Below are 72,089 nucleotides of genomic sequence, written 5' to 3' on the forward strand. Positions count from 1 at the left end.
TGCACTTTCCTATCAACCCCGCATTTATTGCATCGGGCTTCGGCCCTGCATCGGGTTCCAGCTCTGCATTTACTGCATCGGGCTTCGACCCCACATCGGGCTCCGGCCCCGCATTTATTGCATTGGGCTTCGGCCTCGCATCGGGTTCCGGCCTTGCATCGGGCTCATGCCCCGCATTTACTGCATTGGGCTTCGACCTCGCATCAGGCTCCGGCCCCGCATTTACTGCATTGGGCTTCGACCTTACATCGGGCTCCGGCCTTGCATTTACTTTTGGGTTTCGGCCTTGCATCGGGCTCCGGCCCCACTTTTGGGCTTCGGCCCCACTTTTGGGCTTCGGCCACGCATCGGGCCTCGGTCCTGCATTTACTGCTTTCGGGCTCATCTGAAATCCAAAATCGACTTGGATTCAAGTTCATCCAAGCGATACTCCGAGGAGCAAGTCTAATCCTTCAACTGCAAAGACCAGAAGTGACAGCTCCACAAACAGAGCATGAACCAACTCTTGATCGCAGGAGATACCAGCACGATCATGCCTCTGATCAAAGAATGGATCTCATCCACCTCTGTTGTGGTCACCGATTGAATACGGGGCAACGCGCGCAGTCTTCTTTAAAGTCTCTTTTGCTTTAATTTAAATTCATTCCCACAAATGGGCTCCTGGCATGAACTAATCCTTCAATTGAGCATTAGGACAGTCTTTGCGATGCCCTATTAGTTCTTTTGGACCCGTTCGACTCGCCTGTCCTCATGGGACCCGGCTCCTCGAGCCTTCCCTAGGACGGCTGCGTAGGCCTACTCGCAATTAGGGAAAATATGCTTATGTGACCTCAGTCACTGTCTAACCACTCCAGAGTGGTGATGACCAGATTCCCAGAAACAAATGTCGTCTGCACGCGGCACCCCATGGGTCGCGGGTGGGACAAAAAGGGATTTTCCCATGGGACCACCTCATATTTCTTACCACACATCCCCCCGCATAATCGCCTAATGCATTGTCTTCTTTGTCATCCTTCACAGGGGCACATTGACCACAGGCGAAGAGCGATACGCGAGTTCACGCTTCCCCAAGAACTTGTCTTGGACCCTTTCCTCATACTTTGACGAGGGAGGTGTCCAACGATGAGGTACCCCCTATGAAGTCGAAGACGAGGACAATCGAGCGAATCGCCCAGCATCAACACAACCGTCTTCCTCGAATATTCAGCGGCTTTAGCAGCATGCACCATCCAAGAGGCATGTACTGTTGAAAGAGCAAGATATGATTGGGGACAACGATTGCACAAGGCGCCTTCCACGGGCCATTTCAACAAATAAAGACTGGGGCATCCCCGTTTAACATTCGCACCGAGGCAGCCTCGTTTCCCTATTCCACATGGGGCAATTTGACATCTTCTTTTCCTAGACAATAGGGGAAGTTCACATGTAATGCTTGCAAGGGCAAATGATAGGAAGTTCAGCTTTCGAATGCACGAGAGTCAGACTTCCAAGAAAGCCGGTCCTCACAAAATAGGGCTAGCAACACACAACAAGTCTTCACGAGGCGAAGCACACCAAAGCGACCTCGACGATGCAAAGTCGAGGAGTTTCAAACAAAGACACGGGGCACCAAAACAAACCTCAGCTGCAAGAAAAAAAACAAAGCGAAAAGAAGCGGGAAAAACCCGCCAATGAAGAGAGAGAGAAAAGACGCGGGAAAAACCCGCCAATAAAGAGAGAGAGAAAAGACGCGGGAAAAACCCGCCAATGAACAAAACAAGGCACCGCCGAGATTTAAAACTTCGGCACCGTCAATCCTGAGAAATCAACAAACCCCCGACAAAAAGGGGAGCAGCAGATACAACTCCTCGACGAAGACAGAAAACAATGCATTTGGAGGTTGAATCCTTCGAACCCTTCGCCCTTGCGAACTCAAGAGATAAAGAATCGAGCCCGCTAGGTCGAAAACCCCTTTTGGGACGGCCTAGGCAAAAGTTAGGGTAAAAGAGAGGCACGACCGGAAACCCTTTGGGGCGATTGTGGCAAAAGGAGAGCTTTTCCCCTTTAGGTTGAGAGGTGCGGCTCCGAGGTGGGTGACTGTAGCAAAAGGAGAGCAAAACGAGAGATAGATAAAATTGCTCCCTAGTCTCTCATACATCGTGCGGACAAGGGATCCCAAAGGGAAGTTGCCAATTTATCAAATTCCAGCACGATCCCCGATCAGCTCTCCAATACCATCCAACCGTACAAGAGGGAACCTTCCTCAAGCACAGTGGGCAACTGAATATACCGTCCAAGCAGTTCGGTACAACCTACACAACAGAAGGACGAAGGAAAATGGGGGTACATCTCGCAGCAGGCGTGAACCCGTGTATCCTTTTAGCCTGGGGCAACGTGCTTCCCAAGCTTTCTCTTTTCTCCTTGTCTTTGCATAACTCCAAATGGGTCACAGCCGCCCTTTAACAGGCTACCACATAGCCAAAATCCCAAACATTCCTCTCCGGGGGTTTAGTCATAACACTTTGGAAATGGTCAGACCGAGTCTGACCAAATCTGAACAGAAATCCCCAAGCGGGTTGCAAATGCAGCTGCCCTACGGTACCCTATTGAGAAGGGTTCAAAGCCGACGGGCGCGTCGAACAAATGATAGAACTGGTAGGGCATCGTTGGGAAGTCTCGATATGCCCAAGCATGGCTAACGGGAACCCCTTGAGGCCTCGCATCTAGGCCTCCGAAAACGGGACTCATCTGCACTGTCAAAGCAAAATTCTTTACGGGTTGCTAAAGCGACCCGAAACTGAAGATCTTAATGCCAGGATCACAGGTACTGCAAACGCAAGAACTACGGCGGACTCTGATTTCCGACCCCTTGGGATACGTAGGCGCTCTACCCCAGAGCTCGAGTCCCTCATCGCACGACCGGGGCATCCTCAGCGAAACAGCTACCCAAGTGACGAGACCGGGGCATCCCCGACAAACCGCCCCAATGACAAGGCCAACCACCGACGAAGCAACGTAATCCTCTATCAGAAGGCGTCGATCCTCGACAGATCAACAAGCAATCACTCCAACTGCAAAGCTGACCTCTGGTTGTCCAATGGGTGACTGCACAAGCAGAAAAGGCGATCTTCAACAAAGTGCAGCCTCTCTAGCAGCAACGTCGGCCTTCGAAGAATCAACATTCTCGGGGCAGCGTTCGCCCCACAAGCAACAAATGGAAGCAACCAGGGCATTCCCGATGAACACATCGATTGGGCCATCCCAGCCAGACGCGACAATGATCAACACTAGACAAGATCATCAAGCCGCAACTCAAACGCTTAACAAACAGCAAAGCGACCTGTCACAGCATCATCTGCAGCATATACAAGCCCCAATGCCAAGCAAACCACAACAATCCTTTCGCACCTCCCTTCTTCACTTTTCCGGGCTTGACCCGTTGATTCTGCATTTACTTTAAGCAAGCACTCCCCTTATTCACCTTTCCGGGTTTGACCCGTTGATTCTGCATTTACTTTAAGCAAGCACGCCCCTTCTTCACCTTTCCGGGCTGCACCCGTTGATTCTGCATTTACTTTAAACAAGCACTCCCCTTCTTCACCTTTCCGGGCCTGACCCGTTGATTCTGCATTTACTTTAAGCAAGCACTCCCCTTCTTCACCTTTCCGAGCTGCACCCGTTGATTCTGCATTTACTTTAAACAAGCACTCCCCTTCTTCACCTTTCCGGGCTTGACCCGTTGATTCTGCATTTACTTTAAGCAAGCACTCTTCTTCTTCACCTTTCCGGGCTGCACCCGTTGATTCTGCATTTACTTTAAACAAGCACTCCCCTTCTTCACCTTTCCGGGCTTGACCCGTTGATTCTGCATTTACTTTAAGCAAGCACCCCCTTCTTCACTTTTCCGAGCTGCACCCGTTGATTCTGCATTTACTTTAAACAAGCACTCCCCTTCTTCACCTTTCCGGGCTTGACCCGTTGATTCTGCATTTACTTTAAGCAAGCACTCCCCTTCTTCACCTTTCCGGGCTGCACCCGTTGATTCTGCATTTACTTTAAGCAAGCACTCCCCTTCTTCACCTTTCCGAGCTGCACCCGTTGATTTTGCATTTACTTTAAACAAGCACTCCCCTTCTTCACCTTTCCGGGCTTGACCCGTTGATTCTGCATTTACTTTAAGCAAGCACTCCCCTTCTTCACCTTTCCGGGCTACACCCGTTGATTCTGCATTTACTTTAAGTAAGCACCCCCTTCTTCACCTTTCCGGGCTTTGCCCGTTGATTATGCATTTACTTTAAGCAAGCACCTACTTCTTCACCGTTCTGGGCTAGACCCGTTGATTCTGCATTTACTTTAAGCAAGCATTCCCCTTCTTCACATTTCCGGGCTTGACCCGTAGATTCTGCATTTACTTTAAGCAAGCACTCTCTTCTTCACCTTTTTCGGCCATATCCGTTGATTCTGCATTTACTTTAAGCAAGCACTCTTTCCTCACCTTTTCTGGGCCCTCCCTGTGGATCCTGCACTTCATTTATGCACGCACCATTTTCATTAAACAAGCACCTTTCAATTATGCAAGCATCTTTCAACTATGCACGCACTTTTCATTATGCAAACGCTTTTTCAATTAAGCAAGCCCTTTTCTTCATGCAAACATTTTTACTCTATACAAGCACATTTACTTCATACAAACACTTTCATTTATGCAAACACATTCCCTTTATGCAAGCAAACTTATGCATTCCTCATCCATATCTCATTCTATTCCCCTCTATTTCCATGCCAGGAACCACATCTCGACACATCCAAAACGGGAGAGCAAGCTGCCAGTAGGGAGGCATCAAGGCAGTCGCCGGGACCGAACGGGGTGCTTCTCTTAAAGTCTTTGGCTGCATCCTCTATCTGAGCACGCAACCAAAGAGGGGCAAGCTGTCAGCACCCCATTTTGGCCCACCGACTCTAATAGGGAGCACCACCGGTAACCTTAATCACAGCCCGACAAGCTTAACAGAAGGACACCAAGCAAAAGCTTGGGCCACTATTCACAGTCGGGTCAGTTGAGGCAAGCATGCAATTACGGGGCATGGATAATAGAAAATGGCAGGGACCACCAGAAAGGCCCAAGAGGGGCAGTCGTAAGAACAGATGAGCAACAAGCCCCAAAACAGAAAAGCCGACACTGTAGCACTATTCATCGACGGATCACCGGAGCGTCAGAAGATATTCAATATGGGACTCTAAAAATCCCTCTTGGTACCAAAATGACCAATAGCACCTCCGAGCACATTTCGAAAGTCTCCTGCTTAAGCCGGGGCACCCCCCGAACATTTACAAACGCCTTCTTAACGGGGTCCTAAGGACGCCCGTTCCACGAACAAATAAACGGCACACGAAAATAGGCCTGCACATGCCCAAGGGTCACTAGGACTAAGGAACATGATTCATACTGTGTTTCGGAGCTCATCTTGGTCTCCCGAGTGGATCCCGACCCGAAAAAAGGGGCCATTTTTTCATAGAAACATAGCCAGAGACCCTTTTGATAATTCGTTGTTGCACGAAATCCGTGCCAATCAATCCTAGGGACCTCAAGGGCCAGGGAGATAAACCCTGATCACATTGCATAATCCATTTAGGTTTCCCGAGTACCATTCCGGCCACAAAAGGGCCCCTTTCAAGTGGAATCTTGCGCTCAGAGCTCATTCGAGGAAATGTTGACGTCCGAGCTTTGCACCACCCACTCCCAACAACCCCCAAGGGCTAGGAAATCTTTTCAGCTCGGACCAAGCAAATCATACTGAGCTCCCGAGTGACGTTTCAATGGTCAAGAGCGCCTCCCGACAAACCTTAGGGACTCGTTTCTGACAAACGGAGATCGCAGTGGTCTCCGAACATATCAGAACACTTGGGAAACACTAAGAGAGCCCCGTTCGTGGATTCCTAGGATGTCTCCGGTTATCGATCTCTAGCCGGGTTTGACGAGTAAACCATTCTACCCAAAGCACAAAGCATACTGACACGAGCAATACAGCACGTAGAGGCGCGAACATGTGACAGAAACGAACAATTTCGCTTCGATCATCCAAACGGAGCAAAATCGGCTTTTGAGTCGTTGGGCTACCCGAGCATTTACTTACACGGAGCATGTCAACATTAGGCTCGTTAAAATCGCATTCGCACGTACATCGATAATTCGTCGTTCAAGCGAACTACGAAAATTGAACGCGCGACCAATCGAGCTTCGAGCTTCTTCCGGCTTTTCTCCTAGTCAAGTGGGACCCTTGAGCCAGCCAAGCCAAGCCGAGCCAACCCGGCTCTTTGAGCCCGCGTTGGACCCGACCCCCGGCTCTTTGAGCCCGCGTTGCCTTAATTTATTTATCGGTCATTCAAAACACACGGTGAGCCGAAGCGGAATATTAGCCCAATGCAAACCGATCGGGATCCATTTACTTTATTCAGTTGTATTCTGTAATTATTCGAGTGTACATTGTGAGGATCTTATTTGTACATCTATTCATTCATTTGTAAGGATCCCCGATCGGCAAGCGAGAGGTCCGAGTGTTGAACCGGTCAAGTTGGTCTATTAATGCCTAGAGACGGGTAAGCCCGAATACTCGCGGTTTCGGTTCACGCAGGGAGTTGACCGCCGTGGTTTGACAAACTGTAAACGTTAGGATAGTGAACCGATTCCTCGACGCACGAGCCTACTCATCTTTTGGGTTCTTTGCCCAACTTGATCAATTCATCGACTTTACGGTGTCAAAACGGGCGAGTCAAGTCCAACCCTAAATCACGCGGTAAATAAACAAAACGGCAAGCCTAGCAAACTAGAGTACCGAAAGGGCGTGCCGGATATAGGCCGGCACGTAATAGAACCCCCGAATCCGGAATTTTCGGTTCCATATGACCATTGCCTTAGTATTTTGGTGTACCCCGTACCCTAGACCCGGGCGACTCAACGGCCCTCGACCTACGGGTCGTAAACAGTAAGTGGCGACTCCTTCTCACGTGCGTCCGTCGCGCGTCCCCGAGAAGGTGGACACTCCCAAGCCGCGTTGCATAGGCTTCGCGCATGCGTGCCCCGACGAGATTAAATTCAGGTGCGCACAGCGGGTTGGTGAGGTCTTTATGTGCTGGTGGACTTTGTTGAGGCACGGGCAGGAGGCCAAGCGAGGCGTCCCTTACCAAGACGATTAGAAAATCTGCTCGGGACTTGTCAACGCAAACGACATCCTAGTGTGTTTTGAAAACTGCATGATACATATGTGCAGAGAAAAGTAAATGCCCACGGCTCAGTACAAATTACAAGGTGCATTGCTCTTGAAATAGAAAAGACTCAAGTGGCACGCAGGTTGACTCGATGGACTGTTGTCGACGTCGGGTTGAAGGCTTGCATGGAGGCATAGCACGATGCATGGTTCGGTGCTACGAGGACCGTCCTATCTATGGATGGGGGCTCCCGACTCAAGGGTATGAATTCCTTGAAATCGAGCGAGGATCATTGGAGGCCGGTTCGGTGGCATAGCCAACTTGATCCGTTCCCTTGCTCGGAACTTCTAACTAACCTAGCTTCCTATTTTGGCGCCCGTGGGATTTCGGACGAGGCACCTAAAGCTAGCATGATATGCAATGCATGCGTGAAATAAATGTGCGTAAGTGGATAAGTGGTAAATGACGGAAAGCAGTAAATAAACAAGCAAGCAAGCAAACGGGATTGAGCCCGAACCCTCTAGATGTCCCCAGTGGAGTCGCCAAGCTGTGCGCACCCAAATTTTATCTCGTCGGGGCACGCATGCGCGAAACCTATGCAACGCGGCTTGGGAGTGTCCACCTTCCTGGGGACGCTTGACGGACACGCGTGAGAAGGAGTCGCCACTTACTGTTTATGACCCGTAGGTCGAGGGCCGTTGAGTCGCTCGGGTCTAGTGGTACAAGGTACACCTAAATGCTAAGGCAATGGTCCTACGGAACCGGAAATTCCGAATTCGGGGGTTCTATTACGTGCGGGCCTATATCCCGCACGCCCTTTCGGTACTCTAGTTTGCTAGGCTTGCCGTTTTGTTTATTTACCGCGTGACTTAGGGTTGCACTTGACTCGCCCGTTTTGACACCGTAAAGTCAATGAATTGATCAAGTTGGGCCAAGGCCCCGAGAGAAAAGTAAGCTTGCGTCTCGAGAAATCGGTTCACTATCTTCGCGTTACAGTTCGTCGAACCGTGATGGTTAATTCCCTTCCGGGAAACCCGAGAAGCCGTGAAAACACCTACGGAACCCGGTTCTAGACAGAGCTGGTTCGGGCTGCTGGGAGCTTCAAATCGCAAAACTAACACCGGAAATGGACTCGGGAGGTCGAATACATGTGGGATATGTAGTTTGTTTGAGGCTCGGATAAGTCGGGAAGGAAGAACTCGCCTAGGAACCAGGAAACTCCCTAGGGACCCGAATATGGATTGGGCTGAAACGGGACCTAGATGACTTCAAATGGAAAAACTAACACCGTAAATGGACTCGGAAGGTCGAATACGTGTGGGATATGAAGTTTGGTCAAGTTTGGATCGGGTTGGATGGTGGTCGCCGGAAAACGGTTGAGTTTTCTGGCATTTTCGGCCTTAGACGGGGCTGTGCTTGGGCTGAACGACCAGGGCTGATTGTTGGAGTTTGAGAGGGTTTTGGAGGTTCTCCTAGAGTGAGAAAGCTTGAGAGAGAGTGGAAATTGAGTTGTGATTAAAGTGTCTTGCAATTAGGCACTTATAGGATGCCTTAATGAGCCAAATTAGTTAGTTTAAGTGCAATTAGAGGGGGTGCTTAGGGGTTCCGAATTTTGGAGGGAAGATTAGGGTGGGAAAGTTGTCTTGTTGAGTGTGGGGAAAGGAAGAGAAGGGAAATGAGAGTTGATGGATGGAAGGATGGATGGGAAGTGTCTAAGAGATATTTTGAAATGGGTGGATGGGGGAGAGTTGGCTTGCTTTCAGCCACCCCTAGAGAGAAGCCATGGCTTGCGGCTTGGCTTGGCTCGGCTTGGCTTGGCTAGCTCAAGGGTCCTACTTGACTAGAAAGAAAGCCGGAAGAAGCTCGGGGCTCGATTGATCGTGCGTTCGATTTTCGTGGTTCACTTGAACGACGAATTATCAATGTAAGCGCGAATACGATTTTAATGAGCCTAATATTGACATGCTTCTTGAAAGCGAATGCTCGGATGACTCGAGGACTCGAAAGCCGGTTTTGCTCTGTTTGGATGATCGGAGCGGAGTTGTCCGCTTCTGACGCCCATTTGCACTTCTGCGTGTTGTAAGGCTCGCACTGGTGTATTTTCCGCATTGAGCGAAACGGTTTACTCGCCGACCTCGACTGGAGATCGATAACCGGAGATGACCTAGGAATCCCCGAACGGGGCTTTCTCAGTGTTTCCCAAGTGTTTTGATGTGTTCGGAGACTATTGCGATCTCCGTTTGTTAGAAACGAGTCTCGAAGGTTTGCCGAGAGGCGTTTGGGACCACTGAAATATCACTCGGGAGACCTAATTGATTTGCTTGGCCCGAGGCGAAATGATTTCCCTAGTCCTAGGAGTTGTAGGAAGTGAGTGGTGTGAAGCTCGGATGTTAACATTTTCCCGAATGAGCTCTGAGGATAAGATTCCCCGTGAAAGGGGCCTTTTTATTACCGGAATGGTACTCGGGAAACCTAAATGGATTATGCAATGCGATCGGGGTTTATCTCCCAAGCCCTTGAGGTCCCTGAGATTGATTGGCGCAAATTTTGTGCACTGGCGATTTGTTAAAAAGGTCTCCGGCTATGTCTTTCTGTAGAAAATGACATCTTTTTCCCGGGTCGGGATCCACTCGGGAGACCAAGATGAACTCCGAAACGCAGTCTGAATCCTGTTCCATGGTCCTGGTGGTCCTTGGGTGCATGCAGGCCCGTTTCCGGGTGCCGTTTACTTGTCTGTGGATCCGGCGTCCCGGGAGCCCCGTTAGGAAGGCGTCTACAAATGTTTGGGAGTGCCCCGGCTTAAGCAAGAGGCTTCTGAAATGCCTTTGGAGGTGCCATTAGTCATTTTGGTACCAAGAGGGATTTTTAAAGTCCCATATTGGATATCTTCTGTCGCTCCGGTGATCCGGTGATGAATAGTACCATAGTGCCGGCTTCTGTTATTTTGGGGTTCGTTGTTTATCTTCCCTTTTGATTGCCCTTCTGAGCCTTTTGGAGGACCCTGCTTTCTCTGGTCATTCATGGCTCCGTGCCCGCACGTTCGCCTCCGATTGTGGGGTGATGAATAGTAATTCGGACTTTGGCCAGGGATTATCGTGTAGGAAACCGGTGGGCCAAAATGGGATGCTGATAGCTTGCCCCTCTTTGGTTGCATGCTCGGTTAGAGGATGTAGCCAAATATTATGAGAAGCACCCTCTTTTGGGTCTGGCGACTGCTCTGGTATCTCTCCCCATGGCTGCTCGTACCCTGCTTGAACGCATCGGGATATTGTGTAGGAATTTAGAACCGGGATGGACCCGAAACGGGAATTTAAACCGGGATGGACCCGAAAGAGACCGGGATAGACGCGAAACGGGAATTTAAACCGGGATGGACCCGAAAGAGACCGGGATAGACGCGAAACGGGAATTTAAACCGGGATGGACCCGAAAGAGACCAGGATAGACTCGAATAGACAGGGATGGACCCGAATGAGACCGGGATGGACCCGAATGAGACCGGGATAGACCCGAATTATACCAGGATAGACCTGAATGAGACCGGGATAGACCCGAATAGACCAGGACAGACTTGAATGAGACCGGGATAGACCTGAATGGGACCAGGATAGACCTGAATGAGACCGGGATAGATCCGAATGAGACCAGGATAGACCTGAATGAGACCGGGATAGACCCGAATGGACCAGGATAGACCGGAATGGACCAGGATAGACCCGAATGAGACCGGGATAGACCCGAATGGACCAGGATAGACCGGAATGGACCAGGATAGACCCGAATGAGACTGGGATAGACCCGAATGGACCAGGATAGACCCGAATGGACCGGGATAGACCCGAATGAGACCGGGATAGACCCGAATGGACCAGGATAGACCCGAATGGACCGGGATAGACCCGAATGAGACCGGGATAGACCCGAGTGAGACCAAGATAGACCCGAATGGACCAGGATAGACCGGAATGAGACCGGGATAGACCCGAATGAGACCGGGAAAGACCCGAATGAGACCGGGATAGACCCGAATGAGACCGGGATAGATCCGAATTGAGACCGGGATAGACCCGAATGAGATCGGGATAGATCCGAATTGAGACCGGGATAGACCCGAATGAGACCGGGATAGATCCGAATTGAGACCGGGATAAACCCGAATGAGACCGGGATAAATCCGAATTGAGACCGGGATAGACCCGAATGAGACCGGGATAGATCCGAATAGAGACTGGGATAGACACAAATGAGACCGGGATAGATCCGAATTGAGACCGGGATAGACCCGAATGAGACCCGGATAGACCCGAATGAGACCGGGATAGACCCGAATGAGACTAGGATAGACCCGAATGGACCAGGATAGACCCGAATGGACCGGGATAGACCCGAATGAGACCGGGATAGACCCGAATGGACCAGGATAGACCCGAATGGACCGGGATAGACCCGAATGAGACCGGGATAGACCCGAATGAGACCAAGATAGACCCGAATGGACCAGGATAGACCGGAATGAGACCGGGATAGACCCGAATGAGACCGGGAAAGACCCGAATGAGACCGGGATAGACCCGAATGAGACCGGGATAGATCCGAATTGAGACCGGGATAGACCCGAATGAGATCGGGATAGATCCGAATTGAGACCGGGATAGACCCGAATGAGACCGGGATAGATCCGAATTGAGACCGGGATAGACCCGAATGAGACCGGGATAGATCCGAATTGAGACCGGGATAGACCCGAATGAGACCGGGATAGATCCGAATAGAGACCGGGATAGACACAAATGAGACCGGGATAGATCCGAATTGAGACCGGGATAGACCCGAATGAGACCCGGATAGACCCGAATGAGACCGGGATAGACCCGAATGAGACTAGGATAGACCCGAATGAGACCGGGATAGACCTGAATGAGACCGGGATAGACCCGAATAGGAATTTGGAATTTAGAATTAGCGTGGAGCGCTATGTGATATGGCTCGTTTAGCGCTTGGTCTGGACCGCCTCATGTGCGATGGCCGATGATGACCTACTATCGTTTGTCCTCTTTTTTGGGCGGTGTGGCGCATCCCTCGACGACTTCCGGCGCCTTGAGAGCACGACCTGCCGCGTCAGACAGATATGAGTCCGTTAAGGAGGAGATGCCCCTTGGGGTTCCATGCGCATCGCGATGAAGTTGCTTCGTCGGTGCTCTGCCCCTGGGGTTGCGGTGTGTTTGATCTACCGGAAGCCGGCTTTGCTGCTAGGGCGATTGCTTGTTGCTCTGCCAGGTGCCGGCTTTATCGCAGGGGCGATTGTAGTTTGCTGGGGATGCCCCGGTCGTGCGATGAGGGACTCGAGCTTTGGGGTAGAGCGCCTACGTATCCCGAGGGGTCGGAAATCAGAGTCCGCCGTAGTTCCCGCGTTTATTGTACCTGTGATCCTGACATCATTAGTAAGTCATGGGATTACTAGCGATTTGTAAGCACAGGTAAAAGGAAGTGTTTGTAATGCATGCTCTTCAGTTTCGGGTCGCCTGGGCGACCCCTGGAGAGTTTTTGCTTTGGTGATGCGAATGGGGGTCCCGCTTTCAGAGGCCCCGATGTGAGGCTTCCGGGGCTCCTGTTGGCCTTGCATGGGCATATCGAGACGTTCTCAAAGGTGCCCAAGCGGCTCTATCGGTTGTTCGACGCGCCCGTGAGCTTAGGACCCTTCTCATCAGGGTGCCGTAGGGCGGCTGCGTTTGTAACCCGCAGGGGGAATTTTTTGTTCAAATTTGGTCAGACCTCGGTCTAGTCATTTTCAGAGTGTTTGACTAGACTCCCGGAAAGAAATGTTTAGGATTTTGACTTTGTGGTAGCCGATTGAAGGGTAGCTATGATCCGTTTTGGAGTTGTGCAATGACAAAGAGAAAAGAGAAAGCTTGGAGAGCACGTTTCCCAAGGCTGAAAGGATATACGGGTTCACGCTTGCCGTGAGATGTACCCCCCTTCTCTTCTGTCCTTCGGTTGGTGTTGGCTATTTTAAACTATTTGGATTGCGTGCTTGGTTGCCCGCTATGCTTGAAGAAGAATCCGCCTTGGACGGTTGAGTTCGGTAGGAGAGCCGATCGGGGATCGTGTTGGAGTAGATAACCTGGCCATTTCCTTTGGGGATCCCTGGTCCGCGCAGTTTGCGAAGGCCCAGGGTGACCGTTTTGTTTATATATCATTTTACTCTCCTTTTGCTACGGTCACCCGCCTCGGGGCCGTACCTCTCAACCTAAAGGGGATGAGCTCTCCTTTTGCCACGACCGCCCGCCTCGGGATTTTCAGTCGTGCCTCTCTTTTCCCCTAACTTTTGCCTAGATCGCCCCGAGGGGTTTTCGACCTAGCAGGCTCGATTCTTTTGTCTCTCGAGTTTGCAAGGGCGAAGGGTTCGAATAATTCGACCTCCGAGTGCGTTACGTTCTGTCTCCGTCGAGGAGTTGTGTCTGCTGCTCTCCCTTTTTGTCGGGGTTTGTTGATTTCTTCTTTGAATTGGCGGTGCCGAAATTTTATATCTCGGCGGTGCCTTGTTTTGTTCATTGGCGGGTTTTTCCCGCATCTTTTCTCTCTCTCTTCATTGGCGGGTTTTTCCCGCTTCTTTTCGCTTTGTTTTTTTTTCTTGCAACTGAGGTTTGTATCGTGTCCCCATGTATTTGTTTTACTTTTCCCGACTCTTTTGTTGTTGCGGGTGCTTTGATGCGTTTTGCCTCGCGGAAACTTGGTGTTCGTTCTTTATGCATTCGGAAGTCGAACTACGTGTTCTTCGACCTTGCAATCTCTACAAGTGATTTCCCCTATTGTCTAGAGAAAGAAAATGCAAAATTGCCCTAGGGAGTGTGTGACCGAAGTTGTCCCGATGCTTGCTGTGGAAGATGCCCATTCTTGATGCGGATGACTAGGAGCATTCCAATGTCGTTTGTTAGAGTGACCCACTATGGCGACCTCAGGGCAAACTTTAACCAAGGATGCCCCAGTGTACGTCGCTTGCCGAGGTCGTGCTGTCGCGAGCTTCAACCGGGGATGCCCCAGTGTACGTTGCTTGGACGGCCGGATGATGTTCGAGGTGGTCTCGGTGTGAATGATGAATGTGAATGCCCCGATCTTCATTGTTAATGTGACCTGAGGTGGGCGCTTTGTGCAATCATCGTCCCCGATCGTGCTTGTGGCTCCAGCATCAGTTGTACGCCGGAGAGGTGTGCTCTCGAAGCCGATAGGCATGTTTGTTTGTCGATTGAGACGGTTGCGCTGAAGGCATGCGGCTCGTTCGGATGCTTCCATCGTCGGCTTCATAGGAGGTACCTCCTTGTCGGGCCATTCCCTACTGAAGTATAGGAAGAAAGACCCGATAGGAGTTCTCGAGGAGGTGTGAACCCGCGCATCGCTCTTCACCCGCGACCGGCGTGTCCCTGTAAAGGATGACAAAGAGGATGATGCATCAGGCGATTATACGATGGAATATGTGGTAAGAAATGTAAGGTAGACCCATAGGAAATTCCTTCGTCCAGCGCGCGACCCATGGGGTGCCGCACGTGGGGGACACTCAATTCCGAGATCTAGTCATCGCCACCCTGGAGTGGGCAGACCGTGGCTAGGAGCCACATAGGTGTACTTTCCCCAATTGCTGGTTGGCATGTGCAGCCGTCCTAGGGAAGGCTCGAGAAGCCGGATCCCATGAGGACAGACGAATCAAACAATTCCGATAGAACCAACAGGGCATCTTCGGGGCTGTCCTAGTGCGCCTGTGAAGGGTTCGTTCATGCCGGGAGCTTGTTTGGGAATGCATATAAATGTAAAAGAGAGTTTAGGGAAGAGTGCATGTTGCCCCAGTGGCTGGTTGATGGCCACAGTGGAGGGTGGGCAGGGATCATTCTCCGGTCGGAGATGTGACCGTGCTAGTGACTTTCGTGGTGGGTGGGCAGGGCCATGCTCTGTTCGTCGGAGCTGTTCCTTGTGATCTTTTGCGGTTGAAGGATTAGACTTGCTCCTCGGAGTATCGCTTGGATGAATTTGAATCCAAGTCGATTTTGAATTTTAGATGAGCCTGAAAGCAGTAAATGCGAGGTGTCAAAACTTGAAAGCAGTAAATGCGGGGTCGGAGCCCAAAAGCAGTAAATACTGGGCCGAAGCCCGAAAGCGGTAAATGTAGGATCGAGGCCCGAAAGCAGTAAATGCAGGACCGAGGCCCGATGCTGGGCCGAAGCCCAAAAGTGGAGCCGAAGCCCGAAAGTGGAGCCGAAGCCCAAAAGTAAATGCAGGGCCGGAGGCCGATGTAAGGTCGAAGCCTAATGCAGTAAATGCGGGGCCGGAACCCGATGCAGGGCCGGAGCCCGATGCGGGGCCGAAGCCCAATGCAGTAAATGCATGGCCGGAGCCCGATGCAGGGCTGAAGCCCGATGCGTGGCCGAAGCCCGATGCAATAAATGTGGGGCCGAAGCCCAATGCAATAAATGCGGGGCCGGAGCCCGATGCGGGGCCGAAGCCCAATGCAGTAAATGTAGGGTTGGAACCCGATGCAGGGCTGAAGCCCGGTGTGGGGCCGAGCCCGATGCAATAAATGCGGGGTTGATAGGAAAGTACAAGAAATGCGAAAGCAAAGGTCAATGCTGAGGAATAGCGTGAGGCGCTGCGATGCGGTGACACTGATTTGCTTGCGGTCTTGCTTTGTGGAGCAGGGATGGGGACTCAGTGTTGAAATCCTAAGGAGCTGGATGGATGGAAAACGTTTGTTGTCTCAATTGTGGTCGATCAGTATTCATGCTATCTTCTTGTGTAAAATTTCCTACAATGGGAAAAGAAAACAATGAAGGAGCAAACTATATTCGCGATTTCAGCGAAAGGGCGTAGGGGATTAAACTAGCCTGGTAGGCGTCGTGCGAGCGCACTGAGAGACATGCACAAGGTGTGTCCAGGGTGCGTACATGGGCAAGGTAGGGGTGTGCTCGCACGACGCGGAAATGGCACGCTCAGTTGTGCTGATGGAAGCACCTGTAGCATAGAGGGACGTGTGCTCCGCCATGCAATGACATAATCGATTGCGCGGGATTAATGGGGAGTTAGTGTTGCTTGGATGGTTAGCCCTTGAGCTACTGATCGTCTCGCCGTGGAGGAAGGGTGAGGACCACGAGAGGTCCACCTGCAAAGACTATCACAACTTTGTCTACCGTGTGGTAGTGTTAAACATCGTGTAAAACAGTAAATGGATAGGATGCATGTAGTGCGTGAGTTTTCAAAGGCTAATGTTGTCGTTCACATTGACTCGAAAGGTTCAAAGTACAATGCAAATTTTGTAAAATAGAGCCCTAAGCTGATTTGCCACCACACTTGGGGTTTGAGCGAGCGCGGCCTCGGAAAGCACCGGTTCTAGGCGAGGGCCTTGCGGAGATATCTATCCTAGAGTGCATGTGTGGGCCTCCTCGAGCCCTCTTCCTAGACCTCTCCAGGGCGGCGTTCGCTCAAGCGAGCTCCTGACCGCATCTCTGCATCTTGGCACGGGTTTGGGAGAGCTCCCTCTAAGGTGGTTGGCCGGCGAGTTCTTCGTCTCTCAGCGACCTCTCGGTGATCGAACCTAGTGTTGATGAGGTCGATCATGTTGTCCCGGAATATACACCATTCGCGTTCTGTGACGGGTCGGTGAGGTCCTCGTGTGTTGGCGGACTCTGTCGAGGCGCAGGCAGGAGGCCGAGCAAGGCGTCCCTTACCAAGACGACAGGAAAATCCGCTTGGGACTCGTCAACATGAATGACATCCTATTTTTTTGAAAATTGCATGATGCATGTGTGTAAAGAGAGTAAATGCCCACGGCTTAATAGAAATTACATGTACATCGCTCTTGAAATGGAAAAGACTCAAATGGCTCGCAGGCCGACTCGATGGACTGTTGTCGGAGTCGGGTTGAAGGCTTGCATGGAGGCATAGCACGATGCATGGTTCAGTGCTACAGGGACCGTGCTATCTATGGATGGGGGCTCCCGACTCAAGGGTGTGAATTCCTTGAAATCGAGCGAGGATCTTTGGGGGCCGGTTCGGTGGCATAGCCGACTCGATCCGTTCCCTTACTCGGAACCTCTAACTAACATAGCTTCCTACTTTGGCGCCCATGGGATTTCGAACGAGGTACCTAAAGCTAGCATGATATGCAATGCATGCGTGAAATAAATGTGCGTAAGTAGATAAGCAGTAAACGACGGAAAACAGTAAATAAACAAGCAAGCAAGCAAACGGGATTGAGCCCGAACCCTCTAGATGTCCCTAGTGGAGTCGCCAAGCTGTGCGCACCCGAATTTTAATCTCGTCGAGGCACGCATGCGCGAAGCCTAAGCAACGCGGCTTGGGAGTATCCACCTTCCCGGAGACGCGCGACGGACGCACATGAGAAGGAGTCGCCACTCACTGTTTAAGACCCACAAGTCGAGGGCCGTTGAGTCACCCGGGTCTAGGAGTATGGGGTACACCTAAATGCTAAGGCAATGGTCATGCGGAACCGAAAATTTCGAATTCGGGGGTTCTATTACGTGCGGGTCTATATCCCGCACGCCCTTTCGGTACTCTAGTTTGCTAGGCTTGCCGTTTTGTTTATTTACCGCGTGATTTAGGGTTGCACTTGACTCGCCCATTTTGACACCGTAAAGTCGATGAATTGATCAAGTTGGGCCAAGAATCCGAAAGATGAGTAGGCTTGTGCGTCGAGGAATTGGTTCACTATCTTAGCGTTACAGTTCATCGAACCGTGATGGTCGATTCCCTGCGCGAACCGAAACTGCGAGTATTCGAGCTTACTCATCTCTTGGTAACAATAGACCGACTTGACCGGTTCGACACTCGGACCTCTCGTTCGCCGATCGGGGATCCTTACAAATGAATGAGTGAGTGTACAGATAAAATCCTCACAATGTTCTCTCAAATAATTACAAAGTGTAACTGAATAAGTAAATGGATCCCGATCGGTTTGCATTGGGCCAATATTCCGCTCCGGCTCACCGTGTGTTTTGAATAACCGATAAATGAATTAAGGCAACACGGGCTCAAGGAGTCGGGGGTCGGGTCCGATCGAACCAACGGTCTGCAGGAGAACCGGTTGATTCCCGCTATAACCGTCGGACCGACGGAGCTCCCGGGTGATATCTAAACACGTTTCACACATCCAATCCAAATTGCCTTCCACATAGGCCATGTTTGGAGTATGATGGTGAATCGAGGCTAGATCTCATTCCGCACTCGGGTTGCGCGCGCTCAGTGAGTTAGGAGGCGTTGGACCTCGTGTTCGGTGGTTTGAGGCGTTGGACCCCGTGTGTTACGTAACCTATGGGTTCGGACCCGAACCGCAACAAATTAGCAAAGACAAATGGAAGACGGAAGAAAAATGATAAAACTGACGAAAAACAGACAATAACTGACAAATACCGGTGAATACAGACAAGTGGTGTATTAAGTCGAGTGTACGTGATTTAATCAGTTATTAACCGGGGTTGAGTAACAAACAAAGTATCTAACCTAGGCAAACATAGATGGTGGGCTAGAATATGGTTCTAAGCCAATTATGTGTGTGAACTTGTTTTAGAACTCTTATTCAGTTAGGTGTCACTACGGTTTCACCGAATTAGCCAAACTCGTATTTTGACTCTAGATTGGAATCTAGCATTCCACCTATCCATTATCTAATGTTTGATTAAGTCAAATACATGATTAATCTGGTTCTTTGTGTTTTGTAACAGAAATAAAATGTTCACCACCAAATCTACGATAGGAAGATAGAAACACCGAAAGTGAACGGAATGGGCCGTACGAATGAAACTCACACCCGAACGGGTTGCCCTTTTTCGTCCATAGATCGAGGTGTTTCGATCTTCCTAACGCCTAGAATTTCGGTAAAACATGTAGGGCGTGTATGTGGAAGTTGGGATCGCATGACACGAAGAGGTCTAAAGAGGACTCGTGCACTTAGACATGAGCCTCCTCAAATCGGGCCTTGACTCGAGTCATAGCGCACGAGTGCTCCTTAGACACTAATTCTATTCGTGTTATGTGTCTCGATGTTTTGAACTTGTGAATTTTAAAAGGGCACTCTCACCGTTTAGTGATTCGTCGACGCGTTTACGAGTTGATATTCGATTTATCCAATTACTTAGGCCGAGTGGTTCATTTAGCCGAATGGTACGTCCCGTTTCCCGTTTGTGAAGTGGTTTAATGATTGAGACCGCGAACCTCAATTGTTATGGATCAATGAAATGATTGTTCGATATTAACGTACCTAGCATACGAATTAACATGAAACCAATGATTAAATGAAAATTGTGATTACAATCAATTCCAAGAATTGGTTTTAACCGTTTCTTGCATGCGTAAAACGTCAAACATGATAATAACACACATTCTATAAAGCCGATGCCGCCATGATCTTGGGTGCACAAACAAGCACATAATGCAAACGCAAATATCGTATTTAAAGGGTATCGATAAAACGGCGTCGGCTCATGCAACAACGAAATAAAATAAAATAAAATAAATACGGGAACCGACTTATTTCGGGGCGAAAGAGAGCTCCTTGGACCCGTGTGGTCCAAGGAAACTCTCGGCCACCTCCCATGGGGAATAACTGTGAGTTTCCGTGGCTTACACGGGTCAAGGCGACCTCTTCAACCCCGTCTTAAGTTTTTTCCCGTCATGTTAACACATTACACGCGGAAATCGATGACAAAGGCATGGGAACCGGCTAGTTTCGGGGAAAAGAGACCGTCCTAGCCTCGGGTAAGTCAAGGGAGTTCACGGGTCCCTCCCTTGGGACTAGACCGTGGGCTCCCATGACTCTACCGTGGCCAAGGGGTCTCTCTTATCTTGATCCAAGCCATTTCCCATCATGATGCATGCATTTATACGTCATACGGATATAATACGGAGAGTAAACGTGCATGAAATTGCATGGTAGTGCATGGAATCTCATGAAGACCCTAGTTTACGTGCAACATGTGTATTAACAATTTATCACCCCATAACAAGCGGAAATCGGAGACCTAGACCCATTTAAGTCGTAGAGAAAAGTTACCTAGCCTCGGAACACGAGGAAAGAGTTGGAGAAGTGGCAAAGGGAGTCGGGAGACTCGGCTGGAACGAACAGACTCGAACCGGTGCAGTCGGGTCGACTGGCAGGCCCGATTGGCAGTCCGGCTTGTCGGGGCTGTACCGGTTGATCGGGATGGAATTTTCGCTCGGGGCTAGTTGCGTTGGATTCCCAAGAGACTAAGGATCGCGCCTGTGGTGGTTTCGGAAGGAGAGCATGCGTAGATTTTCTGGAAATCGAAAACAAAGTCGGGTTAGCTAGCAGAAAACAGAACCGACTGGGCGGAACTGACCCTACTGGGCAGGTCAGAAAGAAATGGTTGTCCCGGAGGCTCCCGGTGGTATTTTTCTGCAAGGTCGGCGGCATTGGACTCCCAACTCACTGAGGATCATGCCTGCAGTGGTTTCAGAAGGATAGCATGCGTAGATTTTCCGGAAATCAAAAACAAAGTCGGGTTAGTAAAAAAATGACAGACCCAGTCGGGACGAAACAGACCCGACTGGCACCGATGAAGAAACGGGTCTACAGGAGGTTCCCGGTGGTCTTTTGGTGCAAGATTGGTGGCATTGGACTCCTAACTGAGTGAAGATCACGGTGATAGGTGGCTCGTAGCAAGATTCAACCCGAGCTGACCTGTACGTTCCTGCAAAGTTCGGGTTCCAAAAGAAAACCAGAGGAACAGACCCGACTGGCACCCGATGAAGAAACGACTCTACAGGAGGCTCCCGGTGGTCTTTTGATGCAAGGTCGGTGGCATTGGACTCCTAAATGAGTGAGGATCATGCCTGCAGTGGTTTCATGAAGATTGGATATGTCAATGTTCCTAAAAGATGCAAGGAAAACCGGTAAAAAACAAGAAAAATCTGTGAAGGGAGAAAAGAGGGAAACGGCGGTGGTGCACGGTTGGACGGCTCCCGGCACGCAACCACCTCGTCACGGGGGAGAGTGAGGGTTGTAAGGAACCCTTAAAAAGTGATGGCACGACTCGCCATAGTCGTGAGGTAGTGGAAATGTCGAGGAAGCCCGGGAAGCCGTGAAAATGCCTACGGAACCCGGTTCTGAACAGAGCTGGTTCGGACTGCTGGAAGCTTCGAATCGCAAAACTAACACCGGAAATGGACTCGGGAGGTCGAATACATGTGGGGTATGTAGTTTGTTTGAGGCTCGGATAAGTCGGGAAGGAGTAACTCGCCTAGAAACCGGGAAACTCCCTAGAGACCCGAATCTGGATTGGGCTGAAACGGGACCTAGATGACTTCAAATGGCAAAACTAACACCGTGAATGGACTCGGGAGGTCGAAAACATGTGGGATATGGAGTTTGGTCGAAATTGGTTTAGGTTGGGTGGCGGTCGCCAGAAAACGGTTGAGTTTTCGGACAATTTTGCCTTGTAACCGGGCTGAGGTGAGGCTATGCGATTTCTGGAAAAATGCTGAAGTTGAGAGGGCTTGGAGAGGGTTTCCTAGAGTGAGAAAGCTAGAGAGATGATAGAAGTTGAGTTGTGATTAAGTTAATGATGCAATGGGCTTATAAAGGAAGACTTAATGACAAGATTAAGTGGAGTTAAGTGCAATTAAGTGGTGCTTAGGGGATCCGAATTTTTGGAGGGAAGATTAGGGTGGGGAAGTTGTCTTGAAAGGTGATGGGAGGTGATGGATGGGAGAAGGGAAGTGATGGGTGTAAGAAGATATTTTGAAAATATGTGGTGGAGGCTCATTTGGCTTGCTTCTAGAGAAGAGCCATGGCTTGCGGCTTGGCTTGGCCAGCTCAAGGGTCCCACTTGACTAGGAGAAAAGCTGAAAGAAGCTCAAGGCTCGATTGGTCGCGCGTTCGATTTTCGTAGTTCGCTTGAACGACGAATTATCGATGTGCTCGTGAATACGGTTTTAATGAGCCTAATATTGACATGTTTCTTAAAAGCGATTGCTCGGGTGACTCGGGGACTCGAAAGCCGGTTTTGCTCCATTTGGATGATCGGAGCGAAGTTGTCCGTTTCTGTCGCCTGTTCGCGCCTCTGCGTGCTATATTGCTCGTGTTGGCGTGCTTTGTGTTTTGGGCAGAACGGTTTACTTGCCGGCCCCGACTGGAAATCGATAACTGGAGACGCCCTAGGAATCCGCGAACGGGGCTCTCTTAGTGGTTCCCAAGTTTTCTGATGTGTTCGGAGACCACTGCGATCTCCGTTTGTCAAAACGAGCCCTAAAGGTTTGCCGGGAGGCGTTCGTGGCCATTAAAATGCCACTCGGGAAACCAATATGCTTTGCTTGGTCCGAGCCAAAATGATTTCCTAGGCCCTAGGGGTTGCTGGGAGTGGATGGTGGAGAGTTCGGGCGTCAACATTTCCCTGAATAGGTTATAAGCACAAGATTCCCCGTGAAAGGGGCCTTTTTGTTATTGGAATGGTACTCGGGAAACCTAAATGGATTATGCAATGCGATCGGGGTTTATTTCCCAAGCCCTTGCGGTGCTTGGGATTGATTGGCGCAGATTTCGTGCGCTGACGATTTGTTAAAAGGGTCTCCGACTATGTCTTTCTGTTGAAAAAGGGCATCTTTTTCCAGGTCGGGATCCACTCGGGAGACCAAGATGAACTCCGAAACGCAGTCTGAATCATGTTCCATGGTCCTGGTGGTCCTTGGGTGTGTTTAGGTCTATTTTCGGGTGCCGTTTACTTGTCTGTGGATCGGGCGTCCCGGGAGCCCCGTTAGGAAGGCGTCTGCAAATGTTCGGGAGTACCCCGGCTTAAGCAGGAGGCTTCTGAAATGCGCTCGGAGGTGCCATTGGTCATTTTGGTACCAAGAGGGATTTTTAAAGTCCCATATTGGATATCTTCTGACGCTCCGGTGATCTGGCGATGAATAGTGCCACAGTGCCAGCTTCTGTTATTTTGGGGTTTGTTGTTTACCTTCCCTTTTGATTGCCCTTCTGAGCTTTTTGGAGGACCCTGCTTCTCTTCTGTAGTCCGTGCTCCCACGTCCGTGCGTTTGCCTCCGATTGTCGGGTCATGAATAGTAATCCGGTGGGCCAAAATGGGGTGCTGACAGCTCTATTTGGATGATCGGAGCGAAGTTGTCCGCTTTTGACGCCTATTTGGACTTCTGCGTGTTGTAAGGCTCGCACCGGTGTATTTTTCGCATTGAGCGAAACGGTTTACTCGCCGACCCCGGCTGGAGATCGATAGCCGGAGATGAGCTAGGAATCCGCGAACGGGGCTTTCTCAGTATTTCCCGAGTGTTCTGATGTGTTCAAAGACCACTGTGATCTCCGTTTGTCAAAAATGAGTCCCGAAGGCTTGTTAGGAGGCGTTCGTGACCATTGAAACGTTACTCGGGAGATCGGTATGACTTGCTTGGTCCGAACCGAAATGATTTCCTAGCCCTTGGGGGTTATTGGGAGTGGGTGGTGCAAAGCTCAGACATCAACATTTTCCCGAATGAGCTCTGAGCACAAGATTCCCCGTGAAAGGGGTCCTTTTGTTACTGGAATGGTACTCGGGAAACCTAAATGGATTATGCAATGGGATCGGGGTTTATCTCCCAAGCCCTTGAGGTCCTTGGGATTGATTGGCGCAAATTTCGTGCACTGACGATTTGTTAAAAGGGTCTCCGGCTATGTCTTTCTGTAGAAAATGACCCCTTTTTCCCGGGTCGGAATCCACTCGGGAGACCAAGATGAACCCTGAATCGCAGTCTGAATCCTGTTCTATGGTCCTGGTGGTCCTTGGGTGTGTGCAGGCCTATTTTTGGGTGTCGTTTACCTGTCCGCGGATCAGGCGTCCCGAGAGCCCCTTTAGGAAGGCGTCTACAAATGTTCAGGAGTGGCCCGGCTTACGCAGGAGGCTTCTGAAATGCGCTTGGACGTGCCATTGGTCATTTTGGTACCAAGAGGGATTTTTAGAGTCCCATATTGGATATCTTCTGACGCTCCGGTGATCTGTCGATGAATAGTGCTACAGTGCCGGCTTCTGCTGTTTTCGGGGTTCCTTGTTCGTCCATTCTTCTGATTGCCCTTCTGTGCTTTTCTAGCTATTCCTGCTTCTCTTCCGTAGTCCGTGCCCTCATGTCCGAACGTTCTCTCCTAGTTGCCAAGTCATGAGTAGAAGCCTGAGTCTCGGCCCGACATTCTTGTCTTTGGAGACAGTGGACCAAAATGGGGTGCTGACAGAGGCCATGATGAGTGAGATGAGGTTGGAGTTTGAGCAGGTTCATGAACGGATAGATCTGATGGAGAATAAACGTGTGGAACAGCCACCAAATGCTCCTAATGCACGTAGTAGGGAAAAAGTTCAACCGAGGGAACTGAGGGTTGAAGATAAAGAGAATTATGGGGCTGGTTTTGATGAAGAAAATGTTCGAGATTCGGTTGTTAGTAATAGGAGACATGGAGGGCGGTTTAGAGAAGTTAGGAATCGGGAAAACAATAACTTGGGTAGTGTACGGACCCGAATGAGGACTCTCGTCGGGGCCCGCATGTGCGCTTTTGGATCGTGCGGCTTGGGAGTGTCCACCTTCCCGTGGGGACGCGTGACGGACACGCGTGAGAGAAGGAGTCGCCACTTATCATTTTACGACCCGAAAGTCGAGGGTGGATAAGTTACCCAGGGTCTAGGGGTATGGAACACCTAGTTATTGTTAAGGTATTGATCTGTGCGGAACCGGAAAATCCGTGTTTGTGGGTTCATGTTACGTGCTGGCCTATATCCCGCACGCCCTTTCGGTACTCTAGTTTGCTAGGCTTGCATGTTTTATTATTTACCGCATGGATTAAGTTGAGCTCGGCTCGCACGTTTTGACACCGGAGATTCGGTGAACTAAACGATGTCGGTTGAAAAGCCGAGAGAGAAGTAAACCCGTATGTCAGGGAGTTGGTTCACAATTTTGCGTTACAGTTCATCGAACCATGGAGGTTGAATCCCTGCGTGAACCAAAACCGCGAGATCTTGGATTTACTTGTGTCTGGGCAAGCATTAGACCGATTCGATTAATTCGACTCTCGGACCGTTCGCTCACCGACTGGAATTCTTACAGAACAAATGTACAAAACAAAAGTCCTTACAATGCTCTCGAAAACAATAAATACAAATTACAAATGGCCGAATTCCAGTCGACTCGCGTTCAGTTATTATTCCGCTCTAACTCACCGTGAGTTTAGGGAAAAGACCGAAGAACTGAAATTCAATGCACGCTATCACTGAATAGGGCGTTGGACCCCGTGAGTGATGATTAAGGTGTTGGACCCTGTGCTCGATGATTAGGGCGTTGAACCCTAATATTATTCGGCCTAGGGATCAGGCTCGACCCGCATGGCAAACAGGTGCGGAAAGATAACACGCAACATGTAAATAACAGACAATGTGTTTGTATTCACCGAATGTACGTGGATTAGCAAGTTTATTAATCTGGGGTATTTTGGCATGCAAATCCTACCCTAGACAAGTAAACGTGTGCCAATGTTTTAGCATTCGTCTTTGGCTTGAGAACCTGACATGTCGGGTGTCCGTAGTCAAGTTTTCGTGTGTGTGGATTGCTTTTACAGTGATTTGGTGTTGTGACACTGAATTACCACTGGATTGATCCAAACTTGTATTTTGACTCTAGTTTGGAACCTAGAGTTCCGCCTAACCATTTTATAGGATTTGGTTAAGTCGATTGAAAGGTTAATCAGCATTTTGCATGTTTTCTGACAGAGATAACCGTTCTAGTTACCCGAGTCTATGTTAGGATGACATAAACTCATCAGTTAGATAAAAAAAGGCTATGCAGATGAACCTGCACCTGAACAGGTAGCCCGTTCTTATCCCGTACTGTAGTGTTTCTGTCATGCTAACCCTAAGGGTGTCGCTGAAATGTGAAAAGACGATTTTGCCCTTTATTTGAAAATTGTTTTTAGAAAAGGGGAAACATCGCAGTGTGGGCCACCTCGGCCTGTAGCCGGTGTCAACCAATTCCCTAGATCGTCCAGGGTTGTGCAAGAACCCCGAAAAAGCCAAAGAACAGGTCGATCTGCCCGAAAGTGATCTAAAAAAATCTTCTGTATCCTGACCTAAGTTACCTGGAATCAGGTAAAAACTCAAGTTAAGACACATAAGCCCTTTTCAGACGTCCATGCTACATCGGACCGCGCGTTTCGGGTTTTGAAATTGATAAGTTTGAAAAGGGCACCAACGTCATTTGACAACTCATCGACGCGAGTTATCAGTTAATGGTCGATTCGTGTAAACTTTATCATAGTGAAGTGGGTTTAATCACGTGAGCGTCCCGATTAACCCGTTCGTGAAATTAATGCTTAAGGGTTGTGCCGAATGCATTAATTATGAAAACGATTCACGACTCGATGACCAAGACGATTCCATAAGGATCGAGGATAATTTGGTCCAATGACCGAAACTACCCTCGTAACAGAATGGACCCGAATGAGTCATCGATACTCGAATCCATGCATGCTTTGTTTTGAAAAGACATTTTCATGTGATATTGCGACGATAATGTAAATTGCAAATTACACGAAAGCCGAGAACGGACTCAAAACGGGAAGAGGAAGCCTCATGCAACCCGTACGAGTCTAAGAGGCTCTCGGTTACTTCTCCTTGGAGATAGCCGAGAGGTCCCATGGCCGAAATGGGGTTCCACGAGGTTTCCCCGTCTCATTTCGAATCATTTCCCGCATGCTTAAATGACAAACATTATAAATGACACGATTAAACGACAGTCGGTATTGCCATGATTTGAATAATGCATTCGAACTTGGAAACATGCACAAACAAGTTATTTAAGGAATCGATAAAACAATACGGACTTCATGCACGTGAGAAAATACGATGAAACTCGGGAATCGAACTTGGATCGGGTCAAGAAGATCGTTCCTTGCCCGAAAGGAGCAAGAGAGCATTCGATCATCTCCCTTGGAGGGAAACCAGTGAGCTCTTTGCCTTTCCCGGGTCAGGATGTTCTTCTCGACTACGATCTAAGTGTTTCCCGACATGCTAGCATATAAATCAAGGATAAATATGCATGATATAACATGGAAAATGCATAAAGATTAAAACTTGAAAATAAAACATACATAAAACCCCTTATAACTTCATAAACGCAACGAGAATGTAAAAGTCCTAGCTCCTCTAAGTCGGGAATGGTCATACCTAGTCCCGAGATACGGGATGGGACCTTCAAGAGTCGGGTTGGACCGTTGATGGGTCGGGTTTGGGCTGTTTTCCGTTGAACAGACCCGAATGGCACCAAACAGACCCGGCTGGAATACTGGACAGACCCAACTGGCACAAGTCGGGTTGGACGTCGCCACGAAGGCTCCCGATGGAATTTTGAGGCAAGGGCGGCGGCTTTGGGTAGCCAAGGGACCCCTCTAGGTGACCGTAGTGGTCGATTATTCCCAGAGTTGTCGGGTCGACCCGTACAGTCCTGCAAAAATCACCAAAAACAGAGCACATTTGGAATTTTGGACCCGACTGGCACAAGTCGGGTCGGACGTCGCCACGGAGGCTCCCGATGGAAATTTTGAGCAAGGCCAACGGTTCCCGACTGCTAACTCACCTCCGGAGGTGGTTGTTGTGGTCGTTTTCCTAAAAAGAGTCCTGGATCGACCCGATCTGCAAGAAAGCCGTACAAACAGTCAGAAATTTCAACCCGACTGGGCAGTCGGGCTGTTTCTTCTTCCTGGGGTTAAACCGACGGGTTTTTCTTGGATTTCTTGACTCCTTGACACCCTATGGTTGTGTGGGGGAGGTGTTTGATGGGTTTTGGTAGCTCAAACCGACTTGGAAAGGCTTGAAACCCGGTTTGACATTTTTGACCCGAGAAGGACCAAATCTGTCCAGATTTTGTTCAAGGCTGGTTCTATGGCTTAGAGGCTTCAAACTTAAAATCTAAGCTCAGAAATGGATAGAGGGGGCCAAAAACATGTGGGATATGAAGTTTGGTAAAGTTTGGATTTAAGCCGGGATGGATTCCGACTTAAGACTTTGCCCGGTTTTGCTTGGTTTTGCTTGTTCTTGCTGAGCTGCGATTTTGCTGAACTCCTTGAGAGTTTGAGAGCTTTTGTTTGAGTGAGAAATGCTAGAGAGAGAGTGCTTGAAGGTGTATATTAAGTTAATGACTTAGAAAGTATATATAGGCTATGCTTAAGTGCAATTAAGTGTGAAAAAGCTTGATTAAGGGCATGCTTATGGGGATCCGAATTTGCTAAGCAAGATAAGGATGAATCTCCTCCATGCATTCTTCATGAAGATGAGCCAAGAAGCATTAATGGCATGGAAGTGAAGTTGGAGTGTGATCTTGGAAGACTTGAAGATATTTTGGTGCAAGGGTGCAAGAGAAGACAAGAGGCAATGGAGAGGGCGGCAATGGCAAGGGATGGTTGCCCTTGGGCAACCCGTGGGTCCTACGGCCGAAGATGAGAAACCGGGAGAAAGCTCGGGTCTCGATTGGTCGTGCACTCGAAGTTCGTGGTTCAAATTGAACGTTGAATTGTCGACATGCGCGAGAAAACGGGTTTAATGAGCCCGAGATTGGCATTTTTCATGGAGAAATGCCCCGGAAGCATACGAGGCTCAGAAGCCGGTTTTGCTTATTGCAGATGACCAGAGCGAAGTTGTCCACTTCTGACAGCATATATTGTGTCTGCATCTCACGTTGGTCATTTTGACATAAGTTGTCAGACAACATGAACAATTATCCCTTAAGCCGGTAATGCTAACGTGGGGCCGGAGACGTCCTAGGAGGCCGAAACTGGATTTCTCAAGATGATTTCTGAGTTGCTTGGGTACTCTGGAGATTACTGTAATCTCTGTTTGTCGAGATCAGACCTCCAAGGACTTGAAAAGTGTATCTGAGACCTCTAAAGCATTGCTCGGGAGGTCTAGATGAGTCGTGTGATTTATTCCGACAATTCCACGTTGAGCCCTGAGAAGACTAGCATGGTGTAGGATAGACACCCGACGTCCAGTTTCCGTAAAAAGGACCTTTGGATATGCATTTCCACTGAAAACGGCCATTTCTGCTCCTCGGAGGTTACTCGGGAAACTGAAAAGGGTTTTGCTGTCTGTTTTGCCCAATTATGAATGTCTGCTAGAGTTTTCAGGGCAATGGGGTATGAACTTCGTTTGCCGTAATTCCATTATACCATCCTCCGGCTATGCTCTTCCAAATAGGGGTATGCTTGTTTTGCTGCTCGGAAGTCATTTTAAGTGTCTGTGTGACTTCCAAGAGACGATCTGAAGCATTGTTCATGCTCTGTGTGCTGGTGGGGCATGGCCACCTCTGATATTTGGAATGAACTTTTCTCCAAGAAACCGGCATTTTTGGACTTCCCCTAAAAAGTTGTCTGTATACAGAAAGTTGTTTTGTATAGAGCAGATGATTTGCAAAATGCCTTTGGGGACACTTTTCATCTGTTTGGCATTGGAGTGGATTTTTGGAGTCCAATATTGGCTATCTTCCGATGATCGAGCGAACTATCGAAAAATAGTACCGTCCGTGTGATATACTGAAAATGCTGATTTTGGACATTGTTGAGCTCTCTGGTCGCTCTGTTGCCTTTTGGTGACCCCTAGAGTCCTTCTATCACATCCATGGGTCATTTGCTCAATTTTGCCTACTTGAGGATGGATAGTGATTTTCCGCTCTATTGAGTCGTTTTTCTGTACTCTGGTCAAGTCATAGCTTGGATCATTGCTGATAATGTAATTTGAATCAGTGAGCCAAAATGGGGTGCTGACAGCTTGCCCTTCTTTTACTGCTTGCTCGAGTAGAGGATGCAGTCAAAGACTTCAGAAGCACCCTAGTTCGATAGCAATGATCAAGGTGGAATTTCCTATATGGTCCTCTCCTTCTTGCTTTGGATATGTGGGATGTTGTACCTAATAAAAAGGAGATATAGTGAGATGCGCACAATGGACATGTAGAGTCCGGAACAGAGCTGAGATAGGCAATTAACGTCGGGATTGACCCGAAGGGGATTGACCCCGGTGCAGAAAGTAAAGTCGGGATTGACCCGAAGGGGACTGACCCCGGTGCAGAAAGTAAAGTCGGGATTGACCCGAAGGGTTTGCAATATGCACAGGGCGCATACCGAATGAACAGCATGGTTCAAAGGCGCCTACCCAGTGGACTTGCGGGGTGCATGAGCGCTTGCTCGGCGGGTTTGCAAGGTGCACGGGCGCTTGCCCGGCAGGTTGCAAGGTGCACTGCATTCCTGAGAAGGTGCAAGCCAATAAAAAGTGCATTGCGGAAATAAAAGGTGCAATGCGTTCCTGAGAAGGTGCACGCCAATTGAAAAGTGCATTGCGGAAATAAAAGGTGCACTGCGTTCCTGAGAAGGTGCACGCCAATTGAAAAGAGCATTGCGATAATGAAAGGTGCACTGCGTTCCTGAGAAGGCGCACGCCAATTGAAAAGTGCATTGCGGAAATAAAAGGTGCACCGCGTTCCTGAGAAGGCGCACGCCAATTGAAAAGTGCATTGCGGAAATAAAAGGTGCACTGCGTTCTTGAGAAGGCGCACGCCAATTGAAAAGTGCATTGCGGAAATAAAGGGTGCACTGCGTTCCTGAGAAGGCGCACGCCAATTGAAAAGTGCATTGCGGAAATAAAAGGTGCACTGCGTTCTTGAGAAGGCGCACGCCAATTGAAAAGTGCATTGCGGAAATGAAAGATGCACTGCGTTCCTGAGAAGGTGCACACCAATTGAAAAGTGCATTGCGATAATGAAAGGTGCACTGCGTTCCGGAGGAAGGTGCACGCCAATTGAAAAGCATTGCGATAATGAAAGGTGCACTGCGTTCCGGAGGAAGGTGCACCCCAATTGAAAAGCATTGCGAGAATGAAATGTGCAGAAAATAAATGCAAACACTGGGGAGTTGCGTGAGGTGTGGAAGGAATCATTGTGATTCCTCCCTCGCTGAGCTTGTCTGTGCTACAATCGATATTGTGGCAGAATCTTCGTTGCTTGCCAACTGATTGTGATGCCAGAGTGCATCGAGTACTACTCTGAAGATTCTCCTCTTGGGTTGAGATTGTCACCCGTCACATGAAGTAGAGATGAATCGATCTTGGGGAGACATCTTCCAAGGAGCACTGATTTGTCGGAGGCGGGCGTTGATGCTGGGACGAAATCAATTCACTGAAGCCTTACCTCTGTGGCAGTGATGTGTTTGATCTGCCAAAAGCCGGGCTTGCCGCTAGGCGGTTACCTGTTGGGTTGCCGGAAACCGGCTTTGCTGCTGAGGAATGATTGTGCTTTGTCGGAGGCTAGCTCCGCTGCTTGGGCGGTCATGCTTTAACCTGCAAGAAGTTCTCCAAAAGTCGGCATCTTGTATTACGAGACTCGAGCTCTAAGATAGAGCGCCTACGTATCCCGTGGGACCGAGAATCAGAGTCTGTCGTAGTTCATGCTTGCTTGTGATACCTGTGATCCTGACATTACTAGTAAATCATGTGAGAAATACTAACAAGTGATAGATATAGGTAAGCATGAAAATGTTGTTGCAACACGCAGATCTTCAGTTTTGGGTCACCTAAGTGACTCGTGAAGAATTTTGCTTTAACAGTGCAGATGGGTCTCGTTCTCGGAGGCCTAGATGCGAGGCCTCCAGGGGCTCCCGTTAGTTATGTATTCGGCATATCGAGACATCCCCGACAATGCCCTAGCAACTCTATCTGTTGTTCGACGCGCCCGTCGGCTTTGAACCCTTCTCAATAAGGTACTGTAGGGCGGCTGCATTTGCAACTCATTTGGGGATTTCTGTTCAGATTTGGTCAGACTCGGTCTGACCATTTCCAAAGCGTTATGACTAGACTCTCAGAGAGGAATGCCTGGGATTTTGGCTCTGTGATAGCTTGTTGAAGGGTGGCTATGACCCATTTGGAGTTATGCAAAGACAAAGAGAAAAGAGAAAGTTTGGGAAGCACGTTGCCCCAGGCTAAAAAGATACACGAGTTCACGCCTGCAGTGAGATGTACCCCCATTTTCCTTCGTCCTTCTGTTGTGTAGGTTGTACTGAACTGCTTGGATGGCGTATTCAATTACCCACTGTACTTGAGGAAGGTTCCCTCTTGGATGGTTGAATGGTATTGGAGAGCCGATCGGGGATCGTGTTGGAATAGATAAACTAGCCACTTCCTTTAGGAATCCCTTGTCCGCACGATGTGCGAGAGACTAGGGGCCAATTTTATCTATCTCTCTTTTTGCTCTCCTTTTGCTATGGTCACCCACCTCGGGGCCGCACCTCTCAACTTAAAGGGGAAGAGCTCTCCTTTTGCCACAACCGCCCCAAAGGGTTTCCGGTCGTGCCTCTCTTTTACCCTAACTTTTGCCTAGGCTGCCCCAAAAGGGGTTTTCAACCTAGCGGGCTCGATTCTTTTATCTCTCGAGTTTGCAAGGGCGAAGGGTTCGAAGGATTCAACCTCTAAATGCATTATTTTCTGTCTCCGTCGAGGAGTTGTATCTGCTGCTCCCCTTTTTGTCGGGGTTTGTTGATTTCTCAGGATTGGCGGTGCCGGAGTTTTAAATCTCGGCGGTACCTTGTTTTGTTCATTGGCGGGTTTTTCCCGCGTCTTTTCTCTCTCTCTTCATTGGCGGGTTTTTCCAGCTTCTTTTCGCTCTGTTTTTTTTTTTTTTGCAGCTGGGGTTTGTTTTGTGCCCCATGTCTTTGTTTGAAACTCCTCGACTTTGCATCGCCGAGGCCGCTTTGGTGTGCTTCGCCTCGTGGAGACTTGTTGCATGTTGCTAGCCCTATTTTGTGAGGACCGGCTTTCTTGGAAGTTTGTTGACTCTCATGCACTCGAAAGCTAAACTTCGTGTCATCTACCCTTGCAAGCGTTACATGTGAATTTCCCCTGTTGTCTAGGAAAAGAAAATGTCAAATTGTCCCGTGAATAGGGAACTGAGGTTGCCCCGGTGTGAATGTTGATCGGGGATGCCCCGGTCTTCATTTTGTGGAAGTGGCCTGTGGCAGGCGCCTTATGCGATGTCTCCGATCATCTCTTGCTGTTCTTTGCAGTACGTGCCTCTTGGAGGGTGTACGCTGTTGAAGTCACTGGATGTTCAAGGAAGACGGTTGCACAAATGCTGAGTGATTCGTTCGATTGTCCTCGTCTTCGACTTCATAGGGGGTACCTCATCGTCGAACACCTCCCTCGCCAAAGTATAAGGAAAGGGTCCATGACAAGTTCTCAAGGAAGTGTGAACTCGTGAATCGCTCTTCGCCTGTGGTCAATCTGCCCCTGTGAAGGATGACAAAGAAGACAATGCATTAGGCGATTATGCGGGGAATATCTGGTAAGAAATATGAGGTGGTCCCATAGGAAAATCCCTTTTCGTCCCGCGCGCGACCGATGGGGTGCTGCGTGCAGACGACATTTGTTTCCAGGAATCTGGTCATCACCACTCTGGAGTGGTTAGACCGTGACTGAGGTCACATAAGCATATTTTCCCTAATTGCGAGTAGGCCTGCACAGCCGTCCTAGGGAAGGCTCGAAGAGCTGGGTCCCCTGAGGACAGGCGAGTCAAACAGGTCCAACAGAACTAATAGGGCATCGCAAAGACTGTCCTAATGCTCCATTGAATGATTTGTTCATGTCGGGAGCCCATTTGTGGGAATGCATTTAAATTAAAGCAAAAGAGAGTTTAAAGAAGACTGCGCGTGTTGCCTTCGTATTCAATCGGCGACCACAACAGAGGTGGATGAGATCCATTCTGTGATCAGAGGCATGATCGTGCTGGTATCTCCTGCGATCGAGAGTTGGATCATGCTCTGTTTATGGAGTTGTCACTTTCGGTCTTTGCAGTTGAAGGATTAGACTTGCTTCTTGAAGTATCGCTTGGATGAATTTGAATCCAAGTCGATTTTGGATTTCAGATGAGCATTCTTTGTGGAGGGAGGGTGGGAACTCAGTGTTGAAATCCCAATAAGCTGGATGAGAGACGTTTGTTGCCTCAATTGTGGTGGTTCAGTATTCAGGTTGCCTTCTTATTGGGGATTTCTTACAATGGAAGAAGTGATGAGGATCATGGGCATGACAATGAGGCTGATGCACACGACCTTGGAAGTCGGACTCATGAAGAGGGAGCTGAAGCACAAGATCTTAGAGGCTTGCATGTTCCGAGTGGGCCAATCACACGGGCGAAGGCCAAACAAATCCAACAAGCTATGGAGAGCTTGCTGATGGGCTTTTTGGGCCAAGAGGGGTCTAATTCAATTGGGTCTCCAAAGGCCTTTTATTCACTTGATTTGCCATGAGATGCTGAAGATGGAATAAAAGATTGCCAACTATTCTAGATAGCCTTTATTTAGTTTCCTCTGTTATTTCTGGCTTTAGGAAACTAAGGATATTCCAGTTGCCTACTTTATTAGTTTCCAGTTTCTCCTAAGCTTATATAAAGGAGGCTGAGTAGCTGATCAGAGGTAGACTATTCTGGTATTTTGGTGAGATTTTCTCATTTGTTCTTCATTGAACTCCTTCGGACGAACAAGTGTGACAGCTTGTGATTGTTCGGTACACTTTGATATTATTGGTTCTTGTTTCTTCATAAACAACGGGTCAATAATCCTTGTCTTGATATTGTTGGTTCTTGTTTCTCTATAAACAACGGGTCAATAATCCTCTTTATCTAAATATGTGTTTGGCAATCTGGGAATCGATTCAAGTTGGTCGTCGGGTTTCACAATCCTTCGTGAGGTCCGCATCATTTTGGTATCAGAGCATCAGGCTCCAAATCAGGTTTATCCTATCCTTTACGTTTCAATTCGTTGAATTTCATTCCATCTAGCTTGTTCGTTCTGGATTGATTAGTAGCCAAAAAAAAAGGAGAGCAAAAAAAAAGGAGCGCAAAAAAAAAATTCGGCCAAAAAAATAGAGCTGAAAAAATAAGATAGAAAGAAAAGAAAGAAGCCGTCGATGTCAATTTGATCTGGATTCTTTGCATCAGATCATTCTAAAGTTGTTATATACCTTGTTGATCCGCGTTGATTTTGCTCCCATGATTACCCAATACCTGATCTTCCATATTCCCTTCCCTATATCATCCTCCATATCTTACCATCCATATATTACTCTGATATTCCTTTCTTCATTCCTAAAATCTTTCCTTGGTTAACTTTCCTTTAACCATTTATTTCCCTGTTAGTTTGTGTCCAAGTTAGAGCCAATATATTAATTGTTGTTTTGAATTATTATGAGCTAGTTAACTTTGATTTGTGAGTTGCTGAGTTCTTTAAAGAACTTTGAGGAGGAAATTATAGTGGAAAAAGGCAAGAGTGGTGAGCGTATCAGAGGGAAAAAGCCATTGAACTGAGCGAAACACGAGTGTTAAGTGACGATAATTTGAGGGCAAATACGTGAGCGAGTGGTTGTGAGGTCCTAACACTAATTTTCTTTTCATAGTGCAAACATGAGCTTCGCAGGAAAAGACAATGAATCTACAACCGGGGATGGAAGTAATGCCGGCCAGCAAGATGTTGCTTTTACTTTGACAGCCATGCAGCAACAATTTGAGAGATTGGAAGTTATTTTTGGAGATTTCCGTGATAGAATGGACCGGCAAGATCAACGAATTGATCAAATGCAAAGGGAGCAACCCAGGCAGCATGTGCAAGTTCCCAATGCAAGGAGACTAATCCGCCAGCCGGCGAATCCTCACGATGAAGAAGATGAAGATTATGAGGAAGATGATGAAATTGTATCCGTGGGAAGTGTGAGGAGAGCTAGAGGAGTTAGGAATGAGGGGTGAAGACATGGTAGGCGAGATCAAGCAATTAGAGATGGAGTAGATAGGAATATTGGGAGTATTAAAATGAAGATACCACCTTTTCAAGGGAGGAATGACCCTGATGCTTTTATCGAATGGGAGAGGAAGGTGGAGCTTGTATTTGATTGCCATAATTACTCGGAAGAGAAGAAAGTGAAGCTTGCAGCGGTGAAATTCACTGATTATGCCATCGTTTGGTGGGAAAAATTGGTTAAGGAAAGAAGAAGGAACCATGAAAGACCTATTGAGACTTGGGGGGAGATGAAGACTGTCATGCGGAGGCAATTTGTTCCTTCATATTACTATCGGGACTTGCATTTAAAATTGCAAAGTCTACGGCAAGGGACGAGGAGCGTGGAAGACTACCACAAGGAGATGGAAATAGCTTTGATTCGGGCAAACATTGAAGAAGATCAAGAGGCAACTATGGCCAGGTTTTTATGTGGTTTGAACCGAGAAATTGCTAATGTGGTGGAGTTACAACATTATGTGGAGATAGAAGAGATGGTTAGCATGGCCATGAAAGTAGAACGGCAACTCAAGAGTGGGAGACCAGCCAAGCATGAGGGTGGTTCTTATTCGAGATCTTCAAATTTGAAGTCGAAATGGGGTGCCAGCTCAAGACCAGTAGAGAAATCCAAATCGAATGCTGAAAGGAGCATGAGCAAGAGCCAAGGGGACAACAAGGAGAGAGATAACTCTACATCCCAACCTCAAAAGAATAGAGATATCAAATGTTTTCGGTGTTTGGGGTCTGGGCATATTGCTTCTCAATGTCCAAATAAAAGGGCAATGATCATGCTGGATAGTGGGGAAATTGAAACTGAAGAGGGGGAAAGTGATTCAATGCCAACACAAGATGATTCTAGTAGTGATTATGAATATGCTGCTGAGGGGAATGCCTTAGTAATCATGCGAGCACTGAATGTACAAATTAAGGAAGAAGAGAGAGATGATGTGCAAAGGGAAAATATATTCCACACTAGATGCCAAGTGAAGGATCGGGTATGTAGTTTGATCATTGACGGGGGTAGCTGTGTGAATGTGGCTAGTAAGTTACTTGTTGACAAGTTGGGATTGCGTACATTGAAGCATCCTAGGCCATATAAGCTGCAATGGTTGAATGAAAGTGGAGAAGTGAAGGTGAACAAGCAAGTTCTGGTTTCCTTTATAATTGGGAGATACAACGATAAAGTTCTTTGTGATGTAGTGCCCATGCATGCTAGTCATATGTTGCTTGGGAGGCCATGGCAGTTCGATAGACATGCAATACATGATGGATATAAGAATCGATACTCTTTTGTCAAGGATGGTAGAAAGGTGACACTTGTTCCATTGACACCATATCAGGTGTATGAGGATCAGCTCCGAATCAAGAGATCAATTTGTGAGAAAAGTGGGGTAGAAGCTGAGATTGAAAGAAAAAAAGAGAGTGAGCAAGTGAGAGAGGAAACTGGTAAGACTAGAGAGGAAGAAATTCGAGATAGTAAAAAGAAAGAGAGTTCAGCTATAGATGAGAGGAAAGAGTTAGTTGAGAGAAAAGAGAAAAAAAAGAGTTTCTATGCAAAAGAAAGAGAGATCAAGATTGCATTCAAAGCTAATCGCCTAATGATCTTATTTGTTTACAAGGAGGCTTATTTCTCTGACCTTAATTCTTCTTTGCCAAGTTGTGTTACCTCTCTTTTGTAGGAGTTTGGAGATGTCTTTCCCATGGAATTACCCAATCGTTTGCCACCAATAAGGGGAATAGAGCATCAAATCGACTTTGTGCCAGGAGCCGCAATTCCGAACCGGCCAGCATATCGAAGTAACCCGGAGGAGACAAAGGAACTTCAAAGGCAAGTGGACGAGCTTTTAGCTAAAGGGCATGTGCGTGAGAGCATGAGTCCTTGTGCGGTCCCGGTGTTGCTGGTGCCAAAGAAAGATGGTACTTAGCGAATCTGTGTTGATTGCCGCGCTGTAAACAAAATAACGGTAAAGTATCGACATCTCATTCCTCGATTAGATGACATGTCGGATGAATTGCATGGTTCCATGTTATTTACAAAAGTAGACTTGAAAAGCGGATACCCTCAGATTAGGATGAAAGAGGGTGATGAGTAGAAAACGGCTTTCAAAACAAAACATGGCTTGTATGAGTGGTTAGTTATGCCATTCGGGTTAACTAATGCGCCTAGTACTTTCATGAGGCTCATGAATCATGTTTTGCGTGCTTTCATTGGAAAATTGGTGGTTGTATATTTTGATGATATCTTGGTGTATAGTAAGAGCTTGAAGGATCATATTCATCATTTGCGATGCATGCTTCAGGCATTGAGACATGAAGAATTATATGCTAACATGAAGAAATGTACATTTTGCATGGATCGAGTTGTGTTTTTGGGATTTGTTATTAGTTCCAAGGGTATTCAGGTTGATGAGGAAAAGGTGAAAGCAATTAAGAATTGGCCGACGCCGAAATCCGTAACTGAGATAAGAAGTTTTCATGGTCTAGCCAGTTTTTATAGGCGATTTGTGCGGGATTTTAGTACTTTGGCTGCTTCATTGACAGAAGTGGTTAATAAAGATATAGGTTTCAAATGGGGAGTAGAGCAAGAGCAAGCATTTAATTTGATTAAGGAAAGGCTTTGTTCTGCACCTTTATTGGTTTTACCTGATTTCTCGAAAACTTTCGAGATTGAATGTGATGCTTCCGGGATTGGTATAGGTGCTGTTTTGATACAGGAAAAACGGCCGATTGCCTACTTTAGTGAGAAACTAAGTGGAGCCGCTTTGAATTATTCTACATATGACAAGGAACTCTATGCTTTGGTCCGCGCTTTGGAGACGTTGCAGCACTACTTGTGGTCGAAGGAATTTGTCATACACACGGACCACGAATCATTGAAGCATTTGAAAGGGCAAAACAAGCTGAATCGGAGACATGCCAGATGGGTCGAATTCATAGAGATGTTTCCATACGTGATTCAGTACAAGCAAAGAAAGGAAAACGTGGGAGCTGATGCATTATCACAGAGGTATGTACTTATCTCTACTCTAAATGCTAAATTTCTTGGGTTTGAATATCTTAAAGAGTTGTACATGCAAGATTCTGACTTTGGTGCTATATATAGTGCATGTGAAAAGGCTGCATTTGGTAAGTTCTATAAGCATGACGAATTCTTATTTAGGGAGAATAAGCTATGCATTCCTAATTCTTCTATGCGTGAATTACTTGTGCTTGAGTTGCATGGGGGAGGTCTTATGGGTCATTTCGAGGTGGTTAAGACTTTGGATATTTTGAGAGAACATTTCTTTTGGCCGCATATGAAGAGAGATGTGGAGATAATTTGCTCTAAATGTATTACTTGTAAGAAGGCGAAATCAACAGTCAAATCCCATGGAATGTATATGCCTTTACCTGCACCTAATGAGCCTTGGACTGATATATCCATGGATTTCATCCTAGGATTGCCTAGGTCTAATAAAGGACGAGATTCCATTTTCGTAGTTGTGGATCGATTTTCTAAGATGGCTCATTTTATTCCATGTCGCAAAATTGATGATGCCACACATATTGCTGATTTGTTCTTTAGGGAGGTAGTGCGATTGCATCGGATACCTAAGACCATAGTTAATGATCGGGATGCTAAGTTCTTGAGTCATTTTTGGCGCGTCCTATGGGGAAAGTTAGGAACTAAATTGTTATTTTCAACTACTTGTCATCCCCAAACGGATGGGCAAACCGAGGTGGTTAATAGGACATTGTCCACTCTTCTTCGTACAGTCATAAAAAGGAATTTGAAGTCTTGGGAAGATTGCATACAGTTTATTGAGTTTGCTTTTAATCGTACAATATATTCTACTACTAACTTCTCACCATTTCAGATTGTGTATGGTTTTAATCCATTAACACCTTTGAATCTAATCCCTTTGCCTATGAGTGAGATTTCTAGTCTTGACGGGAAGAAAAAGGCAGATATGGTGAAAAAGATTCATGAAGAAGCGAGGCAACATATCTTGAAGAAGAATAAACAATATGCTGAACGTGCCAACAAGGGACGGAAGAAAGTGATTATTGAACTAGGAGATTGGGTGTGGGTTCATATGAGGAAGGAAAGATTTCCAAACCAACGGAAATCCAAATTGAGTCCAAGAAGGAATTGGACCATTCCAAGTCGTAGCCAAGATAAATGATAATGCCTACAAAATAGATTTACCAGGTGAGTATAATGTTAGCCCAACTTTTAATGTTTCTGATCTTTCTCCGATTGATGTAGGTTTCGATTCGAGGACGAATCCTTTTGAAGAGCGGGAGAATGATGAGGATCATGGGCATGACAATGAGGCTGATGCACACAACCTTGGAAGTCGGACTCATGAAGGAGCTGAAGCACAAGATCTTGGAGGCTTGCATGTTCCGAGTGGGCCAATCACACGGGCGAAGGCCAAACAAATCCAACAAGCTATGGAGAGCTTGCTGATGGGCTTTTTGGGCCAAGAGGGGTCTAATTCAATTGGGTCTCCAAAGGCCTTTATTCACTTGATTTGCCATGAGATGCTGAAGATGGAATAAAAGACTGCCAACTATTCTAGATAGCCTTTATTTAGTTTCCTCTGTTATTTCTGGCTTTAGGAAACTAAGGATATTCCAATTGCCTACTTTATTAGTTTCCAGTTTCTCCTAAGCTTATATAAAGGAGGCTGAGTAGCTGATCAGAGGTAGACTATTCTGGTATTTCGGTGGGATTTTCTCATTTGTTCTTCATTGAACTCCTTCGGACGAACAAGTGTGACAGCTTGTGATTGTTCGGTACACTTTGATATTATTGGTTCTTGTTTCTTCATAAACAACGGGTCAATAATCATTGTCTTGATATTGTTGGTTCTTGTTTTTCTATAAACAACGGGTCAGTAATCCTCTTTATCTAAATCTGTGTTTGGCGATCTGGGAATCGATTCAAGTTGGTCGTCGGGTTTCACAATCCTTCGCGAGGTCCTCATCAAGAAGGAAACAATGAAGGAGCATAAACTGTTCGCAATTCCAATACAAGGGTGTAGGGAAGCGAACTGGCCTGGTAGGCGTCGTGCAAGCGCACCAAGAGACGTGCATCGATACATTGAGCACGAGTGCATGAGTTGGGGCAAACATGTTTGGACATGTGTGAGGCGCACTCGATCGCTGGTAGATGCGCGGGGTCACGCGGAGGGACGTGCGTCCGATCACGCGGTGACACTCTCTGTTAGAAAGAAGTTAGGGTTGGTTAACTTCGCTTGGGAAGGTTGATCGGCCCTCGGGCCACAGCTCGTCTTGCCGTGGAGGAAGGGTGAAAGCCGCGAGTGGCCTGCCCGAGAAAATGGGCACGACTCGCCTATCGTGCGGGGTGGGTGGCCGGGATGGACCCGGCTTATGGTCACAGCACATTTCGCTATGGAGAAGTGAAGACCGCGGGTGGTCTACCCGCGAAGGTTGGCACGACTCGCCTGTCGTGCGGGGTGGGTGGCTGGGCTGGATGACCTCTGGTCATAGCACGTCTCGCCATGGAGAGGTGAAGACCGCAAGTGGTCCACCCGAGAATGTTGGCACGACTCGCCTGTTGTGCGAGACATGGCAGCTGTTGTGCAAACATAGAAATAGCTAGAATGCATGCAGTGTATAAGTTTTCAAAAGCTAATGCCATTGCATCGATTTGGTTCAAATTCCTTAATTTGCAAAGATAGTTAGTTTGAAAAGGGGAGCTTAAACATTAAACCGATGTGATGTCCTAGGTTTTTTTGAAAACATGCATGCAGGTGCAGAAAAATAAATTATAACACGAGTTCTTTAACACTCATTCAGTGAAAACAACAAAAGGCTCGCCTAAAAGAAAAACTACAAGCCGACTCAAAGACTCAACTTTTGGGTCGGTTGGCGGCATGAAGGCAAATTTTGGTCCAACATGACGGTCCCTATTTATGCATGGTTTCAGTGTTCTACTGGGACAACCACTAACTAGGGATGGGGGCTCCCGATTCAAGGGTGTCAATTCCTTGAAATCGAGCGAGGATCTTTGGGGGCCGGTTCGGTGGAGGAGCCGACTCGACTCGTTCCCTTACTCGGAACCTCTGACTAACCTAGCTTCCTAAATCGGCGCCCGTGGGATTTCAGGCGAGGTGCTTAGAATTCCACTAGGATGATGCAATGCAAGTGCAGAAAAATAAATGTGCATAAAGTAGATAAGCGAAAAATTGCGGAAAGCGGTAAATGAACATGCAAACAAGTAAACGAATCGAGCCTGGACCCACTAAGTATGTCCCCAGTGGAGTCGCCAAGCTGTACGGACCTGAATGTGGACTCTCGTCGGGGCCCGCATGCACGCTTTTGGATCGCGCGACTTGGGAGTGTCCACCTTCCTGTGGGGACGCGTGACGGACACGCGTGAGAGAAGGAGTCGCCACTTATCATTTTACGACCTGAAGGTCGAGGGTGGATAAGTTACCCGTGGTCTAGGGGTATGGAACACCTAGTTGTTGTTAAGGCATTGATCTGTGCAGAACCGGAAAATCCGTGTTCGGGGGTTCATGTTACGTGTGGGCCTATATCCCGCACGCTATTTCGGTACTCTGGTTTGCTATACTTGCATGTTTTATTATTTACCGCATGGATTAAGTTGCGCTCGGCTCGCACGTTTTGACACCGGAGATTCGGTGAACTAAACAATGTCGGTTGAGAAGCCGAGAGAGAAGTAAACCCGTATGTCGGGGAGTTGGTTCACAATCTTGCGTTACAGTTCATCGAACCATGGAGGTTGAATCCCTGTGTGAACCAAAACTGCGAGATCTTGGATTTACTTGTGTCTGGGCAAGCATTAGACCGATTCGATTAATTCGACTCTCGGACCGTTCGCTTACCGACTAGAATTCTTATAGAACAAATGTACAAAATAAAAGTCCTTACAATGCTCTCGAAAACAATAAATATAAATTACAAATGGCCGAATTCTAGTCGACTCGTGTTCGGTTATTATTCCGCTCTAACTCACCGTGAGTTTAGGGAAAAGACCGAATAACTGAAATTCAATGCACGCTCTCACTGAATAGGGCGTTGGACCCCGTGAGTGATGATTAGGGTGTTGGACCCTGTGCTCGATGATTAGGGCGTTGAACCCTAATATTATTCGGCCTAGGGATCAGGCTCGACCCGCATGGCAAACAGGTGCGGAAAGATAACACGCAATATGTAAATAACAGACAATGTGTTTGTATTTACCGATTGTTTGTGGATTAGCAAGTTTATTAATCCGGGGTATTTTGGCATGCAAATCCTACCCTAGACAAACAAACGTGTACCAATGTTTTAGCATTCGGCTTTGGTTTGAGAACCTAACATGTCGGGTGTCCGTAGTCAAGTTTTCGTGTGTGTGGATTGCTTTTACAGTGATTTGGTGTTGTGACACTGAATTACCACTGAATTGATCCAAACTTGTATTTTGACTCTAGATTTGGAACCTAGAGTTCCGCCTAACCATTTTCTAGGATTTGGTTAAGTCGAGTGAAAGGTTAATCAACATTTTGCATGTTTTCTGACAGAGATAACCGTTCTAGTTACCCGAGTCTATGTTAGGATGACAGAAACTCATCAGTTAGATAAGAAAAGGCTATGCAGATGAACCTGCACCTGAACAGGTAGCCCGTTCTTATCTCGTACTGTAGTGTTTCTATCATGCTAACCCTAAGGGTGTCGCTGAATTGTGAAAATACGATTTTACCCTTTATTTGAAAATTATTTTCAGAAAAGGGGAAACATCGCAGAGCGGGCCACCTCGGCCTGTAGCCGGTGTCAACCAATTCCCTGGATCGTCCAGGGTTGTGCAAGAACCCCGAAAAAGCCAAAGAACCGGTCGATCTGCCCCGGAAGTGATCTAAAAAGATCTTCTGTATCCTGACCTGAGTTACCTGGAATCAGGTAAAAACTCAAGTTAAGACACATAAGCCCTTTTCAGACGTCCATGCTACATCGGACCGCGCGTTTCGGGTTTTGAAATTGATAAGTTTGAAAAGGACACCAACGTCCTTTGACAACTCATCGACGCGAGTTATCAGTTAATGGTCGATTCGCGTAAACTTTATCATTGTGAAGTGGGTTTAATCACGTGAGCGTCCCGATTAACCCGTTCGTGAAATTAATGCTTAAGGGTTGTGCTGAATGCATTAATTGTGAAAATGATTCGCGACTCGACGACCAAGAGGATTCCATAAGGATCGAGGATAATTTGGTCCAATGACCGAAACTACCCTCGTAACCGAATGGACGCGAATGAGTCATCGATACCCGAATCCATGCATGCTTTGTTTTGAAAAGACATTTTCATGTGATATTGCGACGATAATGTAAATTGCAAATTACACGAAAGCCGAGAACGGACTCAAAACGGGAAGAGGAAGCCTCATTCAACCCGTACGAGTCTAAGAGGCTCTCGGTTACTTCTCCTTGGAGATAGCCGAGAGGTCCCATGGCCGGAATGGGGTTCCACGAGGTTTCCCCGTCTCATTTCGAATCATTTCTCACATGCTTAAACGACAAACATTATAAATGACACGATTAAACGAAAGTCGGTATTGCCATGATTTGAATAACGCATTCGAACATGGAAACATGCACAAACAAGTTATTTAAGGAATCGATAAAACAATACCGACTTCATGCACGTGAGAAAATACGATGAAACTCGGGAATCGAACTTGGATCGGGTCAAGAAGATCGTTCCTTGCCCGAAAGGAGCAAGAGAGCATTCGGTCATCTCCCTTGGAGGAAAACCCGTGAGCTCTTTGCCTTTCCCGGGTCAGGATGTTCTTCTCGACTACGATCTAAGTGTTTCCCGACATGCTAGCATATAAATCAAGGATAAATATCATGATATAACATGGAAAATGCATAAAGATTAAAACTTGAAAATAAAACATACATAAAACCCCTTATAACTCCATAAACGCAACGAGAATGTAAAAGTCCTAACTCCTCTAAGTCGGGAATGGTCATACCTAGTCCCGAGATGCGGGATGGGACCTTCAAGAGTCGGGTTGGACCGTTGATGGGTCGGGTTTGGGCTGTTTTCCGTTGAACAGACCCGAATGGCACCAAACAGACCCGGCTGGAATACTGGACAGACCCGACTGGCACAAGTCGGGTCGGACGTCGCCACAGAGGCTCCCGATGGAATTTTGAGGCAAGGTCAGCGGCCTTGGGTAGCCAAGGGACCCCTCTAGGTGACCGTAGTGGTCGTGTATTCCCAGAGTTGTCGGGTCGACCCGTACAGTCCTGTAAATATCACCCAAAACAGAGCACATCTGGAATTTCGGACCCGACTGGCACAAGTCGGGTCGGACGTCGCCACGGAGGCTCCCGATGGAATTTTTGAGCAAGGCCAACGGCTCCCGACTGTTAACTCACCTCCAGAGGTGGCTGTTGTGGTTTTTGTCCGAAAAGAGTCCTGGATCGACCCGATCTACAAGAAAACCGTACAAACAGTCAGAAATTTCGACCCGACTGGGCAGTCAGACTGTTTCTTCTTCCTGGGGTTAAACCGACGGGTTTTTCTTGGATTTCTTGACTCTTTGACACCCTAGGGTTGTGTAGGGAGGTGTTTGATGGGTTTTGGTAGCTCAAACCGACTTGGACAGGCTTGAAACCCGGTTTGACATTTTTTACCCGAGAAGGACCAAATCTGTCCAGATTTTGTTCAAGGCTGGTTCTATGGCTTAGAGGCTTCAAACTTAAAATCTAAGCTCAGAAATGGATAGAGGGGGTCAAAAAAATGTGGGATATGAAGTTTGGTAAAGTTTGGATTTAAGCCGGGATGGATTCCGAGTTAAGACTTTGCCCGATTTTGCTTGGTTTTGCTTGTTCTTGCTGAGCTGCGATTTTGCTGAACTCCTTGAAAGTTTGAGAGCTTTTGTTTGAGTGAGAAATGCTAGAGAGAGAGTGCTTGAAGGTGTATATTAAGTTAATGACTTAGAAAGTATATATCTTAAGTGCAATTAAGTGTGAAAAAGCTTGATTAAGGGCATGCTTATGGGGATCCGAATTTGCTAAGCAAGATAAGGATGAATCTCCTCCATGCATTCTTCATGAAGATGAGCCAAGAAGCATTAATGACATGGAAGTGAAGTTGGAGTGTGATCTTGGAAGACTTGAAGATATTTTGGTGCAAGGGTGCAAGAGAAGACAAGAGGCAATGGAGAGGGCGGCAATGGCAAGGGATGGTTGCCCTTGGGCAACCCGTGGGTCCTACGGCCGAAGATGAGAAACCGGGAGAAAGCTCGGGTCTCGATTGGTCGTGCATTCGAAGTTCGTGGTTCAAATTGAACGTTGAATTGTCGACATGCGCGAGAAAACGGGTTTAATGAGCCCGAGATTGGCATTTTTCATGGAGAAATGCCCCGGAAGCATACGAGGCTCGGAAGCCGGTTTTGCTCATTGCAGATGACCAGAGTGAAGTTGTCTGCTTCTGACAGCATATATTGTGTCTGCATCTCACGTTGGTCATTTTAACATAAGTTGTCAGACAACATGAACAATTATCCCTTAAGCCGGTAATGCTAACATGGGGCCAGAGACGTCCTAGGAGGCCGAAACTGGATTTCTCAGGATGATTTCTGAGTTGCTTGGGCACTCCGGAGATTACTGTAATCTCTGTTTGTCGAGATCAGACCTCCAATTACTTGAAAAGTGTATCTGAGACCTCTAAAGCATTGCTCGGGAGGTCTAAATGAATCGTGTGATTTATTCCGACGATTCCACGTTGAGCCCTGAGAAGGCTAGCATGGTGTAGGATAGACACCCGGCGTCCAGTTTCCGTAAAAAGGACCTCCGGATATGCATTTCCACTGAAAACAGCCATTTCCGCTCCTCGTAGGTTGCTCGGGAAACTAAAAAGGGTTTTGTTGTCTGTTTTGCCTAATTGTGAATGTCTGCTAGAGTTTTCGGGGCAATGGGGTATGAACTTCGTTTGCCGTAATTCCATCATACCATCCTTCGGCTATACTCTTCCAAAGAGGGGTATGCTTGTTTTGCTGCTCGGAAGTCATTTGAAGTGTCTGTGTGACTTCCAAGAGACAATCTGAAGCATTATTCATGCTCTGTGTGCTGGTTGTTCATGGCTACGTCTGATATTTGGAATTAACTTTTCTACAGGAAACCGGCATTTTTGGACTTCCCCTGAAATGTTTGTTTATATACAGAAAGTTGTTTTGTATAGAGCAGATGATTTGCAAAATGCCTTTGGGGACACTTTTCATCTGTTTGGCATTGGAGTGGATTTTTGGAGTCCAATATTGGCTATCTTCCGATGATCGAGCGAACTATCGAAAAATAGTACCGTCCGTGTGATATACTGAAAATGCCGATTTTGGACATTGTTGAGCTCTCTGGTCGCTCTGTTGCCTTTTGGTGACCCCTGGAGTCCTTCTATCACATCCATGGGACATTTGCTCAATTTTGCCGACTTGAGGATGAATAGTGATTTTTCGCTCTGTTGAGCCGTTTTTCTATACTCTGCTCAAGTCATAGCTTGGATTATTGCTGATAATGTAATTTGAATCGGTGAGCCAAAATAGGGTGCTGACAGGTAGTATTAAGATGAAAATTCCATCGTTCTAAGGAAAGAGTGATCCCGAAGCATACCTTGAGTGGGAGAAAAATGTGGAGTTTGTATTTGATTCTTATAGTTATTCCGAGTTGAAGAAAGTCAAATTGGTAGCAATTGAATTCTCGGATTATGCAATTGTCTGGTGTGATCAATTGGTGATAAACATGCGAAGAAATAGAGAGCTACCTATGGATATGTTGGAGGAAATGAAAAGAGTGATGAGGAAACGATTTGTTTCTAGTTATTACTACCGGAAGTTGTATAATAAGTTGTAAAGTCTTAGGCAAGGTAACTGGAGTGTAGAGGAATATTTTAAGGAGATGAAAGTGGCCATGATTAGAGCAAATGTAAAGGAGGATCGAGATGCTACTATGGCAAGATTTTTGGCTGGATTGAACCAAGAAATTCAAAATGTTGTGGAATTACAGTGTTATGTGGAGTTGGAGGATATAGTGCACATGACCATCAAGATTGAGAACCAGTTCAAGAGGAGAGGCAATACACGTGCAAGCCAAAGTCCAAGCACATCCACTTGGAAACCGAATCAGTAGAAGAAAGATGAGAAGCAATCAACGTCGAAGTCGAAAACCGAGCAAAAGCAAGATGCAACTAGCCACGTTCCTCAAGGTAAAACCGACATTTCTACCTCCAGGAATCGTGACATTAAGTATTTTAAATGCCAAGACATGGGACACATAGCAAGTAAATGCCTGAACAAGTGGGTCATGGTGATGCGAGACAATGGTGACATTGTGACCGACAAGGTAGTAGAAGCAACATTAGTGCAACTCCCACTATCAATAATAATCCCGCACATCTTATTTTGGATGGTGCACCGAGTTCGGAAGAGATTCTCCCGCTGTTCTTCTAGCTTTGCTTCAGAACTCAAGACTCGACGAATCATGAGAATCTCGCCCTCATCAGCAAACTCTACATTATCTCCCTACGCACCTCCAGAAACTTCCTCATCCACCCCTTCATCTTCACTCTCAATCTCTTGAGTGCTTTGGATGGTCATCACTCGTCAATTTGGACAATCGGAAGCTATGTGTCCGAATCCAAGATATTTGAAGCACTTGATGTTTCGGCTCCGAACAGGGCGTTGCGGATCAGTGTGCTTCTCCTTTCCTTTTGTCGCCTCAGCTTGAGGTCTATGAGCGCCTACTTCATTCTGCTGGGCATTCCACTTCGAAGTAGACCATTTGTTGACCGAACTAACAACCACTGGTATAGAGTTAAACACCCGCGATACATTGAGTATGCCGTGTTTTCGCTGTTTTTCCACCTTACTGGCCAGCTTAATCACATCTTCTAAAAATACATAGGGTCCAAAACATCCGCAATTTCCTTGTTCAAACCACCAATAAATCGAGCAATGGTCCGCTCCCGTGGCTCATTCAGTTCGCATCTCATTGTCAACATTTTGAACTCCATAACATAATCTTCAACGGTCATACCTCCTTGACGAATGCTCTGCAGTTTAAGGAACAGATCTTGCTTGTAGTACTCAGGGACAAATCTTCTATGCACGAGGCGCTTCATCTCCCGCCAACTACGAATCATATCTTCCTGATCTCTTCTTCGCTGCGCCTTTATGCTTTCCCACCACAGATTCGCATAATCAGTGAACTCAAGGGCAGCAAGCTGACACTTCTGGGCTTCGGAGTACTCATAGTATTCGAACACCTTATCGACGCGCTGGACCCACTCGAGGTAATCTTCAAGGGAACTCATGCCTTTGAATTGCGGAATCTTGAGTTGAGGTTGTTACCGACGCCCCTTTGCTCCTGTCGTAGAGCCGGCAGCGCTTCTTCTTCAGGAAGTTCATCCTTCTGGTTAGGTTCATCTTCCACTTGGACATTCCGTTTGAGAACTCGACGTGCACGTGGTGGAGGAGTACGCGCCCCAGCCAATTGCTCAACCAATTGGGTCAATTGATCGAACCGTGTAGAAAGCTCGTCTTGCTTCCGCTAGAGCCCAAGGAACTAGGCTTGGTCGAGTGTGAGTCCCCTCGGAACTTGATGGACGTTTTCCTCAGCCATTGCGTTTCTCATAAGGATTCCTCACTAAACACTCGTGTATACACTCCCTCACGTGTTTCACTCGGCCAACAAGAATAAAACCTTCGCTTTGATACCACATGATAAATTCACGAACCAGAACTGGGTAAGAGAGAATGGTAGAGAGTAGAACCAACAAAACTCACTCGATAAGATGACTCGCCACGAGTAAGAAAAGTCGGGTTGATTCGCCACGCTCAAGGATGAACAATAAGAATCGGGATTTTCGCCACTAAACAAGGGACTTGTTCAGATAAGAAAATAGAGGAAACGCTCTAGGCAATTTCATTCAAATATTCATCAGAGTCTGTGATCTCTCTTACAATAAGGTGCATATTTATATAGAGGGAAGATACCTTCCTTGACTCTAGAATAGGAAACTGATATATAATCTCCTCTAGATTACTTTCCTAAAATATGATAAAGTAATAAGCTAAAATAAGAAACATAAGACTGTTGACTCAAGCTAATATAATAAATAATATATAATTAAGAGAAACTATATTATAGAAATATTATCTTCTCGTAACAGCTGAAGTCTTTTAAAATATGGGCCATCACTTTGGGCTGGACTCTTCTTCTCCTATTTCCAAGCACTTAAGTAAGGTAAAGTGCTCGGGGAGAGTTGCAGCAAGGTTCTTGGCCATGGAACGCGTGAGAGGACCCGAACTAGATCTGGCCTCGTCCTGAACTGCATTCTTGGGCACATCAGTATGCTTCGGGGATCACTCTTTCCTTGGAACGATAGGATTTTCATCTTAATACTACCCAAGTTATTGTATCCCGATTCCTAACTTCTCTAAACCGCCCTCCATGTCTCCTATTACTAACAACCGAATCTCGATCATCTTCTTCATCAAAACCAGCCTCGTAATTCTCTTCATCTTCAACCCTTACTTCCCTCGGTTGAACTCTCTCCCTCCTACGCACATTAGGAGTGTTTCGTGGCTGATCCACACGTGTGTTCTCCATCTGATCTATCCGTTCATGAACCTGCTCTAACTCCAACCTCATCAAACGCCTCATCTCACTCATCATAGCCTCCATAAGTACTTTTTATTCAGCCAATTCCATAGCACATTCGGGAATATTCTTAACACTGTTGTGAGATATGATTGCTGCAAAATAAAGCTAGAAAGAAAGGACCTCACAATTCTCTTCCTTACGTGTTTACTCTCAAGAATGTGAATCACTCTACACTCGTGTTTTCACTCAAACAAACGTGGCTTTTAACCCTCTAATGTTCTTACCACTCATGCCTTTTTCCACTCGATAATTCTCTTTCAATTCTTTTGAAACTAAAAAAACAATTCTCCAAAATTTCCATCAGCAATTCACCAAGAACTTATCCAGGAAAATTAATGGTCGAAGGAAATTTAAGGAAGAAAGGAAACAAGAGAGAAGACAACTACTATGAAGGATTAAATATATCAGAATGTTATATGTAATTCTGGGAATAGAATCAATATAGATCACAAAGAAAGGGAAATAACAACTTTAGAATGGTCTGATGCAATGAATTTGGATCAAATTGACTACAACTGCTTTTTTCTTTTCTTTCGTTCATTCGTTTTTTTTTTCAACTCTTTTTTTTGCCGATTTTTTTTACTAATAACAATCCAGAAAGAACAAACTTGACGAAACGAAGCTCAACAAATTGAAACGATAACCTGATTTGGAGCCTGATGCTTTGATACCAAATGATGCGATTCCCGCCAAGAATGACGAGACCTAACAACTAAAGGAACCCAAGATCGTTCCATGATCAAATTTGACTGACAAACCTTCGACCCGTTGTTTACGACATAAACAAGAACCTTGGTATAACTGACCTCAACCCGTTGTTTATTACGAAACAAGAACTTCGGTATAGGAAGACGCCACAAACGGTGGTGGAAAGCCGTTTGATAAGTCGATGATGAACGCCACGGAAATTTCGATAAGTTCGAATTAATTCTTCAAGAACCAAAGAGAATACTCTCACAATTTTCTGAATATTCTTTTTTATTAAAAATTCACTAAGATGAACATATATAGACATAAACTAATCCTAATCTGGCCATATCTCCTCCTATAGACAAGGAAAATAAAACCTAAAATATCGATAGAGACATGACATAATCCATAAAGATATGAAATCTAATATCCCGAGAATATCTCCATGGGATTTAAACTTTAAACAAATATGATGATATCTTCTCTTGATCTTCAAATATTCTAGAAACTTTATCAAACACTTGCTGAATTTAGCCTTATCCGGAATCTTCTATAACTTGAATCATGTTGATAGATCTTTGTTGATCACGTGGTTCATGTCCAATTGGCCTCCACGAATTTGCTTGAGCCCAAACCTCTTGAATCAGGCCGTTGAGTTCATTGTTAAACTTCTTTACTCATGCTCGCGTAATCTGTCCAATTGGAACTTGAACTGGATCCCTTAAAGTCATGCTACGATGTGCATCATACATATTTTTGAATTTTAAAACCGTAAATCTCATAGTTTAATACTTTTCTTAAATTTATTCCATGATTTATAAATTACCTTAAAAGGCTCATGATTTGTATGTTATTCCAAATCTGTCCTGATGTCACTTTTTTCCGCCAATGTTTAACGGAGTTTCTGACATGACAAGGATGGACGTGCATCCATGAGCTACGTCAGCAACTCCATCAAACATTGACGAAAAAAGTGACGCTGAAATAGATCTGGAGTAACATGCAAACTATGATCATTTTTATATAATTTTTAAACCTTGTAATAATATATAATAAAAACGTCAAGTTATAAGATATATGGTGTTATAACCTTTTTTTTTTGTCTTTACTATTTTATCCTAAATTCAATTCTACTTATGATTTGACTAATAAATGACAAGGGCAATATGGGAAAAGGAAAGTGTCGTGAGATTAAATGTATTTGTTCGTAAGTTAGCTCTTCATACTGCATGATATGTTATAAATACACATAAATTTTGATCAATCAGAGTCTGAGAAAATATTATTATCAATATACGTGCGTTCTTCAATTTTTCGCATGCATGTGAGTTTTCAATTTTTTACTATTTTTACAAATTGTAAAATTTTATGATTCTCTAATTTTATGTAATATTACGTTTTATTCAGTGCAACAAAGGTGTCCATCCAGAACCCTCACGCTGTCAAAAGTGAAGTTGAAGAGGCCGTTGAAGATGTTTGTGGAGTTACGAGTAAGGAGAAAGTGGAATATGCTGATGAGGGTGAGAAGCTCAAGGCTCAGTAAGTTGTGAGTTCGGAATCAAAGTTGGAAGAACAATAGGAGTGCTTGGAGAACATTCCAAAGGTACTAATTTCAAACTCCGCAGAGCAAGTCCTGATGGAACCCACTTTAAACTCACCTCATGTGGAACTTCAAGAAGAAATTGCTATTGAAGATATATTGATAGTGTTTCATCCAATCGATGCAAAATTTGCCAAAGCATATAAGATTCCACGGGAAAAGTAGCAGCAATTCCGCCAAACAGATGTTTGGCGAGGAAGCAAAAAAAAGTTGATTTATGAAGAATTTCAGGATAGAGTTCGGACAGAAAAATTGGTCATTAAGTGGCAAGCTATAAAGCACCGAAGCGTACACATGAAGACTAGCAGAAGATCGACGAAAACTCAAGGACGCGTCTTTTTCCAACCGAGAGGGGATGATGTGCTTCAGATTGCAGCTCAACACGTATTCAAATTTTTGGGTCGAAACGCGTATTCTAGAAGACTCTGGAACAAGAATTTAGCTTAATTAGATATTAAGTTTCCTATTTTGCATAATATAGTTTTCTTAATTAGATATTATTTCCTATATTAGCTTGAGTCGGTAACTTAAGTTTCCTATTCCATATAGTTTCCTTATTCTATTTTAGGAAAGAAATCTATAGGAAAATATATGTCAGTTTCTTATTGTAGAGTCAAGGGAGGTGTCTTCCCATATATATATATGCTAGGAGGAGATCTCAAAAAGACGAATTTGATGAATATTTCAATGAAATTGCCTAGAGCGTTTCCTCTATTTTCTTATCTAAACAAGTCTCTTGTTTAGTGGCGAAAACCCCGATTCTTATCGTTTATCCTTGAGCGTGGCAATTCAACCCAACTTTTCTTACTCGTGGTGAGTCATCTTATCAAGTGAGTTTTGTTAGTTCTACCATCCACCATTCTTTTTTACCCAGTTCTGGTTCGTGAGCCTATCAGCTCTCCTACTAGTGTAATATAAAACAAAGAGTTGCACGTGGGACCATGCTCTGTAGGATGACGTTAGGCTCCGATCAAGAGGTTTTTCAACACACCACCGCCACGGTGATCTAGTGGTTAAGCTCTGAGCGCTCCATTTGAACATCACGAATTCGAACCTCACTGAAGATGTAGAGCTCGCTACTATGTGAGTGTATTATGGGATGGCGGTGGCCAGTCTATAATTCTTGATCCAATGGGCATTGGACTTAATCCACTAGTGTGTTGGTGGGGCTACAGTGACCAAATTGGACTAAAGTCTCAGCGAGCTATAGCGAAAGAAACATTTCGTGGCGGTTAGCTTTCCTTAGTTGAGACAGCTACAGCGAGTCAATAACCTGACCTAGCCTTTTTATTCAGCAAAAAAAAAAAGATGTTTTTCAAGACCACTAATGAAAATGCTAGAAGGGATACATATTTTTCTGTCACCTTATCCATGATTTTTTTTCCGGTTATAACGAAAGCTCATAGGTTTAGTACAATAAAATAGAAATTCTAATGTAATAGCTAATAAAGAGTCATAAGCATTATCGAATCTGAAACCTCTTAATTATGAGGCGAGACCTTGTGTCGCTGCTCTACGTCATCTTTTGATTATTCATCGAAGTTTTGAAGTCCTTAAATTTAATTTAACTGTCCAAAAATTCCTAGCATGGAAGTCCAGAAAGCTCTTAACTCATTAAACGGAAATCCGAAAGGGCTTGACTTGTGGAAGTCCAATATAATCCCATATATATTGGAAGAATCTCGGTTTTGCTCTAAGATGAGAATTTGTTTTGATCTCTTCCTTTCCTTCTGTTAATGATGGTCCATTACTGCTTAGTTTAAAGAATTTTCAGGCTTTTGACTTCATAGCATTGAATTCACTCTTTTTCTTACTATGGCTATTATAGGTGAATTTTCTAGAGTTTAGGGGGGCGTTTGGTTTCAGAGTTAAAGTAATTTTGATTTTGATTTTGATTTTGATTGTGGAAAAAGACAAATGAGATGGTATTATAAATTTGACTTGGGAAACGTGTGTTTTTGTTGTGTAGTGGGTAGAGTTAAAATCAAAATCATGATTCTAAAATAATTTTATCAAACCAAACACGCCCTAGATATATCTATTTTCTTTGAGTCTAACACAATGTTAATCAATTAATATTAATTAATTATATTATAGAAAAATAGGGAATTGCAATGAGGAAGCATCACACCAGCTTTTTCTTGATATTCTCAACGTGACTGAGTAACTTTTTTTATTTATAAGTCGAATCAATCACAAAATTATGATCATATTGAAAAATAAAAATAATTCTTGATATCGAATAAATATTAAAATTTTACTTAATAAAATATAAATTTTCCAAATTCGTGAGCAAATATAAAATGTATTGTGAAAAGAATTCCCTCAATAAATTAAAAAAAAATTCAATGTAGAATAAATTAAAAATTTATTAGTCACAGGCCTACACCTAGTAACTATATAAAAATCAAATGGGTTCTTAACCTAAAAAAAGCATGTACGATTCAAAAATTTCATAATCTCGCATGAACTTATAAAATTTTCGAAAAAAACACAAAGTTTCATTATCTTCCATTATCTAGCACGTCATTTCCTTCTGTCCAAATAACCATGTTAAATGCTGACGTGGCCGTTTCTTTTGGTACACGTGGCCATTATCCTCCATGTAATATTTACAAATTCCCTAATCTAGCACATACTTTAAAAAAAACTTCTAAAAATGCACATCGTTTCAAATCTTTCCCAAATTTAGTACGTTGTCACCTTCCGTCCATTCTCTTCAATCCAAGCTTCGATAACCGGATGCTCCGCGGAACTAAACTCGAAGCAGAAACAATTGGATGCATATTCAAAGGTTGTGAACAATTCAATTGGTGTTTCCGACAACATTAAAATCTTGCCTTGTTTTCCTGATGCTCAACTTTCCGGGAAGAAGGTCTACTGTTGAACATATGTTAAGATAACATAGGAATCATATGATGCATCAACACATAGATCAGTTTTAAGGTTTTACTCTATGGTTGATAGGAGCAAGTAATTGAAGTATGTGTCGGATAATTGATTTCTCATCAATGATGTTTCAGTTCTATATGCATCCTCTAGTCCATGGACTGGTCCCGCATCCGCTATTGTATGATTTTGCATTTTGTTCGAGTTGCAACATGTGTGTCCATTGTCGTTCTTCTGCATCTGAGCTTTGGATTTTCTTATCTTTTGTTCTCCTAGTATTTGTCTTGGGTAGCACTTATGCAAGTCTAGTGGCTAAAAAATAGAATTCACATGATATGCTTTATGTGTGGCGACAATAAAAACTTGTTCACTTGTATTCTCATTGGAGCTCGTCTCGGTCCTGCCTAAGGACGCTTTGCTTCTACAGCAAGGCCAGAAGAAACTGAAGTTCCATCATCCCAAATTTTGGAGCTGATACCACACGATATTGGTATAGAGATTGGTTTGTGCTGTTACATTCCTTAACTCTTCTTTCAGTTCGACATTATCTCCTTCACAGGATATTATAGTACAGATTGAAGTTAGACATGCTAATTACTTGGTAAAGCATAGTTTAAATTGTTTTTTAGACCGTAATTACTAATCCTTATGTTTAAAGGAAGTTAATATGATCAGAATTCGAATTATGGATGGGATATGGGTGGCGCTTTGCCCTTTCTCTGTATTTCTTCATTTCCTCGTGATCGAGATACGATGTGTTCACAAAATGTGGAAACATGGGTCAGGTTTGGCACGAGCCTCTACTCAAGGAGGAAGCTCGATCAATCCTACCAAATATAACTCAAATTGTTGCCCTTGTAAGTCAGGACCGGCTATCTAACAAAGTGAGTTCTAAATGAGTTTTGTGAGATGACATATACAACCATAGGATGAACATGTACAGGGAGAGATTAGGCAATTCATGACGGAGAATGGACAGAAAGTGACAGTGTGCTAGATTGAGGAAAGATTTGAAACGAAGTGCATTTTTAGAATTTTTCTTTTAAAGTACGTGTTAGATTAGGGAATTTGTGAATATTATGTGGAGGATAATGGCCGCATGTACAAAAAATAACGGCCACGTCAGCATTTAATGGGGTTTGTCAGCACCCCATTTTGACTCACCATTCCAAACAATGTATCAACAATGGTCCAGACTATGACTTGAGCAGGAATACAGAAAACGGCTCGGCAGAGCAAGAAATCACTATTTATCCTCAAGTCGGCAAAATTGAGCAGAAGACATGTACATGCGACAGAGGGACTCCAAGGGTCACCAAAGGGTAACAGAGTGACTAGAGAGCTCAACAACGTCCAAAACCGGCATTTTCAGTGTACCACATGGACAATCCTATTTTTCGATAGTTTGCTCGTCCATCGGAAGATAGCCAATATTCGACTTAAAAAATCCACATCATTGCCAAACAGATGAAAAGTGTCTTCAAAAGCATTTTGCAAATCATCTGCTCTATACATAACAACTTTCTGTATATAGACAACTTTTCAGTGGAAGTCCAAAAATGCCGGTTTCTTGGAGAAAAGTTAATTCCAAATATGAGATGCGGCCATGCCTCACAATCATACAAAGCACGAGCAGTGTTTCAGATTGTCTTTTGAAAGCCATACAGACACTCCAAATGACTTCCGAGTGACAAAACGGGCATACCCCTCTTCGGAAATGCATAACCGGAGACTTGTCTGAGGGAATTACGGCAAATGAAGTTCGTACTGCATTGCCCTAAAAACTCTAGCAGACATTCACAATTGGGCAAAATAGACAGCATAACCCTTCTCAGTTTCCCGAGTAACCTCCGAGGAGCAGAAATTACCATTTTCAGTGGAAATGCATATCCGGAGGTCATTTTTACGGAAACTTGACGCCGGGTGCCTACCCTACACAGTGCTAGCCTTCTCAAGGCTCAACGTGGAATCGTCGGAATGAATCACACAACTCATCTAGACCTCCCGAGCAGTGCTTTAGAGGTCTCGGGTACACTTTTCAAGTCCTTAGAGATCCAATCACGACAAACGGAGATCATAGTGATTTCTGGAGCGCCCAAGCAGCTCAGAAAGCAATTTGAGAAATCCAGTTTCGACTTCCTAGGACATCTTCGACTCCATGTTTGCATTACCGGCTTAAGGGTCAATTGTTCACGTTGTCTGACAATTCATGTCAAAATGACCAACGTGAGATGCAGACACAAGATATGCTGTCAGAAGCGGACAACTTCGCTCTGGTCATCTGCAATGAGCAAAACCGGCTTTCGGGCCTCATATGGACCCGGAGCATTTCTCCTCGAAAAGTGATAATCTTGGGCTCATTTAATTCGTTTTCTCACGTATATCGACAATTTGACGTTCAATTCGAACCACGAACTTCAAATACGCAACCAATCGAGACCCGAGCTTTCTCCCGGTTTCTTCTTTTAGGCCGTGGGACCCACGGGTCAGGCCTAGCCACCCCATCCTTGCCCTAGGCGTCCTCCCCTTTGTCTTCTTCATCTCTATGAAGATAAGAAGACAACTTGCACACTTATCCCCTAAAATATCTAAGTGTTTCATTCTTGCACTCCAACTCCCAATCAATGCTCATTAATGTTTGATCTCTTCTCCATCAATGCCAATTGCACAAATATCTTCTTCTTCCGTTAAGCCAAACCGATTTTCCCTTAAGCATGTCCTTAATCAAGCTTTTTCTCACTTAATTGCACTTAAGCTTAGCCTATATATTGCATTATTGTCATTAAGCTAAACACAACTCATCACACATCATCTCACTAGCTTTCTCACTCTTCAAATGCTCTCCAAGACTTGAAGAAACCGCAACAAGCAAGAGGAAGCTTTAGCTGAAGCAAACCAAGCAAAAACCGGGCAAAGTGTTAAGTCGGAATCCATCCCGGCTTAAATCCAAACTTTACCAAACTTCATATCCCACATATTTTTGACCTTCTCTATCCATTTCCGGGCTTAGATTTTAGTTTTGGAGCCTCCAACCCACCGGAACAAGCAACCACAGAATCTGGACAGATTTGGTCCTTCTCGGGTCAAAAAAGTCAACCCGGATTCCAAGCCCTTCCAAGTCGGTTTGAGCTACTAAAACCCATCAAACACCTCTCCACACAACCCTAGGGTGTCAAGGAGTCAAGAAATTCAAGAAAAACCCGTCGGTTTAACCCTAGGAAGAAGAAACAGCCCGACTGCCTAGTCGGCTCGAAATTTCTGACTGTTTGTGCGGTTTTCTTGCAAATTGGGTCGATCTGAGACTCTTTTCGGAAAACTACCACCACAGTCACCTCCGAGGGTCAGTTAGGAGTCAGGAGCCGCTGACCTTGCCTCAAAATTCCATCGGGAGCCTCCGTGGCGATGTCCGACCAGACTGGTGCCAGACGGGTCCGAAATTCCAGACGTGCTCTGTTTTCCGTGATCTTTGCAGGGCTGTACAGGTCGACTCGATAACTCTGGGACCAAACGACCACCACAGTCACTTCCGGGGGTCAGTTAAGAGTCAGGATCCGCTGACCTTGCCTCAAAATTCCATCGGGAGCCTCCGTGGCGACGTCCGACCCGACTTGTGCCAGTCGGGTCTGTTCAGTTTCCAGCCGGGTCTGTTAAGGCTATTCGGGTCTGTGCAAGGCCAAAACAGCCCAAACCCGACCCAACAAAGGTCCAACCCGACTTTTTGCAGTCCCATCTCGTATCTCGGGATTAGGTATGACCATTCTCGACTTAGAGGAGCTAGGACTTTTACATTTTTGTTGTGTTTACGGAGTCATAAGGCGTTTTTTTGCAAGTTTCACTTCCAAACTTTAATATTATGCAATTTCCTTATTATATCATGTATGTTTATCCTTGATTAACATGTCAACATGTCGGGAAACACTTGGATCGTAGTTGGGAAGAGCATCCCGACCCGGGAAAGGCAAAGAGCTCACGGCTTACCCTCCATGAGAGGTGGCCGAATGTTCTCTTGCTCCTTTCAGGCAAGGAACGGTCTTCTTGGCCCGATCCAAGTTCGATTCCCGAGTTTCCTCGTGTTTTCCTACGCGCATGAAGCCGGTATTGTTTTATCGATTCCTTAAATAATATGTTTTTGCATGTTTTACATGTTTGAATGTGTTATTTAAATCATGGCAATACCGACTTTCGTTTAATTGTATTATTCAACATGTTTGTTGTTTGAGCATGCGAGGAATGATTCGAAACGAGACGGGGAAAACTCATGGAACCCGATGTGGGCCATGAGACCTTTCGGTTTTCTCCAAGGAGAAATGGCCGAGTGTCTCTTAGACTCATACGGGTTGCATGAGGCTTCCTCTCCCCGTTTTAAGTCTGTTCTCGGATTTGGTGTAATTTGCAATCTACATTATTGTCGCAATATCGCATGAAAATGTCGTTTCCAAGCAAACATGCATGGATTCGTGTATCGAGGACTCATTCGGACCCATTCGGTTATAAGGGTATTGTCGGTCATTTGACCGAATTATCCTTGATCATTATGGAATCGTCTTGGTCACCGAGTCACGAATCGTTTTCATAATTAATGCATTCGGCAACAACCTTAAGTATTAATTCCACGAACGGGTTAATTGGGAGGTTCACACGGTTAATTCATTCAATTTAAATAAGTTTGCATGAATTGGACATTAACTGATAACTCGCGTCGATGAGTTGTCAAATGACGTTAGTGCCCTTTTTAAAACTTATCAATTTCAAAACCCGAAACGCGCGGTCCGATGTAGCATGGACGTCTGAAAAGGGCTTTTGTGTCTCAACTTGAGTTTTTACCTGATTTCAAGTAACTTAGGTCAGGATACAGAAGATCTTTCTAGATTACTTCCGGGCAGATCGACTAGTTCTTTGGCTTTTTCGGGGTTTTTGCACAACCTTGGATGATCCAGGGAATTGGTCGACACCGGCTACAGGCCGAGGTGGCCCGCACTGCGATGTTTCCCCTTTACTGAAAACAATTTTCAAATAAAGGGCAAAATCGTCTTTTCACAATTCAGCGACACCTCTAAGGTTAGCTTGACAGAAACACTACAGTACGAGATAGGAACGAGCTACCTGTTCAGGTGCAGGTTCATCTGCATAGCCTCTTCTTATCTAACTGATGAGTTCCTGTCATCCTATCATAGACTCGGGTAACTAGAACGGTTATCTCTATCACAAAACATGCAAAATTCTGATTAATCATTCGCTCGATCTAACCAAATGCTAAACAATGGTTAGGGGAACTCTAGGTTCCAAATCTAGAGTCAAAACATGAGTTTGGTTAATTCAGTGGTATTTCAATGTCATAATACAGAACAACTGTAAAAACAATCCGCACACGAGATTTGACTCTCTTTGTCAAGTTCTCAAAACAAAGCAGAAAGCTAAAACATTGGCACGTGCTTGTTTGTCTAGGGTAGGATTTGCATGCCAAAATACCCCGGATTAACAAATTGTTAAAACATGTACACTCGATAATAACAAACACATTGTCGGTTATTTACCTGCCACGTGTTATCTTTCAGCACTTGTTTGTCATGCGGGTCGAGCCTGATCCCTAAGCCGAATAATATTAGGGTTCAACGCCCTAAAAATCAAGCACAGGGTCCAACGCCCTAATAATCACTCACAGGGTCCAACGCCCTATTCATTGATAACGCATTTCGAATTTCAGTTTTTCGGTGTTTCCCTAAACTCACAGTGAGTTAGAGCGGAATAATAACCGAATGCAGACTGACTGAGATTCACCCATTTGTAATTTTGATTTGATGTATTTTTGAGAGTTCATTGTAAGGATTTTTGTTTTGTACAGTCAATATGTAAGAATCTCAGTTGGCGAGCAAACGGTCCGAGAGTCGAATCATTCGAATCGGTTTCATGCTTGCCCGAAGGAAAGTAAATCTAAGATCTCGCGGTTTTGGTTCACGTAGGGATTCAACCTCCATGGTTTGACGAACTATATCGCAAGATTATGAACCAATTCCCCGACATACAGATTTACTTCTCTCTCGGCTTCTCAACCGACATCGTTTAATTCATCGAATTTACGGTGTCAAAACATGTGAGCCAAGCACAGCTTAATTCACGTGATGAATAAATAAAACATGCAAGCCTAGCAAACCAAAGTTTCGAAAGGGCGTGCGGGATATAGGCCCATACGTAACATGAACCCCCGAACTCGGACTTTTCGGTTCCGCGCAGACCATTGCCTTAGCAAAACTAGGTGTTTCATACCCCTAGACCCGGGTAACTTATCCGCCCTCGACCTTCGGGTCGTAAAATGATAAGTGGCGACTCCTTCTCTCACGCGTGTCCGTCACGCGTCACCACGGGAATGTGGACACTCCCAAGCAGCGCGATTCGGGCCCCGACGAGTGTCCACATTCGAGTCCGTACAGCTTGACGACTCCGCTGGGGACATACTTAGTGGGTTCAGGCTCTATTCATTTGCTTGCTTGCATGTTTATTTATCGTTTTCCGTATATTTATTTTGCGCATATTTACTTTTCTGCACTCGCATTGCATCATTCTAGTGGATTTAGGTACCAAATGCCAGAAATCCCACGGGCACCGATCTAAGAAGCTAGGTTAGTTGGAGGTTCCGAGTAAGGGAATGGGTCGAGTCGGCTGTGCCACCGAACCGGTCCCTAAAGATCATCGCTCGATTTCAAGGAATTGATACCCTTGAATTGAGAGACCCCATCCCTAATTAGTGGTTTTCCCAGTAGAACACTGAAACCATGCATAAACAGGGACCGTCATGCTGAACCAAAATAAACCTTCATCCCGTCAACTGACCTAAAGTCGAGTCTTTAAGTCGGCCCGTAGTTTTCTTTTAGGCGGGCCTTTTGCTGTTTTTCACAAAGAGTGATGTACATTGTAACAGATACAATTATAATTTATTCTTTTTGCACCTGCATGCATGTTTTCAAACAAACTAGGACATTGCATTGGCTTATTGCTTAAGTTCCCTTTTTCAAATGAACCATCTTCGTAAATTTGGGAACTTGAATCAAATCAATGCTACGGCATTAGCTTTTGAAAACTCATACATTGCCAGCATTTGATGTTTACACAGCAACTACCATGTCCCACACGACAGGCGAGTTGTGCCAACCTTCGCGGGTAGGCCACCTGCGGTCTTCACCTCTCCACGGCGAGACGTGCTGTGACCAAAGGCCGTCCATCCCGGCCACTCACCCCGCACAACAGGCGAGTTGTGCCAACCTTCGAGGGGTAGACCACCCGCGGTCTTCACCTCTCCACGGTGAGACGTGCTGTGACCAAAGGCCGTCCATCTCGGCCACCCACCCCGCACGACAGGCGAGTTGTGCCAACCTTCGCGGGTAGACCACCCGCGATCTTCACCTCTCCATGGCGAAACGTGCTATGACCAAAGGCTGTCGAGCCCGGCCACCCACCTCGCATGATCGGCGAGTCGTGCCAACCTTCACAGGTAGACCACCTACGGCCTTCACCCTTCCTCCATGGCAAGGCGAGTTGTGGATCGAGGGCCGACTCACCTTCCCAGGTGAGACTAACCGACACTAACTTCTTGCTAACAGAGAACATCACTGCGTGATCAGATGCACATCTCTTCGCAAGACCCTGCGCATCTACTAGCGACTAAGCGCTCCTCCCACATGTCCAAGCATGTTCACACCAACTCATACACGCATGCTCAACGTATCAATGCATGTCTCTTGGTGTGCTCGCACGACGCCTACCAAACCAATTCGCTTCCCTACACTCTTGCATTGAAATCCTGAACAGTTCATGCTCCTTCATTGTTTTTTTTCCCATTGCAGGAAATTCTCAACAAGAAGATAGCCTGAATACTGAGCGACCACAATTGAGACAACAAACGTCTCTCATCTAGCTCCTTGGGATTTCAATACTAAGTCTCCATCCTTGGTCCACAGAGCAAGACCGCAAGCAAATCAGAGTCACCGCTTTGCAGCGCCCTACGCTATTCCTCAGCATTGACCTTTGCTTTTGCATCTGTTGCACTTTCTTATCGAGCACACATTTACTGCATGGGCCTTCGGCCTCGCATCGGGCTCCGGCCCCGCATTTACTGCATCGAGCTTCGGGCCCGCTTTTGCGTTTCGGCCTCGCATCGGGCTTCGGCCCCACTTTTGGGCTTCGGCCCCACTTTTGAGCTTCGGCCCCGCATCGGGCCTCGGTCCTGCATTTACTGCTTTCGGGCCCCGGCCCAGCATTTACTGCTTTTGGGCTCTGGCCCAGCATTTACTACATTTAGGTTTTGACACCTCGCATATACTAGTTTCAGGCTCATCTAAAATCCAAAATCGACTTGGATTCAAATTCATCCAAGCGATACTCCGAGGAGCAAGTCTAATCCTTCCACTACAAAGACCGGAAGTGACAGCTCCATAAGCAGAGCAAGACCTAACTCTCGATCGCAGGAGATACCAGCACGATCATGCCTCTGATCAAAGAATGGATCTCATCCACCTTTGTTGTGGTCGCCGATTGAATACGGAGGCAACACGCGCAGTCTTCTTTAAACTCTCTGTCAGCACCCCATTTTGGCCCACCGAATCCCCACACGAGGACTCTCGACCGAAACCCGGAACACTATTCATCGCCTGGCGATCAGAGGCAAATAGGCGGGCACGGGGTCATGAGCGATAGGATAAAGAGCTAGGTCACTGAGAAAAGCGGAGGAAAGCCATCAGAAGAACGAACGGACAAGGAATCCCCAATAACGACGGGGTTGACACTATGGCACTATTCATCATCGAGTCACCGAAGCACCGAAAGGTGCCCAATATGGGACTCCAAAAATCCCTCTCAGTGCCAAAGTGACCAACGACACGTCCGGACATATTTTCGGGACATCCTGCTTAAGCCGGGGCACCCCGATCTCTCACGGACGCCTTTTCTGACATAGCTCCCGGGGTCCGCCTCGTTGACAAGCAGACGACCCCCCCCCCCCCCCAAAACGGGTTTACAGGCACTCAGGGACCACCAGGGTCTAGGAACAAGCTTCAGATGACCTTCCGGAACTCGACTTGGTTTCCCGAGGGACGTTTCAATGGTCATGAACGTCTCCCGAGCACAACGACGAGCCCCGAGCACCTCAAGACATTCAGGGAGCACTGAGAAAATCCCGGTCGCAAGTTCCTAGGCCTTCCCGGGCCAACGGTCCCCGACCGAGGGCGACGGGCCAATGATCCCTCACGGGGCAAAAGGATCGCCAAAATGAATGTTAGGATGCACAAAGAGCAATCAGGGACCGGGGGATGTTAAACTCCGCTTCGAACGTCCAAACAGGGCAAAACCGACTCTCGAGGCACCGAGTCGCCCGAACGCTCGTTCACACGACGCATGGCGATATTAGGCTCATTCAAATCCTCGTCATTCAAGCATTCCGAATATTCAAATTAATTGGACATCGGAGGTCGGGTGCGAACTCGATCAAGTTTCAAGCATTTTCCGGCTTTTCTCTCAATTGAACGGGACCCACAGCTTAGCCAACCGAGCCATCAAGCCACGGCTCAACCCCAAGCCACGGCTCAAACCCACGGCTCCGACTTGACAGCCCATGCCGCGGCTCAAACCCTTCCCCGTCGGCTCAAACCCTCCCACCGACGGCTCCAAGCTCCCTCCACCACAATTTCAAATTTTCCCTCACATCCTTCACTTCCTATCCATCCATCCATCACCCTTTTGCTTTCCCCACACTCCATTTGACATTTTTCCTTCCCTAACCACCTTAGAAATTTCGGCAGCCACCCTAAGCCCCTCCTAAGCACACTTAACTTGCCCTAATTGCCCCATTAAGCTTTCCTTTATAAGCCCTTGCACCATTAAGCTTAATCACTTCTTCAACTCCATTCTCTCTCAAGCCAATCTCTCTCCACAAACCTCTCAAGCTCCAGCCCTCTCCCTCACTTTCGTCCAGCCCGAGCCAAGGCCGAAACCGGCCAAAACCATCGGAAAACCACCCGGTATTCCGGTGACCACCCGACCCGACTTAAGCCAAAAATCACCAAAATCTCTAGCCTACATATTTCCCACCTCCTAAGTCCATTTCCGGGCTTAGATTTTCCATTCGAAGCTTCCTACATCACGTTCCAGTCGTGAAGAGAATCGGGTCCCGAGATCCCCTAGCCGTGCGCACCGGACCTCAACCACGTGCCATTTTCTTCCACGACTTCGGCGAGTCGTGCCATCACGCTCCAAGGGTTCCTCACAACCCTCACCCTCCCCCGTGAAGAGGTGGTCACGATCCGAGGGCCGATCAACCGTGCACATCTTCCGTTCATCCGTTTCTCTCTTACCGGGTCCAACACGTTTTCTACCCTAATTTCTCTCACATTTTCGGGTTTGTTCAGGCCTTGCCACGTTCGGGTCTGCCCATGATCTTCTAGATCTGCCCCTTAGGAGTCCAACGAGCCCGACCTTGCATCGTGCCGTGACCGTTTTACTCGACTTGCCGCGGCTGCCTCCTCTCGGGTCTATCTACCCGTAGCTTTCAACCCGAGTCTTGCGACTCTCAAGACCGCTTCCCCGACTCTTTTCCTCGTGCATCGGGGCTAGGTAACATCTCTCTACAACTTAGAGAAGTTAGGATCTTTGATGCTTGCATACACGAGACGTTTATATGGTTTAAGTAAGTCGGATGCATGAAAGCTTGCTCTTTTCCTTCGGATCTACGTCTCCCATGCAATTTCATGCACTTTCATGCACGTACGTCCATCGTATCCCGTTTATATGTCCATATCATGCCTATACCGTGAGGGGAAAGGACTAGGTTCGAGGTAGGAGAGGCGTTTAGACCACGGTTGGATCATGGGAACCCACGGCCTATGTCCCGAGGGGGGACCCGTGGGCTCCTTCGGTCCATCCGAGGCTTAATCGGCCTCTTCTTCCCCGAAGCTTGTCGGTCCCCATGTTCTTATCGTTTATTCGTTGCATGAGACGTTTTGGCATGACGGAAAAGATCTAGATCGGGGTCGAAGAGCCCGTCTTGACGCGTGTGAGCCATGGGAGTTCACGGCTACCCTTGAGGGGTGTGGCCGAGAGCTCCCTTGGACCACACGGGTCCAAGGCGGCTTCTTTAGCTCCGAAGTGGGTCGGTTCCCGCATTTTACGTTTTTTTTATTTTTTTTTCTTATCGTATGAATCGACGCCGTTTTTATTGATTTCTTTATATTACGTGTTAAATGTGTTAGTTCGTGTGTTTGATTGCGCCTAGAGATCTTGACGACGTCGGTTTTCCTCGTTTTTATTGAAATAGATGTTGTCCTTGTGTTTAAACGTATTATGCATGCAAGACATGATCGGAATCGTCCCTTGGATTTGATTGTATCCATGTTTTTACATTGTTACCGATGGCCACGTGATAATTAAATGATAAGTATGTCGGTCTTGGATAATTTCCTATTAAAACCATAATAACTATATGAAATCACTACCACTGAATAATTTCACAAACAGGAAAACGGGGCGCGTTATTCGGTTAATTAAATCATTCGGACTAAATAATTGGGTAAATTGATTATTAATTTGTAAACGCATCGATGATTCACGGAATGGCGAGAATGCCCTTCTCTACTAAAAACTCACAATTTCAAAATACCGAGTCGTGTAACACGAATAGAATTGATGTCTAAAGAGTACTCACGTGCCACGACTCGAGTCCGGGCCCAATTTGAGGCGGCCCGAGTCGGGGCACAAGAGTCCTTCTTAGACTCCTTCGTGTGACGCGATCTCCAATTTGTATACGAACATTGCAATTTTATTGTCTAAGGGCATAATTGTCACTCCGTGATTCACCGATACCCTAGGCGCTAGGGAGTCGGAAACGCCTCGATCTATGGACAGAAAAGGGCTACCCGTTCGGGTACGAGCCTCATTCGCACGGCCCATTCCGTCCACTTTCGGTGTTTCTATCTTCCTATCGTAGATTCGGTGGGGAGCATTTCGTTTCAGTTACAAAATACAAAGAACCGAACTAATCATACATTCGGCCTAATCAAACACTAGATAATGGATAGGCGGAATGATAGATTCCAATCTAGAGTCAAAACCCGAGTTTGGTTAATTCGGTGAAACCGCAGTGACACTTAACTGAATAAGGGTCATAAAACATTCACACACATAATCGGCTTAGAACCATATTCTAGCCCACCATCTATGTTTGCCTAGGATAGACGCATCGTTTTTTAATCAACCCCGGTTAATAACTGATTAAATCAAGTACATTCGACTTAATACACCACTTGTCTGTATTCACCGACAATTGTCAGTCATTGTCTGTATTGTGTCAGTTTTATCAGTTTTCTTCTGTTTTGTCTTGGCATATAATGATTTATTGCGGTTCGGGCCCTAGCCCATAGGTCACGTATTGCACGGGGTCCAACACCCCAAATCACCGAACACGAGGTCCAACGCCTCTTAATTCACCGAGCGCGTGCAACCCTAGTGCGGAATGGGATCTAGCCTCGATTCACCGCCACACTCCGAATGCGGCCTATGTGGAAGGCGGATTTGGATTGAGCGCGCGAAACGGGTTTAGATATCACCCGGGAGCTCGATCGGTCCATCGGATACAGTGAGAACCGATCGGTTCTCCCGAAAACCGTTGGACCGATCGGACCCGACCCCCGGCTCCTCGAGCCCGTGTTGCCTTAATTTGCTTATCGGTTATTCAAAACACACGGTGAGCCGGAGCAGAATATTGGCCCAATGCAAACCGATCGGGATCCATTTACTTATTCAGTTACATTCTGTAATTATTCGAGTGTACATTGTGAGGATCTTATTTGTATATTTATTCATATACTTGTAAGGATCCCGATCGGTGAGCAAGAGGTCCGAGTGTCGAGTCGGTTAAGTCGGTCTATCGTCACCAAGGGATGAGTAAGCTCGAATAATCATGGTCTCGGTTCGCGCAGGGAATCGACCATCACGGTCCGAAAAACTGTAACGCTAAGATAGCGAACCGATTCCTTGACTCACAAGCCTACTCATCCTTCGGATTCTTGGCCCAACTCTATCGATTCATCGAATTTACGGTGTCAAAACGGGCGAGTCAAGTGCGACCCAAAATCACGCGGTAAATAAACAAAATGGCAAGCCTAGCAAGCTAGAGTACCGAAAGGGCGTGCGGGATATAGGCCCGCACGTAATAGAACCCCCGAATTCGGAATTTCCGGTTCCGTACGACCATTGCCTTAGCATTTAGGTGTACCCCGTACCCCTAGACCCAGGTAACTTGCCGGCCCTCGACCTCCGGGTCGTAAAATGGCAAGTGGCGACTCCTTCTCACGGGCGTCCGTCGCGCGTCCCTGGGAAGGTGGACACTCCCAAGCCGCGTTTGCTTAGGCGCGCGCACGCGTGCCCCGACGAGATGAAATTCGGGTGCGCACAGCTTGGCGACTCCACTGGGGAGATACTTAGTGGGTTCGGGCTCAATCCCGTTTGCTTGCTTGCTTGTTTATTCATCGCTTTCCGCATTTCCCGCTTATCTACTTCACGCATTTTATTTCCCGCACATGCATTACACATCATACTAGATTCTTAGGGACCTTGTCCGACATCCCACGGGCACCAATATAGGGAGCTAGGTTAGTCAGAGGTTCCGAGTAAGGGAACGGATTGAGTCGGCTATGCCACCGAACCGGCCCCCAAAGATCCTCGCTCGATTTTAAGGAATTCACACCCTTGAGTTGGGAGCCCCCATCGCTAGTTAACGGTTCTCCCTGTAGCACCGAAAACCATGCATACACAGGGACCGTCATGCTGGACCAACTTTTACCTCCATGCCGTCAACCGACCCAAAAGTCGAGTCCTTGAGTCGGCCCGTAATTTTTTTTTAGGACGGGCATTTTGTTGTTTTTGTAAGAAAGAGCGATGTATACTGTAAAGAACACAACTATAGTTTATCTTTCCGCACTGCATACATTTTTTTCGAAAAAAATTAGGACATTGCATTGATTTGATTCTAAAAACGTTAAGCCGACATCTCCTCCATCTAGGTAAGGATGGACCGCCCGGCTCCCGGTCTTAGGCTCGAAGCAATCACGCCACCAACGCAAGACATCATGCGCATCTGGAGGAATCTCCGATCGGTGGACCACGCATTCATCCAGGGCATCATCGGAGACGTGGTTATGCTCACCGAGACCTCGGTGGACTGGATCTTCTTGAGGACTGCCGCCGAACTTTGGGATCTCGAGCACGCGGTATTCAATTTCCAGGGGACGGAGTTAGCCCCTACGATCGAGGAGTACACAGCACTCATCCAAAGGCCTACATCCACGATCCACGGCATCTTCGTGCCTAATCCGTTCACAACCGTCCAGGGTCAGCTCTCCACTCTCGTCCACATACCTGCTCAAGACATCCACGAGGAGCTTCACGAGAGGTGGGACCAAGGCATCCGTATCGCATGGCTCTCCGATTGGACGCTCCTCCGCGCAATGACGCCTACAACGGCTTCCTATCAGCGCAATGCCTGCCATGGATTCCTACTCTTGGTCTTTGGCACTCTCCTATTTCCGTACTCGCCAAACCTCATTGACAGGGCTATAGCCCAAGTCGTCCTCCAAGCGGTGGGAGGCCATAGTTACGTAGAGGCTTTGTTGGCCGAGACCGTCCAGTCTCTTGACTATGTTAGGGAGGTTCGGCGCGGCAGGATGAGGGGATCCCCGCACTTACTCCAGATTTGGCTTCTCGCCCACATCCGCCCCTTCTGCTCATCACATCCGTTCTCCTACATCGCCGACGAGCGTTCGCTAATCGAGCGTCTGGTACCAGTTATCCCACCTCCCGAGCACAGTTTCTCGGAATGGAGGCGTTTCTGGCGTGAGTTGACGCTCGCACGCTTCCTATGGGTCGCTCGATGGAACCCCGGCGGCCCCATGATCACGGGATGTCCTGGAATTGTGGGAGTCCCCCTTCTCAGCCATTTGGGGAGCACGCTCATATTCCCCGGCCGGGTAATCAGACAGCTCGGCTGCCTGCAGGACGTCCCCGCCGAGGCGGACCGTCTACCTTTCCGCATCCAGTGGGCCGACTCTACATCCACGGCCCCCGCAAGATTCTTACAGATCCGAGAGGTTCGTGGCCAACGGGACGCTAGCATCATACAGCGTCTGTACTTCCCCGAGCACCCCACCGACGACAAACGAGTCTTCGCCGCCACTTCAGCATACGTGGCTCGGTTCTATGCATGGGGATTAGCATCGCCGCAACCGTCCCATGCCGCCCCGACTCCCCGCGCTACATCCACCCTCGCCCCCTAAGCCGAGGGCTCCATCCGAGCGGCCATGCACGCGGAGCTAAGGGCCATCAGGGAGGAACGGGATAGGCTCCGTTGCGAGCTTGTTGACTCCCGTGCAGAGGTCGCGGACTACCGGGAGCTTCAGAAACAGTTGACTCGAGCACGCGCTCGGGTCACACACCTAGATCGGGAGATGGCCCGCTTGAGCGCGGAGTTGGATCGAGTGCACAAAAGGGCGCGCAACCTCGCCCACCCCTAGGATTAGTGGACGCACTCATTTTTGCCCTCGCTCGGACCGACGCCGCTTTCAAGTGGCCACCGAGCGCAAAGGGATGCCGGCTTTACGTTTATGTTCCTTTCTTTTTCGTCGTATGTTCTATTCTGTAAAACTATGGAATTTGAAGCTGATCAATGTAATGACATTAGCATTTTGAAAGCTCATGCATCTCATACATCTTGTCATCTTACTTATTCCGCACTTATCGTTTGAGATATCGGTGTTTGTCCTTACACACTCTTGGAATCTAGGTGGTCACAACTGGCGTCACACCGCTACCCGACACGTCAACGGCTCAGGATGGCGGAAGGGGATCTCGTCGATGTTTCGGAAGAAGTCAACCCTTCGGTCCCGACTCTCTCTCAACCACCGCAAGCGCACGCTCCGCCGCCTCTCACTCCTGCAGGCGTACTCCCGGCGTATTCCGCCGCCCTCCCAACACATCTCCCGCCCCCGGCGTCTTCGGGGGGGCCTCAGCCACCGGTCTCACCAACCTCCGCCGCCACCAATGACCAAGCCCGCATTGCGGCCCTCGAGGGCACGGTCAACCAAATGGCCACTAACATGGCAGAGCTGCTCACCCTACTCAGAGGACCCAACCGGGCTTCCTCGAGTTCCTCACCTCCGCCGGGACAAGGGCCAA

The sequence above is a fragment of the Punica granatum genome, chromosome 3, assembly GCF_007655135.1.
Source record: "Punica granatum isolate Tunisia-2019 chromosome 3, ASM765513v2, whole genome shotgun sequence".
NCBI classification, from domain to species: Eukaryota; Viridiplantae; Streptophyta; class Magnoliopsida; order Myrtales; family Lythraceae; genus Punica; species Punica granatum.